Genomic DNA, 71,400 nt, shown 5'->3' on the forward strand with positions numbered 1-71,400 from the left:
CCCTATAGGAGTCTCACTGACTAACACTGAACCCTGTGGGAGTCGCACTGATTAACACTGAACCCTGTGGGAGTCTCACTGATTAACACTGAACCCTATGGGAGTCTCACTGATTAACACTGAACCCTATGGGAGTCTCACTGATTAACAGTGAACCCTGTGGGAGTCTCACTGATTAACAATGAACCCTATGGGAGTCTCACTGATTAACACTGAACCCTGTGGGAGTCTCACTGATTAACACTGAACCCTATGGGAGTCTCACTGATTAACACTGAACCCTGTGGGAGTCTCACTGATTAACAATGAACCCTGTGGGATTCTCACTGATTAACACTGAAGCCTATGGGAGTCTCACTGATTAACACTGAACCCTATGGGAGTCTCACTGATTAACACTGAACCCTATGGGAGTCTCACTGATTAACACTGAACCCTATGGGAGTCTCACTGATTAACACTGAACCCTATGGGAGTCTCACTGATTAACACTGAACCCTGTGGGAGTCTCACTGATTAACACTGAACCCTATGGGAGTCTCACTGATTAACACTGAACCCTATGGGAGTCTCAGTGATTAACAATGAACCCTGTGGGAGTCTCACTGATTACCAATGAACCCTATGGGAGTCTCACTGATTAACACTGAACCCTGTGGGAGTCTCACTGATTAACAATGAACCCTATGGGAGTATCACTGATTAACACTGAACGCTGTGGGAGTCTCACTGATTAGCACTGAACCCTGTGGGAGTCTCACTGATTAACACTGAACCCTATGGGAGTCTCACTGATTAACACTGAACCCTGTGGGAGTCTCACTGATTAACACTGAACCCTATGGGAGTCTCACTGATTAACACTGAACCCTGTGGGAGTCTCACTGATTAACACTGAACCCTGTGGGAGTCTCACTGATTAACACTGAACCCTGTGGGAGTCTCACTGATTAACACAGAACCCTATGGGAGTCTCACTGATTAACACTGAACCCTGTGGGAGTCTAACTGATTAACACTGAACCTTGAGGGAGTCTCACTGATTAACACTGAACCCTATGGGAGTCTCACTGATTAACACTGAACCCTGTGGGAGTCTAATTGATTAACACTGAACCCTATGGGAGTCTCACTTATTAACACTGAACCCTGTGGGAGTCTCACTGATTAACACTGAAACCTGTGGGAGTCTCACTGATTAACACTGAACCCTATGGGAGTCTCACTGATTAACACTAAACCCTGTGGGAGTCTCACTGATTAACACTGAACCCTATAGGAGTCTCACTTATTAACACTGAACCCTGTGGGAGTCTCACTGATTAACACTGCACCCTGTGGGAGTCTCACTGATTAACACTGAACCCTATGGGAGTGTCACTGATTAACACTGAACCCTGTGGGAGTCTCACTGATTAACACTGAACCCTGTGGGAGTCTCACTGATTAACACTGAACCCTATGGGAGTCTCACTGATTAACACTGAACCCTGTGGGAGTCTCAATTATTAACACTGAACCCTATGGGAGTCTCAATGATTAACACTGAACCCTGTGGGAGTCTCACTGATTAACACTGAACCCTGTGGGAGTCTCACTGATTAACAATGAACCCTATGGGAGTCTCACTGATTAACACTGAACCCTGTGGGAGTCTCACTGATTAACAATGAACCCTATGGGAGTCTCACTGATTAATACTGAACCCTGTGGGAGTCTCACTGATTAACAATGAACCCTGTGGGAGTCTCACTGATTAACACTGAACCCTAAGGGAGTCTCACTGATTAACACTGAACCCTGTGGGAGTCTCACTGATTAACACTGAACCCTATGGGAGTCTCACTGATTAACACTGAACCCTGTGGGAGACTCACTGATTAACACTGAACCCTATGGGAGTCTCACTGATTAACACTGAACCCTGTGGGAGTCTCATTGATTAACACTGTACCCTATGGGAGTCGCACTGATTAACACTGAACCCTATGGGCGTCTCACTGATTAACACTGAACCCTGTTGGAGTCTCACTGATTAACACTGTACCCTATGGGAGTTTCAGTGATTAACACTGAACCCTATGGGAGTCTCACTGATTAACACTGAACCCTGTGGGAGTCTCACTGATTAACACTGAACCCTGTGGGAGTCTCATTGATTAACAATGAACCCTGTGGGAGTCTCACTGATTAACAGTGAACCCTGTGGGAGTCTCACTGATCAACACTGAATCCTGTGGGAGTCTCACTGATTAACACTGAACCCTATGGGAGTCTCACTGATTAACACTGAACCGTGTGGGAGTCTCACTGATTAACATTGAACCCTGTGGGAGTCTCACTGATTAACACTGAACCCTACGGGAGTCTCACTGATTAACACTGTACCCTGTGGGAGTCTCACTGATTAACAATGAACCCTGTGGGAGTCTCACTGATTAACACTGAACCCTATGGGAGTGTCACTGATTAACACTGAACCCTATGGGAGTCTCATTGATTAACACTGAACCCTATGGGAGTGTCACTGATTAAAACTGAACCCTATGGGAGTGTCACTGATTAACACTGAACCCTGTGGGAGTCTCACTGATTAACACTGAACCCTGTGGGAATCTCACTGATTAACACTGAACCCTATGGGAGTCTCACTGATTAACACTTAACCCTGTGGGAGTCTCACTGATTAACACTGAACCCTGTGGGATTCTCACTGATTAACACAGAAGCCTATGGGAGTATCACTGATTAACACTGAACCCTGTGGGAGACTCACTGATTAACACTGAACCCTGTGGGAGTCTCACTGATTAACACTGAACCCTGTGGGAGTCTCATTGATTAACACTGTACCCTATGGGAGTCTCACTGATTAACACTGAACCCTATGGTAGTCTCACTGATTAACACTGAACCCTGTGGGAGTCTCACTGATTAACACTGAACCCTATGGGAGTCTCACTGATTAACACTGAACCCTGTGGGAGTCTCACTGATTAACACTGAACCCTGTGGGAGTCTCACTGATTAACACTGAACCCTATGGGAGTCTCACTGATTAACACTGAACCCTGTGGGAGTCTCACTGATTAACACTGAACCCTGTGGGAGTTTCACTGATTAACACTGTACCCTATCGGAGTCTCAGTGATGAACCCTGAACCCTGTGGGCATCTCAGTGATTAACTCTGAACCCTATGGGAGTCTCACTGACTAACACTGAACCCTATAGGAGTCTCACTGACTAACACTGAACCCTGTGGGAGTCGCACTGATTAACACTGAACCCTGTGGGAGTCTCACTGATTAACACTGAACCCTATGGGAGTCTCACTGATTAACACTGAACCCTATGGGAGTCTCACTGATTAACAGTGAACCCTGTGGGAGTCTCACTGATTAACAATGAACCCTATGGGAGTCTCACTGATTAACACTTAACCCTGTGGGAGTCTCACTGATTAACACTGAACCCTATGGGAGTCTCACTGATTAACACTGAACCCTGTGGGAGTCTCACTGATTAACAATGAACCCTGTGGGATTCTCACTGATTAACACTGAAGCCTATGGGAGTCTCACTGATTAACACTGAACCCTATGGGAGTCTCACTGATTAACACTGAACCCTATGGGAGTCTCACTGATTAACACTGAACCCTATGGGAGTCTCACTGATTAACACTGAACCCTGTGGGAGTCTCACTGATTAACACTGAACCCTATGGGAGTCTCACTGATTAACACTGAACCCTATGGGAGTCTCAGTGATTAACAATGAACCCTGTGGGAGTCTCACTGATTACCAATGAACCCTATGGGAGTCTCACTGATTAACACTGAACCCTGTGGGAGTCTCATTGATTAACACTGAACCCTGTTGGAGTCTCACTGATTAACACTGAACGCTGTGGGAGTCTCACTGATTAGCACTGAACCCTGTGGGAGTCTCACTGATTAACACTGAACCCTGTGGGAGTCTCACTGATTAACACTGAACCCTGTGGGAGTCTCACTGATTAACACTGAACCCTATGGGAGTCTCACTGATTAACACTGAACCCTGTGGGAGTCTCACTGATTAACACTGAACCCTGTGGGAGTCTCACTGATTAACACTGAACCCTGTGGGAGTCTCACTGATTAACACAGAACCCTATGGGAGTCTCACTGATTAACACTGAACCCTGTGGGAGTCTAACTGATTAACACTGAACCCTATGGGAGTCTCACTGATTAACACTGAACCCTATGGGAGTCTCACTGATTAACACTGAACCCTGTGGGAGTCTCACTGATTAACACTGAACCCTGTGGGTGTCTCACTGATTAACACTGAACCCTATGGGAGTCTCACTGATTAACACTGAACCCTGTGGGAGTCTCACTGATTAACACTGAACCCTGTGGGAGTCTCACTGATTAGCAATGAACCCTGTGGGAGTCTCACTGATTAACAATGAACCCTATGGGAGTCTCACTGATTAACACTGAACCCTGTGGGAGGCTCACTGATTAACACTGAACCCTGTGGGAGTCTCACTGATTAACACTGAACCCTGTGGGAGTCTCACTGATTAGCAATGAACCCTGTGGGAGTCTCACTGATTAACAATGAACCCTATGGGAGTCTCACTGATTAACACTGAACCCTGTGGGAGGCTCACTGATTAACAATGAACCCTGTGAAAGTCTCACTGATTAACACTGACCCCATGGGAGTCTCAGTGATTAACACTGAACCCTATGGGAGTCTCACTGATAAACACTGAACCCTGTTGGAGTCTCACTGATTAACACTGAACCCTGTGGGAGTCTCACTGATTAACACTGAACCCTATGGGAGTCTCACTGATTAACACTGAACCCTGTGGGAGTCTCACTGATTAACACTGAACCCTGTGGGAGTCTCACTGATTAACAATGAACCCTATGGGAGTCTCACTGATTAACACTGAACCCTGTGGGAGTCTCACTGATTAACAATGAACCCTGTGGGAGTCTCACTGATTAACACTGAACCCTATGGGAGTCTCACTGATTAACACTGAACCCTGTGGGAGTCTCACTGATTAACACAGAACCCTATGGGAGTCTCACTGATTAACAGTGAACCCTGTGGGAGTCTCACTGATTAACAATGAACCCTATGGGAGTCTCACTGATTAACACTGAACCCTGTGGGAGTCTCACTGATTAACACTGAACCCTATGGGAGTCTCACTGATTAACACTGAACCCTGTGGGAGTCTCACTGATTAACAATGAACCCTGTGGGATTCTCACTGATTAACACTGAAGCCTATGGGAGTCTCACTGATTAACACTGAACCCTATGGGAGTCTCACTGATTAACACTGAACCCTATGGGAGTCTCACTGATTAACACTGAACCCTATGGGAGTCTCACTGATTAACACTGAACCCTATGGGAGTCTCACTGATTAACACTGAACCCTGTGGGAGTCTCACTGATTAACACTGAACCCTATGGGAGTCTCACTGATTAACACTGAACCCTATGGGAGTCTCAGTGATTAACAATGAACCCTGTGGGAGTCTCACTGATTACCAATGAACCCTATGGGAGTCTCACTGATTAACACTGAACCCTGTGGGAGTCTCACTGATTAACAATGAACCCTATGGGAGTATCACTGATTAACACTGAACGCTGTGGGAGTCTCACTGATTAGCACTGAACCCTGTGGGAGTCTCACTGATTAACACTGAACCCTATGGGAGTCTCACTGATTAACACTGAACCCTGTGGGAGTCTCACTGATTAACACTGAACCCTATGGGAGTCTCACTGATTAACACTGAACCCTGTGGGAGTCTCACTGATTAACACTGAACCCTGTGGGAGTCTCACTGATTAACACTGAACCCTGTGGGAGTCTCACTGATTAACACAGAACCCTATGGGAGTCTCACTGATTAACACTGAACCCTGTGGGAGTCTAACTGATTAACACTGAACCTTGAGGGAGTCTCACTGATTAACACTGAACCCTATGGGAGTCTCACTGATTAACACTGAACCCTGTGGGAGTCTAATTGATTAACACTGAACCCTATGGGAGTCTCACTTATTAACACTGAACCCTGTGGGAGTCTCACTGATTAACACTGAAACCTGTGGGAGTCTCACTGATTAACACTGAACCCTATGGGAGTCTCACTGATTAACACTAAACCCTGTGGGAGTCTCACTGATTAACACTGAACCCTATAGGAGTCTCACTTATTAACACTGAACCCTGTGGGAGTCTCACTGATTAACACTGCACCCTGTGGGAGTCTCACTGATTAACACTGAACCCTATGGGAGTGTCACTGATTAACACTGAACCCTGTGGGAGTCTCACTGATTAACACTGAACCCTGTGGGAGTCTCACTGATTAACACTGAACCCTATGGGAGTCTCACTGATTAACACTGAACCCTGTGGGAGTCTCAATTATTAACACTGAACCCTATGGGAGTCTCAATGATTAACACTGAACCCTGTGGGAGTCTCACTGATTAACACTGAACCCTGTGGGAGTCTCACTGATTAACAATGAACCCTATGGGAGTCTCACTGATTAACACTGAACCCTGTGGGAGTCTCACTGATTAACAATGAACCCTATGGGAGTCTCACTGATTAATACTGAACCCTGTGGGAGTCTCACTGATTAACAATGAACCCTGTGGGAGTCTCACTGATTAACACTGAACCCTAAGGGAGTCTCACTGATTAACACTGAACCCTGTGGGAGTCTCACTGATTAACACTGAACCCTATGGGAGTCTCACTGATTAACACTGAACCCTGTGGGAGTCTCACTGATTAACAATGAACCCTATGGGAGTCTCACTGATTAACACTGAACCCTGTGGGAGTCTCACTGATTAACAATGAACCCTGTGGGAGTCTCACTGATTAACACTGAACCCTATGGGAGTCTCAGTGATTAACACTGAACCCTGTGGGAGTCTCACTGATTAACACTGAACCCTGTTGGAGTCTCAATGATTAACACTGAACCCTGTGGGAGTCTCACTGATTAACACTGAACCCTATGGGAGTCTCACTGATTAACACTGAACCCTGTGGGAGTCTCACTGATTAACACTGAACCTTATGGGAGTCTCACTGATTAACACTGAACCCTGTGGGAATCTCACTGATTAACACTGAACCCTATGGGAGTCTCACTGATTAACACTGAACCCTATGGGAGTCTCACTGATTAACACTGAACCCTGTGGGAGTCTCACTGATTAACACTGAACCCTGTGGGTGTCTCACTGATTAACACTGAACCCTGTGGGAGTCTCACTGATTAACACTGAACCCTATGGGAGTCTCACTGATTAACACTGAACCCTATGGGAGTCTCACTGATGAACACTGAACCCTGTGGGAGTCTCACTGATTAACACTGAACCCTGTGGGTGTCTCACTGATTAACACTGAACCCTATGGGAGTCTCACTGATTAACACTGAACCCTGTGGGAGTCTCACTGATTAACACTGAACCCTGTGGGAGTCTCACTGATTAGCAATGAACCCTGTGGGAGTCTCACTGATTAACAATGAACCCTATGGGAGTCTCACTGATTAACACTGAACCCTGTGGGAGGCTCACTGATTAACAATGAACCCTGTGAAAGTCTCACTGATTAACACTGACCCCATGGGAGTCTCAGTGATTAACACTGAACCCTATGGGAGTCTCACTGATAAACACTGAACCCTGTTGGAGTCTCACTGATTAACACTGAACCCTGTGGGAGTCTCACTGATTAACACTGAACCCTATGGGAGTCTCACTGATTAACACTGAACCCTGTGGGAGTCTCACTGATTAACACTGAACCCTATGGGAGTCTCACTGATTAACACTGAACCCTGTGGGAGTCTCACTGATTAACACTGAACCCTATGGGAGTCTCACTGATCAACACTGAACCCTATGGGAGTTTCACTGATTAACACTGAACCCTGTGGGAGTCTCACTGATTAACACTGAACCCTGTGGGTGTCTCACTGATTAACACTGAACCCTGTGGGAGTCTCACTGATTAACAATGAACCCTATGGGAGTCTCACTGATTAACACTGAACCCTATGGGAGTCTCACTGATTAACACTGAACCCTGTGGGAGTCTCACTGATTAACACTGAACCCTGTGGGAGTCTCACTGATTAACACTGAACCCTTTGGGAGTCTCACTGATTAACACTGATCCCTGTGGGAGTCTCACTGATTAACAATGAACCCTGTGGGAGTCTCACTGATTAACACTGAACCCTATGGGAGTCTCAGTGATTAACACTGAACCCTATGGGAGTCTCACTGATTAACACTGAACCCTATGGGAGTCTCACTGATTAACACTTAACCCTGTGGGAGTCTCACTGATTAACAATGAACCCTATGGGAGTCTCACTGATTAACACTGAACCCTGTGGGAGTCTCACTGATTAACAATGAACCCTATGGGAGTCTCACTGATTAACACTGAACCCTGTGGGAGTCTCACTGATTAACACTGAACCCTATGGGAGTCTCACTGATTAACACTGAACCCTGTGGGAGTCTCACTGATTAACACTGAACCTTATGGGAGTCTCACTGATTAACACTGAACCCTGTGGGAATCTCACTGATTAACACTGAACCCTATGGGAGTCTCACTGATTAACACTGAACCCTATGGGAGTCTCACTGATTAACACTGAACCCTGTGGGAGTCTCACTGATTAACACTGAACCCTGTGGGTGTCTCACTGATTAACACTGAACCCTGTGGGAGTCTCACTGATTAACACTGAACCCTATGGGAGTCTCACTGATTAACACTGAACCCTATGGGAGTCTCACTGATGAACACTGAACCCTGTGGGAGTCTCACTGATTAACACTGAACCCTGTGGGTGTCTCACTGATTAACACTGAACCCTATGGGAGTCTCACTGATTAACACTGAACCCTGTGGGAGTCTCACTGATTAACACTGAACCCTGTGGGAGTCTCACTGATTAGCAATGAACCCTGTGGGAGTCTCACTGATTAACAATGAACCCTATGGGAGTCTCACTGATTAACACTGAACCCTGTGGGAGGCTCACTGATTAACAATGAACCCTGTGAAAGTCTCACTGATTAACACTGACCCCATGGGAGTCTCAGTGATTAACACTGAACCCTATGGGAGTCTCACTGATAAACACTGAACCCTGTTGGAGTCTCACTGATTAACACTGAACCCTGTGGGAGTCTCACTGATTAACACTGAACCCTATGGGAGTCTCACTGATTAACACTGAACCCTGTGGGAGTCTCACTGATTAACACTGAACCCTATGGGAGTCTCACTGATTAACACTGAACCCTGTGGGAGTCTCACTGATTAACACTGAACCCTATGGGAGTCTCACTGATCAACACTGAACCCTATGGGAGTTTCACTGATTAACACTGAACCCTGTGGGAGTCTCACTGATTAACACTGAACCCTGTGGGTGTCTCACTGATTAACACTGAACCCTGTGGGAGTCTCACTGATTAACACTGAACCCTATGGGAGTCTCACTGATTAACACTGAACCCTATGGGAGTCTCACTGATTAACACTGAACCCTGTGGGAGTCTCACTGATTAACACTGAACCCTGTGGGAGTCTCACTGATTAACACTGAACCCTTTGGGAGTCTCACTGATTAACACTGATCCCTGTGGGAGTCTCACTGATTAACAATGAACCCTGTGGGAGTCTCACTGATTAACACTGAACCCTATGGGAGTCTCAGTGATTAACACTGAACCCTATGGGAGTCTCACTGATTAACACTGAACCCTATGGGAGTCTCACTGATTAACACTTAACCCTGTGGGAGTCTCACTGATTAACAATGAACCCTATGGGAGTCTCACTGATTAACACTGAACCCTGTGGGAGTCTCACTGATTAACAATGAACCCTATGCGAGTCTCACTGATTAACACTGAACCCTGTGGGAGTCTCACTGATTAACAATGAACCCTGTGGGAGTCTCACTGATTAACACTGAACCCTATGGGAGTCTCACTGATTAACACTGAACCCTGTGAGAGTCTCACTGATTAACACTGAACCCTATGGGAGTCTCACTGATTAACACTGAACCCTGTGGGAGTCTCACTGATTAACAATGAACCCTATGGGAGTCTCACTGATTAACACTGAACCCTGTGGGAGTCTCACTGATTAACAATGAACCCTGTGGGAGTCTCACTGATTAACACTGAACCCTATGGGAGTCTCAGTGATTAACACTGAACCCTGTGGGAGTCTCACTGATTAACACTGAACCCTGTTGGAGTCTCAATGATTAACACTGAACCCTGTGGGAGTCTCACTGATTAACACTGAACCCTATGGGAGTCTCACTGATTAACACTGAACCCTGTGGGAGTCTCACTGATTAACACTGAACCTTATGGGAGTCTCACTGATTAACACTGAACCCTGTGGGAATCTCACTGATTAACACTGAACCCTATGGGAGTCTCACTGATTAACACTGAACCCTATGGGAGTCTCACTGATTAACACTGAACCCTGTGGGAGTCTCACTGATTAACACTGAACCCTGTGGGTGTCTCACTGATTAACACTGAACCCTGTGGGAGTCTCACTGATTAACACTGAACCCTATGGGAGTCTCACTGATTAACACTGAACCCTATGGGAGTCTCACTGATGAACACTGAACCCTGTGGGAGTCTCACTGATTAACACTGAACCCTGTGGGTGTCTCACTGATTAACACTGAACCCTATGGGAGTCTCACTGATTAACACTGAACCCTGTGGGAGTCTCACTGATTAACACTGAACCCTGTGGGAGTCTCACTGATTAGCAATGAACCCTGTGGGAGTCTCACTGATTAACAATGAACCCTATAGGAGTCTCACTGATTAACACTGAACCCTGTGGGAGGCTCACTGATTAACAATGAACCCTGTGAAAGTCTCACTGATTAACACTGACCCCATGGGAGTCTCAGTGATTAACACTGAACCCTATGGGAGTCTCACTGATAAACACTGAACCCTGTTGGAGTCTCACTGATTAACACTGAACCCTGTGGGAGTCTCACTGATTAACACTGAACCCTATGGGAGTCTCACTGATTAACACTGAACCCTGTGGGAGTCTCACTGATTAACACTGAACCCTATGGGAGTCTCACTGATTAACACTGAACCCTGTGGGAGTCTCACTGATTAACACTGAACCCTATGGGAGTCTCACTGATCAACACTGAACCCTATGGGAGTTTCACTGATTAACACTGAACCCTGTGGGAGTCTCACTGATTAACACTGAACCCTGTGGGTGTCTCACTGATTAACACTGAACCCTGTGGGAGTCTCACTGATTAACACTGAACCCTATGGGAGTCTCACTGATTAACACTGAACCCTATGGGAGTCTCACTGATTAACACTGAACCCTGTGGGAGTCTCACTGATTAACACTGAACCCTGTGGGAGTCTCACTGATTAACACTGAACCCTTTGGGAGTCTCACTGATTAACACTGATCCCTGTGGGAGTCTCACTGATTAACAATGAACCCTGTGGGAGTCTCACTGATTAACACTGAACCCTATGGGAGTCTCAGTGATTAACACTGAACCCTATGGGAGTCTCACTGATTAACACTGAACCCTATGGGAGTCTCACTGATTAACACTTAACCCTGTGGGAGTCTCACTGATTAACAATGAACCCTATGGGAGTCTCACTGATTAACACTGAACCCTGTGGGAGTCTCACTGATTAACAATGAACCCTATGGGAGTCTCACTGATTAACACTGAACCCTGTGGGAGTCTCACTGATTAACAATGAACCCTGTGGGAGTCTCACTGATTAACACTGAACCCTATGGGAGTCTCACTGATTAACACTGAACCCTGTGAGAGTCTCACTGATTAACACTGAACCCTATGGGAGTCTCACTGATTAACACTGAACCCTGTGGGAGTCTCACTGATTAACAATGAACCCTATGGGAGTCTCACTGATTAACACTGAACCCTGTGGGAGTCTCACTGATTAACAATGAACCCTGTGGGAGTCTCACTGATTAACACTGAACCCTATGGGAGTCTCAGTGATTAACACTGAACCCTGTGGGAGTCTCATTGATTAACACTGAACCCTGTTGGAGTCTCACTGATTAACACTGAACCCTGTGGGAGTCTCACTGATTAACACTGAACCCTATGGGAGTCTCACTGATTAACACTGAACCCTGTGGGAGTCTCACTGATTAACACTGAACCTTATGGGAGTCTCACTGATTAACACTGAACCCTGTGGGAGTCTCACTGATTAACACTGAACCCTATGGGAGTCTCACTGATTAACACTGAACCCTATGGGAGTCTCACTGATTAACACTGAACCCTGTGGGAGTCTCACTGATTAACACTGAACCCTGTGGGTGTCTCACTGATAAACACTGAACCCTGTGGGAGTCTCACTGATTAACACTGAACCCTATGGGAGTCTCACTGATTAACACTGAACCCTATGGGAGTCTCACTGATTAACACTGAACCCTGTGGGAGTCTCACTGATTAACACTGAACCCTGTGGGTGTCTCACTGATTAACACTGAACCCTATGGGAGTCTCACTGATTAACACTGAACCCTGTGGGAGTCTCACTGATTAACACTGAACCCTGTGGGAGTCTCACTGATTAGCAATGAACCCTGTGGGAGTCTCACTGATTAACAATGAACCCTATGGGAGTCTCACTGATTAACACTGAACCCTGTGGGAGGCTCACTGATTAACACTGAACCCTGTGGGAGTCTCACTGATTAACACTGAACCCTGTGGGAGTCTCACTGATTAGCAATGAACCCTGTGGGAGTCTCACTGATTAACAATGAACCCTATGGGAGTCTCACTGATTAACACTGAACCCTGTGGGAGGCTCACTGATTAACAATGAACCCTGTGAAAGTCTCACTGATTAACACTGACCCCATGGGAGTCTCAGTGATTAACACTGAACCCTATGGGAGTCTCACTGATAAACACTGAACCCTGTTGGAGTCTCACTGATTAACACTGAACCCTGTGGGAGTCTCACTGATTAACACTGAACCCTATGGGAGTCTCACTGATTAACACTGAACCCTGTGGGAGTCTCACTGATTAACACTGAACCCTGTGGGAGTCTCACTGATTAACAATGAACCCTATGGGAGTCTCACTGATTAACACTGAACCCTGTGGGAGTCTCACTGATTAACAATGAACCCTGTGGGAGTCTCACTGATTAACACTGAACCCTATGGGAGTCTCACTGATTAACACTGAACCCTGTGGGAGTCTCACTGATTAACACTGAACCCTATGGGAGTCTCACTGATTAACACTGAACCCTGTGGGAGTCTCACTGATTAACAATGAACCCTATGGGAGTCTCACTGATTAACACTGAACCCTGTGGGAGTCTCACTGATTAACAATGAACCCTGTGGGAGTTTCACTGATTAACACTGAACCCTATGGGAGTCTCAGTGATTAACACTGAACCCTGTGGGAGTCTCACTGATTAACACTGAACCCTGTTGGAGTCTCACTGATTAACACTGAACCCTGTGGGAGTCTCACTGATTAACACTGAACCCTATGGGAGTCTCACTGATTAACACTGAACCCTGTGGGAGTCTCACTGATTAACACTGAACCCTGTGGGAGTCTCACTGATTAACACTGAACCCTGTGGGAGTCTCACTGATTAACACTGAACCCTATGGGAGTCTCACTGATTAACACTGAACCCTATGGGAGTCTCACTGATTAACACTGAACCCTGTGGGAGTCTCACTGATTAACACTGAACCCTGTGGGTGTCTCACTGATTAACACTGAACCCTGTGGGAGTCTCACTGATTAACACTGAACCCTATGGGAGTCTCACTGATTAACACTGAACCCTATGGGAGTCTCACTGATTAACACTGAACCCTGTGGGAGTCTCACTGATTAACACTGAACCCTGTGGGTGTCTCACTGATTAACACTGAACCCTATGGGAGTCTCACTGATTAACACTGAACCCTGTGGGAGTCTCACTGATTAACACTGAACCCTGTGGGAGTCTCACTGATTAGCAATGAACCCTGTGGGAGTCTCACTGATTAACAATGAACCCTATGGGAGTCTCACTGATTAACACTGAACCCTGTGGGAGGCTCACTGATTAACACTGAACCCTGTGGGAGTCTCACTGATTAACACTGAACCCTGTGGGAGTCTCACTGATTAGCAATGAACCCTGTGGGAGTCTCACTGATTAACAATGAACCCTATGGGAGTCTCACTGATTAACACTGAACCCTGTGAAAGTCTCACTGATTAACACTGACCCCATGGGAGTCTCAGTGATTAACACTGAACCCTATGGGAGTCTCACTGATAAACACTGAACCCTGTTGGAGTCTCACTGATTAACACTGAACCCTGTGGGAGTCTCACTGATTAACACTGAACCCTATGGGAGTCTCACTGATTAACACTGAACCCTGTGGGAGTCTCACTGATTAACACTGAACCCTATGGGAGTCTCACTGATTAACACTGAACCCTGTGGGAGTCTCACTGATTAACACTGAACCCTATGGGAGTCTCACTGATTAACACTGAACCCTATGGGAGTCTCACTGATTAACACTGAACCCTGTGGGAGTCTCACTGATTAACACTGAACCCTGTGGGTGTCTCACTGATTAACACTGAACCCTATGGGAGTCTCACTGATTAACACTGAACCCTATGGGAGTCTCACTGATTAACACTGAACCCTATGGGAGTCTCACTGATTAACACTGAACCCTGTGGGAGTCTCACTGATTAACACTGAACCCTGTGGGAGTCTCACTGATTAACACTGAACCCTTTGGGAGTCTCACTGATTAACACTGATCCCTGTGGGAGTCTCACTGATTAACAATGAACCCTGTGGGAGTCTCACTGATTAACACTGAACCCTATGGGAGTCTCAGTGATTAACACTGAACCCTATGGGAGTCTCACTGATTAACACTGAACCCTATGGGAGTCTCACTGATTAACACTGAACCCTGTGGGAGTCTCACTGATTAACACTGAACCCTGTGGGAGTCTCTTTGTCTGGCTCTGTGAGCCATCTCACCGCTCAGTGCTGAGGTAGGCTGTGACGTCATGGGGCGGGGCACGTGACACCAGGCAGGGAGGCGTCTGATTGGTCACCTGGCGGCTCACGCTGGGACCCAGGCGCGTGGTGAAGCCGTCGAAATACCTGGGGGGGGGGGGGGGGGAGAGTCACGCCCATCGTGAACCCAAACCACTAACTCACTAACTCACTCACCAACTCACTCACCTACTCACTCACCCACCCACTCACTCACTCACCTACTCTCTCAGCCACTCACTCACTCATCTACTCACCCACCCACCCACTCACCCACCCACTCACTCAACCACTCACTCACCAACTCACTCACTCACTCACCCACTCACTCACCCATCCACTCACTCACTCATTCACCCACTCACTCACTCACCCACCCACCCACCCACTCACCCACTCACTCACCCACTCACCCACCCACTCACCCACTGACTCACCCACTAACTCACCCACTTACCCACCCACTCACCCACTCACTCACCCACTAACCCACCCACCCACTCACTCACCCACCCAATCACCATCGTTTCAGGCCGGTCCCGAGAGAGAGTTTCACGGCGGAACAATAGACCAAGCTCCCCTCCCTTTCTTCCCGGTTCAGTTTATTATCCCCATATTATTTTTTCCTTTACTCACGGGGCGCCCGAGCAAGATTACGCCTCGAGCAACCCGTGAGTTCACGCCGGGTAACAACGACGTCGGCAGCAGCAGGAGTGCCGACGGGAACAACGAAACCACGCGCGCAGGTGTGTTGTAGCCGGCTACCATCATGGCTACACACACGAAACTGGAGAACCTCACACGGCAGCACGCGATCGTCGCGTTCCCTTCATCGGAGGTGTCCGTGGAGGCCGTCGCAACCGCAGTGGCGGGGCATGTGGGATGCTCCGCCGTCCTCGCAGCCCAGAGAGAAAACCGTGGCGTCACCGTCTACGTGGCGGAGGAGGGGATGGTGGCGCGCCTGGTGGAAGCGGGGCTGACCATTGGGGACGGTTTGTTCCTGACGTGTTCCCCGCTCGCGACGCCCGCAGTCCGGGTGGTGATTTCGGGCGCACCACCTTTCCTTCCAACCGCGGACATACAGAGGGATTTGCGGAGGTTCGGCACGATGGTGTCGAGGATTACAATGCTACCTTTACGCACGACGAACCCGAGGATGGCGCACGTGATGACACTGCAGCGCCATGCTTTTATGATTCTAAAGGGCGGTGACACTGAGCTGAATGTGACTCTTAAGTATAATATAAAAGGGCACATTTACACGGTGTATGCATCCTCAGCTTTGCCGCTATGCTTCGGGTGTGGTGGAGTCGGACACACCCGGAGACATTGCCAAAACAAGAAAAGCGGGAGCGACGCTCCTGCCGTACCACCCACACCGGCGCGTGAGGAGCAGAGGCACCAAGAGAAGCTGGAGCAGCAGCAACAGCCGCAGCGGCAGAAGCAGCAGCAGCAACCGCAGCAGCAGCAGCTGCAGTAGCAAGAGGGGCAGCAGCAGCAACTGCAGCAGCAGCAAGAGGGGCAGCAGCAGCAGCAGTCCACCCGAGGTGAACCGCAGGAGCCGGCGCCCAGCTGCGGCGCGCCGGCCCCTGGGGACGACGCCGCGGGCTTTACCCTGGTCCGGAGAAAGAAGCGAAAGGCCAAGGAGGGCTCTGCAGTGGGGGATCGCGCCGGCGCTCCCTCGAAGCGGACGGCGGGAGCCGGGAGAGCTGCGTCGAAGGAGACCGTCGACGCCGAGGCGGTGCCGCAGGAGGAGGAGATGGACCTCGACGGCGGCTGCCTCGACTCGTCGGACGAGGACGAGAGCGCAGAACATGCGAAGGATCCGGCGGAGGGAGGGGACCGGCCACCTGCCGCGGAGGCGCCTGACGCCGCCGCGGCTCCTCAGGTTGGACCGCCGCCCCCCCCCCCCCCCCCCCCCCGTGACGTGGCATCGGCGACGACGATGGCAGTGACAGCGGCCGCGGCGCCGGTGGAGGAGAGCCGCCCTGGACCTAGCGGAGTCTCGGCCCCAGGTGGCTCAGCGGAGGCGGTGGTGGCCGAAGCCAGTGCCGCATGCGGAGATGGCGACGACGACGACGAGCTGGAGGAGGAGGAGTTCGGGGAGTTCGACGGCATCGACGGAAGGGAATGCGCCAGGAGCTATGTGTCGGTCCCGGAGGAGAGGGAGATCCCCCTCGGGGAGATCCTCCGCTACCTCCGGGTCAATTACAGGAGGAAGAAGAAACCCTTGGAGACCTTCCCAGATTACATGGCCCTCCTGCAGGGTGCGCAGAAGATTGTTCGGAAGCCGGCAGAGTTCAGTTGCACTGAGCAAGAGCGCTACCATCTGAAGGCGCTGGTTACAATGCTGAGGACGCATTCCCGCGTCCGGCCTCAGAAAAAACCGGGCATCAATCTCCCCTAATACGTCATGGCCTCACACATTAGAGTGGTGAGCCTCAACTGCAATGGTGCTCGCAGTGATAAGAGGTGGCACCGTATCTGCCTGTTTCTCAAGGAGCAGAGAGCGGACGTGGCTCTCCTCCAGGAGACACATTTTGATGATGCGCTGCAAACCGCTCGACAGCCCCTGATGGGCAGCCAAACTTTCTTCAGCAACGGAGACGGCGGGCTTGCAGGGGTCGCGGCTGTGTTCGGCTCGAGCTTCTCCCCCAATTGCGTAGCCTTTAGGGAAGTTGTGAAGGGCCGCCTGATGACGGCGGAACTCAAGGTCAATGGCGTGTGACTGAAGTGCATCAATCTGTATGCACCAAGTAAGAGCCGAGAGAGGGGGGAGTTCTTCGCCGGCGCCCTGCGGTCCACTCTGGAGGCTGGCGTCGATGAGGACGTCGTCACCTTGGTCGCCGGCGATTATAACTGCACCCTTGCCCCGGCCCTGGATCGGAACGGCGATGAACCGCACCCGGAGACTGCGCGGCCGCTGGCCGACGTGGTGCAGTGCCTGGGTCTGGTGGACACGTGGCGGCTGCACCACCCGGGGCAGCGGCAGTACTCGTGGTGTCGCGTGACTCCCCAGGGGAGGGTAAGCCTTGCCAGGCTCGATCGGATTTACATTAGTGCCGGCGCGGCCAGCCTGCTGGGCGACAGCACCATCACCCCGTCCGGTTTTTCAGACCATCACCTCGTGAGTGTGCGGCTGCGGTTCCCCGGGATAGAGCGCCGCAGCGCCTACTGGAAGCTGGACGTGCGGCTGTTGGACAATGAAGGGTTCAAGGCGACATTCAGGGCCTGTTGGGCTCGTTGGGAGGCCGGTAAAAGTGCCTTCGTCTCGGCACGGCAGTGGTGGGAGGACACAAAGGCCCAGGTCAGGGCCCTCTGCCTGCAGCTGCGGGGCCACTACGCGACCGTCGGGGCGGAGACAGAGCGACGGCTGGGGCGTGAGTTGCTGCTGCTCGAGGGAGAGTTGGGCTTGGTCCAAAGCGCGAGCGGCAGCGGCGGCGACCCTGATGACAAGGGGAGGGTACTGCTGGGGAAGCAGCGGCTTTTCCGAGCAGTCACGGACCAGCAACCCCACGACTTTTTTATGCGGGAATAGATTGCATCATTTAATGCACATGGACGCGCCCTCTAAATATTTTTTTGGGCTGGCAAAAAAACCCCCGGTCGGGAGGAGCATTTCGGGACTAAGGACCGCGACAGGGGAGGAGGCCACGGAGGAGGGTGAGATTGCCAGGGTGGCGAGGGATTACTATGCTGGGCTTTTTAGCGAGGGCGTGGTAGATAACGAGGCTGTGCGGGATCTACTGGAAGGAGTCCCCGCTCTGGAGGTCTCGGATAGCGAGCGTCTCGACAGCCCCATCGCTCTGACCGAGCTCACCAACGCAGCGAATGGCCTCGCGACTGGCAGGGCCCCGGGGTTAGATGGTTTGCCGGTAGAGTTTTATAAAGTCTTCTGGAATGAGATTGCTCCCCACCTGCTCGAGGTGCTGGAAGAGAGCCTGCGAGAGGGAGAATTCCCGCTGAGCTGTAGGAGGGCCGTGATCACGCTGCTGCCCAGGAAGGGGGACTTGAGGCGCATTGAGAACTGGCGGCCCGTCTCCCTCTTGTGCGTAGACTACAAGATCTTCGCCAAGGTCGCGGCGAATCGGCTCAAAGCGGTTGTGGGGAAACTGGTTGGCCCTGAACAGACTTATTGCATCCCTGGCCGGTGCATTTACGACAACATCAGCACGATCAGGGATGCAATATCTCTGATTTTCATGGCAAGGAATCAGGCCTCCTCTTCATGGACTTAGAAAAGGCCTTTGATAGAATTGACCGCACGTACCTGGGGAAGCTGCTCCCCTCTCTGGGTTTCGGACAGTTTTTTTTGCATATGTGAAGCTCCTGTATGAGGGCACGTATAGTCTGGTAAAGACAAATCAGTGGCTCGGTCCCCCCTTCCCTGTGACGAGAGGGATCAGGCAGGGGTGCCCGCTCTCAGGGCTCCTCTACGCCCTGAGCGTTGAGCCGCTGGTGCGCAGGCTGAAGGAAGTTTTACCTGGGCTCGCGGTTCCAGGCCCGGGGAACGTCGCTATAAAGGTGTCGGCCTATGCAGATGACGTGTGCGTGGTGGTCAGCGACGCACGAGACCTCTCAACGCTCTGCAGGGCTGTGGCGACATTCGAACGAGCGTCCGGCGCCAAGGTCAACTGGGAGAAAAGCGAGGCCCTCTGCCTGGGAGCGCTTGGCGTCGTGCGCTCTGTGCTCCTCCCCGGGGCAGTCACGTGGCAGGACGAGGGTGTGCGGTACCTGGGGGTTCACCTGGGCAGACCGCGGGCGGTTGAACGAAACTGGACTGAGCTGAAAGAAGCATTTGAGGCCAAGCTGTCGGCATGGACAAAGCTGGCCCCACTACTGTCCTTCAGGGGGCAGGTACTGGTGGGAAACAACCTGGTGGTGTCTGTTTTATGGCACCGGGCTAAAGTCCTTCAGCCCCCTGACTGGTTGCTCCGGGGGACGGGCCATTCGCTCGTCCACTTCGTCTGGTGCGGTAAGCACTGGATGAAGCCGGGCGTGCTCCACCTGCCGATGCGAGAGGGCGGTCAGGGCCTGGTGGATGTCACCGCCAAAGTTATGTTTTTCAGGCTGCAGGCCGTGCGGCGCCTGTTGTACCAACGAGAGGGACCCCAGTGGACAGCGCTGGCCCTCAGCCTGTTGAGGGGTGCGGGCGGGCGCCTGGGGTACGACAGGGAGCTGGTCCTATTGGACTTGGACCTTGTTGACTATACGGGGCTGCCCGAGTACCATCGGAGCTTACTGGACGCGTGCCGGAGTCTTGCGTGGGACAGGGCGAAGCCGCGGGATGGCCTCGCACAGTTCCTGCGGGAGCCTCTGTTCTTTAATCGACTTTTTGCAGGGATTAGGGAGGAGAGGACGCTCGCCCTCCGCTTCACCGGGGCGGGGGTGCGGAGGGTGGGCGACCTCGTGAAGTGCCGCGACTGCCGCCTGGCGTGGAAAACCGCGGCGGAGGTGAGCGGCACTGCGGGACTCCGCACCATGCTCGCGGGGGAGAAGTTGCTGCGGGAGGCGCTCAAAGTAATGCGGGGGCTGTGCTTAGTGGTGTATGTGCCGGAGGACCGTGGCACCGAGGGACCCCCCACCCCGACCCCCCCCACCCACCCCCCCCCACCCACCTCTACCCCCCCCACCACCCCCCCCCCACCCTTCCCGGGGCTCCTCCTCTCCTGCGCGCAGCCCCCCGGGCGCTACGATGCCGGAAAGCTGCTGCGGCTCGATCAATGCAAAGACGTGGCCCTCGAGGGCGCTCCGAAGAAGGCGCTCTACGAATGCTGCGTGAAAGCGCTCCACTGCACAGAGCTGGCGGACACGCCGGACATCAAATGGAGGGCTCATTTCCCCCCCATGACTGAGGCCCACCCCCAGTGGGAGTGTTTTTACAAGTCCCCCGTAACGAAGCGCTGCGGAGACCTCCAATGGAGGCTCGCGCACTGGACGCTGCCCTCTGCCGTGTGGCTCAGCAAGATCACCCCCGGGGCGTCGGACCTGTGCGAGTTCTGCGGCGCGGTCGAGGACCTGGCTCACCAATATCTGGAATGCCCACGGCTCGGCCCGCTGTTTCAGCTCCTGGGAACGTTTTTTGTGAAACTGGGGGTCCCCTTCTACAGGAGCCGTTTTGTCTGCGGGGTGCCTTACCTGACAAGCAGGTGGCACCACTTGGCGAACTTTGCCATCGCGCAGGCGAAAATGGCTATATACAAGACCCGCAAAAAGAAATTGCAGGGTGTCGCCGACAGCAGCTGCTCCGCGGTGGCGGTGCTGCGTGGACATCTTAAAGCGCGCATTCGGTTGGAATATGAATATCACGCCTCCGCCGAGGGCGCGCTGGCCGGCTTCCTTGAGCGGTGGGGGGCTGGCCAGGCCCTGTGTACCGTCACGGACGGCACGCTGACTTTTACTTTTTGAACGCTCCTGGTGCCCGCCCACACGTCATGCGAGCCGAGGCTCCTTCTGGCAGCGTGGGGCGAGCATGGACTTGTGTGGCGTTTTTTTTTTGAGGATTGTGTTTTTTCTATTGTCTGTGCGCACGCAGGGATGAGTGGAGGTTGCGGTGTAACTCTCACTTCATCCGCGCTATGAAGTCCGTGCTTGTATGCACCAGTTGTGCCGTCGGTCGTGCGGGCGTTGACGCGCTTTACCGGTGTCGTTGTCATTTTTTGCTGTTTTTAGCTGGGACTACCCCCCCCCCCCCCCCCATAAGCCTGGCGCGGATGACGCCCGGTCGCGCGCGTCGTTTGAGAAGGGGTTTTTTTTTCCGTGTACGGGATGCTGTAGGTGACCGCGTGTGTGCAGCCGCCCAGTGTCGTTTTTTTTCCCCCCATCACCGTTGCTGCCTGGACTATGATCCTATGCACTGTGGCTCCACTGCAATAGCAGGTGGAAGCCTGAATAAAGGCAGTCAAAAGTCAAAGTCTCTCTCCCCGTGTCTCTCTCTCTCCCCGTGTCTCTCTCTCTCACCGTGTATCTCTCTCCCCGTGTCTCTCTCTCCCCGTGTCTGTCTCTCCGTGTCTCTCTCTCCCCGTGTCTCTCTCTCTCCCCGTGTCTCTCTCTCCCCGTGTCTCTCTCTCTCTCCCCGTGTCTCTCTCTCCCCGTGTCTCTCTCTCTCCCCGTGTCTCTCTCTCTCCCCGTGTCTCTCTCTCTCCCCGTGTCTCTCTCTCTCCCCGTGTCTCGCTCTCCCGTGTCTCTCTCTCCCCGTGTCTCTCTCTCCCCGTGTCTCTCTCCCCCCGTGTCTCTCTCTCCCCGTGTCTCTCTCTCCCCGTGTCTCTCCCCGTGTCTCTCTCTCCCCCCGTGTCTCTCTCTCTCCCCGTGTCTCTCTCTCCCCGTGTCTCTCTCTCCCCGTGTCTCTCTCTCCCCGTGTCTCTCTCTCCCCGTGTCTCTCTCTCCCCGTGTCTCTCTTTTTTTTACGATCAGAAGAAACAAGAAGATGCTCGGTGTAGTCGGCACTTTGCTCCGTTCATGATTTCGGGTTTTTTTTTAATGCTTTGCTTTATGTAACACCCCCCCCCCCCTTTTAAATGAAAGACCCAACATTTTTTTCTTTTTTCTTTCCCCTTTCCCTCTCACTCTACCCCCCTCTCTGCCCCCCTCTCTCTCTACCCCCCTCTCTGCCTCTCCTCTCTCTCTACCCCCTCTCCGCCCCCCCTCTCTCTCTGCCCCCTCTCTTCCTACTCCATTTGGCTCTCTCTCGCTCTCTCTTTTTTCTTTGTAACTACGACAAGTGCTGCATCTGCACGCAGCCCTTGCCACAGTCAAACGGCCTCCGACGGGTAGCTTAGATCTGCATGCAGAGCTCTCCGTCATCTGCCACCGAGCACACGGCCTCCTCCAGCGCCCACTGCTCCTTGAAGGCCGGCACGGCGTGGGTCAGCCGCGCGTGGCGGAACTCCAGCCACACCCTGTCTCCGACCAGAGCGCGGAAGATGCCCAGGCTGCTGGCTGGACGTTGCCCCTCCAGAGCCACCTTCCTCGCCCTGTATATGGCGAACTTGGCGTAGCCGAACAGCACGTTGACCAGCCCCTGAAGATGTTGGGGTCCGTCGCCCTTCGGGTATCCAAAGATGAGGACCGTCGGGGAGAAGTGGAGGCTGAACCTTAGGAGGATGTTTCTCAGGACCTTGAACAGCGAGTCCAGGCTCTTGCACTCCACGTATTGGTGCGCCACCGTCTCCGCTTTACCGCAGAACCGGCACTCCGGGGACGTGTCGGTGAAGCGCGCCAGGGAGAAGGTGGTGGTGACGGTGCCGTGGGCGATGCTCCAGCTGAGGTCGCCGATGCGGTTGTACGTCGGTCTGCAGTAGAGTTGCCTCCAGCGAGGCCTCTCCGGAGAGACGCAGGGCAGGGCTTTCCTCCAGGCATGGTCCTTGTGGCTCCTCAGGGTGTCGTGTTGGTGGAACCGGACCATGTAGGAGTAGAGCACCTTCCTCTCTCCCCGTGTCTCTCTCTCTCCCTGTGTCTCTCTCTCTCCCCGTGTCTCTCTCTCTCCCCGTGTCTCTCTCTCTCCCCGTGTCTCTCTCTCCCAGTGTCTCTCTCTCCCCGTGTCTCTCCCCGTGTCTCTCTCTCTCCCCGTGTCTCTCTCTCTCCCCGTGTCTCTCTCTCCCCGTCTCTCTCTCTCCCCGTCTCTCTCTCTCTCTCCCCGTGTCTCTCTCTCCCCGTGTCTCTCTCTCCCCGTGTCTCTCTCTCCCCGTGTCTATCTCTCCCCGAGTCTCTCTCTCCCCGTGTCTCTCTCTCCCCGTGTGTCTCTCTCCCCGTGTCTCAATCAGACCCGCCTGATGACGGCGGAACTCAAGGTCAATGGCGTGTGACTGAAGTGCATCAATCTGTATGCACCAAGTAAGAGCCGAGAGAGGGGGGAGTTCTTCGCCGGCGCCCTGCGGTCCACTCTGGAGGCTGGCGTCGATGAGGACGTCGTCACCTTGGTCGCCGGCGATTATAACTGCACCCTTGCCCCGGCCCTGGATCGGAACGGCGATGAACCGCACCCGGAGACTGCGCGGCCGCTGGCCGACGTGGTGCAGTGCCTGGGTCTGGTGGACACGTGGCGGCTGCACCACCCGGGGCAGCGGCAGTACTCGTGGTGTCGCGTGACTCCCCAGGGGAGGGTAAGCCTTGCCAGGCTCGATCGGATTTACATTAGTGCCGGCGCGGCCAGCCTGCTGGGCGACAGCACCATCACCCCGTCCGGTTTTTCAGACCATCACCTCGTGAGTGTGCGGCTGCGGTTCCCCGGGATAGAGCGCCGCAGCGCCTACTGGAAGCTGGACGTGCGGCTGTTGGACAATGAAGGGTTCAAGGCGACATTCAGGGCCTGTTGGGCTCGTTGGGAGGCCGGTAAAAGTGCCTTCGTCTCGGCACGGCAGTGGTGGGAGGACACAAAGGCCCAGGTCAGGGCCCTCTGCCTGCAGCTGCGGGGCCACTACGCGACCGTCGGGGCGGAGACAGAGCGACGGCTGGGGCGTGAGTTGCTGCTGCTCGAGGGAGAGTTGGGCTTGGTCCAAAGCGCGAGCGGCAGCGGCGGCGACCCTGATGACAAGGGGAGGGTACTGCTGGGGAAGCAGCGGCTTTTCCGAGCAGTCACGGACCAGCAACCCCACGACTTTTTTATGCGGGAATAGATTGCATCATTTAATGCACATGGACGCGCCCTCTAAATATTTTTTTGGGCTGGCAAAAAAACCCCCGGTCGGGAGGAGCATTTCGGGACTAAGGACCGCGACAGGGGAGGAGGCCACGGAGGAGGGTGAGATTGCCAGGGTGGCGAGGGATTACTATGCTGGGCTTTTTAGCGAGGGCGTGGTAGATAACGAGGCTGTGCGGGATCTACTGGAAGGAGTCCCCGCTCTGGAGGTCTCGGATAGCGAGCGTCTCGACAGCCCCATCGCTCTGACCGAGCTCACCAACGCAGCGAATGGCCTCGCGACTGGCAGGGCCCCGGGGTTAGATGGTTTGCCGGTAGAGTTTTATAAAGTCTTCTGGAATGAGATTGCTCCCCACCTGCTCGAGGTGCTGGAAGAGAGCCTGCGAGAGGGAGAATTCCCGCTGAGCTGTAGGAGGGCCGTGATCACGCTGCTGCCCAGGAAGGGGGACTTGAGGCGCATTGAGAACTGGCGGCCCGTCTCCCTCTTGTGCGTAGACTACAAGATCTTCGCCAAGGTCGCGGCGAATCGGCTCAAAGCGGTTGTGGGGAAACTGGTTGGCCCTGAACAGACTTATTGCATCCCTGGCCGGTGCATTTACGACAACATCAGCACGATCAGGGATGCAATATCTCTGATTTTCATGGCAAGGAATCAGGCCTCCTCTTCATGGACTTAGAAAAGGCCTTTGATAGAATTGACCGCACGTACCTGGGGAAGCTGCTCCCCTCTCTGGGTTTCGGACAGTTTTTTTTGCATATGTGAAGCTCCTGTATGAGGGCACGTATAGTCTGGTAAAGACAAATCAGTGGCTCGGTCCCCCCTTCCCTGTGACGAGAGGGATCAGGCAGGGGTGCCCGCTCTCAGGGCTCCTCTACGCCCTGAGCGTTGAGCCGCTGGTGCGCAGGCTGAAGGAAGTTTTACCTGGGCTCGCGGTTCCAGGCCCGGGGAACGTCGCTATAAAGGTGTCGGCCTATGCAGATGACGTGTGCGTGGTGGTCAGCGACGCACGAGACCTCTCAACGCTCTGCAGGGCTGTGGCGACATTCGAACGAGCGTCCGGCGCCAAGGTCAACTGGGAGAAAAGCGAGGCCCTCTGCCTGGGAGCGCTTGGCGTCGTGCGCTCTGTGCTCCTCCCCGGGGCAGTCACGTGGCAGGACGAGGGTGTGCGGTACCTGGGGGTTCACCTGGGCAGACCGCGGGCGGTTGAACGAAACTGGACTGAGCTGAAAGAAGCATTTGAGGCCAAGCTGTCGGCATGGACAAAGCTGGCCCCACTACTGTCCTTCAGGGGGCAGGTACTGGTGGGAAACAACCTGGTGGTGTCTGTTTTATGGCACCGGGCTAAAGTCCTTCAGCCCCCTGACTGGTTGCTCCGGGGGACGGGCCATTCGCTCGTCCACTTCGTCTGGTGCGGTAAGCACTGGATGAAGCCGGGCGTGCTCCACCTGCCGATGCGAGAGGGCGGTCAGGGCCTGGTGGATGTCACCGCCAAAGTTATGTTTTTCAGGCTGCAGGCCGTGCGGCGCCTGTTGTACCAACGAGAGGGACCCCAGTGGACAGCGCTGGCCCTCAGCCTGTTGAGGGGTGCGGGCGGGCGCCTGGGGTACGACAGGGAGCTGGTCCTATTGGACTTGGACCTTGTTGACTATACGGGGCTGCCCGAGTACCATCGGAGCTTACTGGACGCGTGCCGGAGTCTTGCGTGGGACAGGGCGAAGCCGCGGGATGGCCTCGCACAGTTCCTGCGGGAGCCTCTGTTCTTTAATCGACTTTTTGCAGGGATTAGGGAGGAGAGGACGCTCGCCCTCCGCTTCACCGGGGCGGGGGTGCGGAGGGTGGGCGACCTCGTGAAGTGCCGCGACTGCCGCCTGGCGTGGAAAACCGCGGCGGAGGTGAGCGGCACTGCGGGACTCCGCACCATGCTCGCGGGGGAGAAGTTGCTGCGGGAGGCGCTCAAAGTAATGCGGGGGCTGTGCTTAGTGGTGTATGTGCCGGAGGACCGTGGCACCGAGGGACCCCCCACCCCGACCCCCCCCACCCACCCCCCCCCACCCACCTCTACCCCCCCCACCACCCCCCCCCCACCCTTCCCGGGGCTCCTCCTCTCCTGCGCGCAGCCCCCCGGGCGCTACGATGCCGGAAAGCTGCTGCGGCTCGATCAATGCAAAGACGTGGCCCTCGAGGGCGCTCCGAAGAAGGCGCTCTACGAATGCTGCGTGAAAGCGCTCCACTGCACAGAGCTGGCGGACACGCCGGACATCAAATGGAGGGCTCATTTCCCCCCCATGACTGAGGCCCACCCCCAGTGGGAGTGTTTTTACAAGTCCCCCGTAACGAAGCGCTGCGGAGACCTCCAATGGAGGCTCGCGCACTGGACGCTGCCCTCTGCCGTGTGGCTCAGCAAGATCACCCCCGGGGCGTCGGACCTGTGCGAGTTCTGCGGCGCGGTCGAGGACCTGGCTCACCAATATCTGGAATGCCCACGGCTCGGCCCGCTGTTTCAGCTCCTGGGAACGTTTTTTGTGAAACTGGGGGTCCCCTTCTACAGGAGCCGTTTTGTCTGCGGGGTGCCTTACCTGACAAGCAGGTGGCACCACTTGGCGAACTTTGCCATCGCGCAGGCGAAAATGGCTATATACAAGACCCGCAAAAAGAAATTGCAGGGTGTCGCCGACAGCAGCTGCTCCGCGGTGGCGGTGCTGCGTGGACATCTTAAAGCGCGCATTCGGTTGGAATATGAATATCACGCCTCCGCCGAGGGCGCGCTGGCCGGCTTCCTTGAGCGGTGGGGGGCTGGCCAGGCCCTGTGTACCGTCACGGACGGCACGCTGACTTTTACTTTTTGAACGCTCCTGGTGCCCGCCCACACGTCATGCGAGCCGAGGCTCCTTCTGGCAGCGTGGGGCGAGCATGGACTTGTGTGGCGTTTTTTTTTTGAGGATTGTGTTTTTTCTATTGTCTGTGCGCACGCAGGGATGAGTGGAGGTTGCGGTGTAACTCTCACTTCATCCGCGCTATGAAGTCCGTGCTTGTATGCACCAGTTGTGCCGTCGGTCGTGCGGGCGTTGACGCGCTTTACCGGTGTCGTTGTCATTTTTTGCTGTTTTTAGCTGGGACTACCCCCCCCCCCCCCCCCATAAGCCTGGCGCGGATGACGCCCGGTCGCGCGCGTCGTTTGAGAAGGGGTTTTTTTTTCCGTGTACGGGATGCTGTAGGTGACCGCGTGTGTGCAGCCGCCCAGTGTCGTTTTTTTTCCCCCCATCACCGTTGCTGCCTGGACTATGATCCTATGCACTGTGGCTCCACTGCAATAGCAGGTGGAAGCCTGAATAAAGGCAGTCAAAAGTCAAAGTCTCTCTCCCCGTGTCTCTCTCTCTCCCCGTGTCTCTCTCTCTCACCGTGTATCTCTCTCCCCGTGTCTCTCTCTCCCCGTGTCTGTCTCTCCGTGTCTCTCTCTCCCCGTGTCTCTCTCTCTCCCCGTGTCTCTCTCTCCCCGTGTCTCTCTCTCTCTCCCCGTGTCTCTCTCTCCCCGTGTCTCTCTCTCTCCCCGTGTCTCTCTCTCTCCCCGTGTCTCTCTCTCTCCCCGTGTCTCTCTCTCTCCCCGTGTCTCGCTCTCCCGTGTCTCTCTCTCCCCGTGTCTCTCTCTCCCCGTGTCTCTCTCCCCCCGTGTCTCTCTCTCCCCGTGTCTCTCTCTCCCCGTGTCTCTCCCCGTGTCTCTCTCTCCCCCCGTGTCTCTCTCTCTCCCCGTGTCTCTCTCTCCCCGTGTCTCTCTCTCCCCGTGTCTCTCTCTCCCCGTGTCTCTCTCTCCCCGTGTCTCTCTCTCCCCGTGTCTCTCTTTTTTTTACGATCAGAAGAAACAAGAAGATGCTCGGTGTAGTCGGCACTTTGCTCCGTTCATGATTTCGGGTTTTTTTTTAATGCTTTGCTTTATGTAACACCCCCCCCCCCCTTTTAAATGAAAGACCCAACATTTTTTTCTTTTTTCTTTCCCCTTTCCCTCTCACTCTACCCCCCTCTCTGCCCCCCTCTCTCTCTACCCCCCTCTCTGCCTCTCCTCTCTCTCTACCCCCTCTCCGCCCCCCCTCTCTCTCTGCCCCCTCTCTTCCTACTCCATTTGGCTCTCTCTCGCTCTCTCTTTTTTCTTTGTAACTACGACAAGTGCTGCATCTGCACGCAGCCCTTGCCACAGTCAAACGGCCTCCGACGGGTAGCTTAGATCTGCATGCAGAGCTCTCCGTCATCTGCCACCGAGCACACGGCCTCCTCCAGCGCCCACTGCTCCTTGAAGGCCGGCACGGCGTGGGTCAGCCGCGCGTGGCGGAACTCCAGCCACACCCTGTCTCCGACCAGAGCGCGGAAGATGCCCAGGCTGCTGGCTGGACGTTGCCCCTCCAGAGCCACCTTCCTCGCCCTGTATATGGCGAACTTGGCGTAGCCGAACAGCACGTTGACCAGCCCCTGAAGATGTTGGGGTCCGTCGCCCTTCGGGTATCCAAAGATGAGGACCGTCGGGGAGAAGTGGAGGCTGAACCTTAGGAGGATGTTTCTCAGGACCTTGAACAGCGAGTCCAGGCTCTTGCACTCCACGTATTGGTGCGCCACCGTCTCCGCTTTACCGCAGAACCGGCACTCCGGGGACGTGTCGGTGAAGCGCGCCAGGGAGAAGGTGGTGGTGACGGTGCCGTGGGCGATGCTCCAGCTGAGGTCGCCGATGCGGTTGTACGTCGGTCTGCAGTAGAGTTGCCTCCAGCGAGGCCTCTCCGGAGAGACGCAGGGCAGGGCTTTCCTCCAGGCATGGTCCTTGTGGCTCCTCAGGGTGTCGTGTTGGTGGAACCGGACCATGTAGGAGTAGAGCACCTTCCTCTCTCCCCGTGTCTCTCTCTCTCCCTGTGTCTCTCTCTCTCCCCGTGTCTCTCTCTCTCCCCGTGTCTCTCTCTCTCCCCGTGTCTCTCTCTCCCAGTGTCTCTCTCTCCCCGTGTCTCTCCCCGTGTCTCTCTCTCTCCCCGTGTCTCTCTCTCTCCCCGTGTCTCTCTCTCCCCGTCTCTCTCTCTCCCCGTCTCTCTCTCTCTCTCCCCGTGTCTCTCTCTCCCCGTGTCTCTCTCTCCCCGTGTCTCTCTCTCCCCGTGTCTATCTCTCCCCGAGTCTCTCTCTCCCCGTGTCTCTCTCTCCCCGTGTGTCTCTCTCCCCGTGTCTCTCTATCCCCGTGTCTCTCTCTCCCCGTGTCTCTCTCTCCCCGTGTCTCTCTCTCCCCGTGTCTCTCTCTCCCCGTGTCTCTCTCTCCCCGTGTCTCTCCCCGTGTCTCTCTCTCCCCGTGTCTCTCCCCGTGTCTCTCTCCCCCCGTGTCTCTCTCTCCCCATGTCAATTACACACAGATACATACACAGATACATACAGATACAGATACACACAGACACACACACAGACACACACAGATACACAGACACACACATATACATACAGATACACACAGATACACACAGACACACACAGATACACACAGACACATATAGATACACATAGATACACACACAGCCACACACAGACACACACAGATACACACAGATACAGACAGATACACACAGATACAGACAGATACACACAGACACATACAGATAAACGTCTTCATTAACATAGTAGATTAAAACCAGCGTTCAGGGTTTGTGACTTGGTGCTCACATAATCGCAAACATTTAAGCAAGCAACCAATACTTTAAGAAACAAGAATAGACAATTTTGCATTCTCCATGTTTTTTCTTTATACGACTTAATCCCTCCGCCCCAGGAGTGATGGCACAGAGGTCACAGCGTTGAGTTGGTACCACTGTTCACCTGGGTTCGATTCCAGGCAGCTGCCTGTGGATATGTATATGGTCCTCAAGTGCAATTAATTTATTGACTGTCTGGTCACCAATGATTTATGCACTTGATTTAGCTCAATTCCAGCTGTGAGATAAAAAATGTCAGGTTGACTACCATGCAAATTACCTCACTCTCATTAGCAGAGCGAGTCGGAGGTTAAGGTGTGTAATATGTGTGTGGACATTAGAAATAGCTTCAAGGGATTTGTGAGGTCGCTTTATAATATCCGTTTTTGTGGGCTGTTTTCAAACACGAAGGACTGAACTTCTCTGGCAGAGTTCCATTCGTCTTCTGACGTGTCACCAATACTAAAATCAGGATAAACTGGGGGGGGGGGGGGGGGGGGGGGGAATTACACCAATAAATTTCCATCCTGAAACCCACCATCAAAGCATAAGTTACCTTCATCTGGCACTGGGGATGTCGGTGCTGTTGACAGAGGAGCAGTGGTTGCTGGAGAAATCAGCGAGCAGCAAAACCTGACCTTGTAGTTGTAGCAGAATGGCATGGTCTGATCCGTGTGTGAGCATTTCAACCCCACGTCCTTGTTACAAGTGATTGCCTGGCCCAACTCCTCCCAATGGTGTGTTCGGGTATTTGTCCGCACGGCAGTCGATGTTTTCCACCAAGAATCCCGGTGCGCAGACAACTTTCCCTGAGGCTATGACCTTCTGGTACGACTCCTCGTCGCCATCGTTGTCGGCGTCCGGAGAATGTTCGCTGTACCACTCAGACCAGCTTCCTGAGCAGGGCACTTGACTCACGCTCGTCGTCGCTGTTGGCTGCTGCACGGTGGCACCTTCAACCGGAGCGCCCACCGTGGTCGAACGTCCCTTGGGCGGTTGCATTGGAGCCACGTCGGGCACAGCTGTGCTCGAGCCGACGATGGGTGGCTCGGTTGGGAGCGGCGGTACGGCGGTGGTGGTGGTGGTGGCGTTGTTCACGTCGATGGGAGTTATCCCACACTCCACGGAGTCTTCCACCTCCCCGAGTTGCAAGCAAGTTTTGGTGGTCGCGCAGTACTGATCGGGGTCTAATTCTCTTGATATGAAGGCGCCCAGCTCGTACAGTTGTTCGTGGTAACAGCATCCATCTGGATATAAAATATTAGTGAGCGTTATGGGGTCGGGGGGGGGGGGTTGTAATAACTGGCTTTTGAGCAATTGATTGCTCATTCCACTGCTAACACACTGCTGGGTGGACAGAGGCGAGGGGGGGTTTGAGAAACCTTCACCATATTTTCAACTTCTGCGCTGGGAGATTGAATCAAACTGGCAGCCTCTGGATTGCAAGCCCAGTATGCCAAGCATTACGCCGCAGCAGTACACCAATGTTGGTTTAATCGCACTGGTTATGCAATTCATTCGAGGGTGGCTACGTATTATGAAAGAGATCGCAATAATATCAGCTAATGACACGTATGCAAAAAGGTGATTTTGAGACAACAAAAGGTGACCATAGCCTCGGTCTTCCCATCGTGCCTGGGCATGTCACAGGCCATCTTAAAGAAAAGGTTCCCCCCTGTCCCTGACATGAAGGAATGGCTGTCCTTGGGTACCTGGTATTTCGCAAAGCAGCTCAGCATTGTCGCATGTGCTGCAGTCACACAGAGAAGACACACAACAAGGGCAATTATACAGGCACATGCCGTTGTATTTATAAAATAATGTTCAAAGTGAATGTGATACTGGAGAGAACGAGCACTCAAGCAGAGCACATGGATGGCCGTCGGTGTCCAGTGGAAGAGGTTCAGTAATTCCGCACAAACCGATGGCTTTTCAATCACCAGTGCGCATACTCATGCCGTCTGCTGCTGCATGCAGCTTAAATTATCACGCAAGCAATGTTCCAACCGAATATTTCAGTTTATCTTTTGTGTTGCAATTGCCGCGATTGGGGATTTACCTTGTGACCTACGTTGTAACAGGACTGTAAATTATCATAATATAAACTATCTACATAAATAAAGATATTTAACCTGTATGTATCAAAAACCTCTAGTGTACTTTCCGACAAGGTAGGAAGCTGAAATGTGCTACCCAGTAAACTTTTATGACACAAATAGCAGGAGAAACAATCTGAATATTCGAGATTTTTATTATTTTAAGGCCCCCAAATTTCTATTTTAAGCACTCAATAAACATGTTTGTTCGTGTCATTCAGCAGAAACCATTCAAAATATAACATTGCGGGTTTTTTTCTTTTGATAAAACGTTAAACAGCAATAAAATTCTATCTTTTATTGTTTTTGAGACATTTCGGATTCAAGTGGTTTTGAATGAAAAAATAACACATGTTATGATGTTCAAATCTGAATAATTCCAAAACGGTAAAAGATAGGAGCTTCCCCTCATAGAATATAAAGTTCATTTTTTTGTGTTCTTTCTAATAAAAAAAAGAGCGTAATCTTTAAATTGAGCGATTTCTGATGGGTACGTCTTTAAATATAAGAAGTTGAATCAAGTTGTCAACACATTTGTGTTTTTTTTGCGGAAAATACCTAATTTTTTTAGTAGGTGTTAGTGTCTGATCGTAGATAAAAATTGTAAAAAAAAACATCAGGTTCATTTTTATATTTATTGAAAACTTGTGTCTGGCGAAGACAGGCTTAATGAACTAATTCTAATATAAACAATGATAATTATTTTTTCTTATTTTACCAGGTAAGGCTCACTGTACCTATTCAGCTCTTTTTCTTAGAAGCCACCTTGCCCACAAGTGAGAGCCCAACAAAGTGGCTTATCACGTGTCAATATATATCAGCCAAATCCTCTAAATGCGTGTTCCTTAATGTGGAGGGAAAAACCGGAGGACCCCGGGGAAAAATCAACGTGACCACGAGGAGAGAGACACGCAAACTCCAAATATAAAAGCGTCAGGGTCGGGATCGAACCCACGACCTCCTGCATAACAGGCGAGGCAGTCAACATCTCCTAGCCACCGTGCTAACCCATCGCACCACGGCAGCATCCGTGCATTCGGGACAGACGAAACATGTCAAATGGACGCGATGTTGATCCTTGAGCACGCGGTGTCAATGTGGGTGAAAGCAGAGGGATCTCACCAGATTTGGCAAGTCTTGACGATGTGGATCTGCTGCCTGGCCAGGATGACGTCATCCTCAACAAAGCAGCTGCAGTTGGTTTTTGGCACGCAGTATTGCGCGTCTGGCGGGCAGTGCGGGTAGCAGCCTGCAGCAAGAATAGCGGTGAATCGTCATCCCTACGGCTCGCACCAACACCAGGACTACCGTCACTACTAAGACCAAGGGGCCATCCATAAATGACGTCACGCGATTTTGGACGATTTTTGACCCCCCTACCCCCTTGTCACACGGCGTCACAAAAAGTCAGACCCCCCCCCCTCAAATATGACGTTACAAAGTTCTGCATTCTGATGTTGTAGGAGTGTTGTTATAACAATTCTATATTTATTTAAAGTTGCGCATTTTTATGTGACATCACATTTCTCAAACCCCCCCCCCGTCACACATCGTGACGTCATTTATGGACGGCCCCATAGCTCGCACCAACACCAGGACTACCGTCACTACTAAGACTAACACCAACCGCCATTCACCACTAGTGGCGGTTACATCACCACGGCACTTGTGCCATGCTAAGGGGCCATCCATAAATGACGTCACGCACCTGGGGGGGGGGGTCAGACATTTGTGACGATGTGTGACGGGGGGGGGTTAGAAATATGACGTCACGTCAAAATGCGCAACTTAATTAAATAGACTTTTTAAGCAATGTTTTCTCCTACAACATCAGAGTGCAGCATCACATTAAATACGCACTACAATGACAATAGTTTAAAGCGATTTGAAGCATGTTTTATTTTTGTGGGGGGTGGGGGGGCAGAGCTTTGTGACGTCATATTTGAGGGGGGGTCTGACTTTTTGTGACGCCGTGTGACTAAGGTGGGGGGGGGGGGGGGGTGTTAAAAAAAATCGTCCAAAATCGCGCGACGTCATTTATGGATGGCCCCAAAGTGCACTTTGAGGTCACGTGAAGTGGCGAAGGCCCACTGGCAGGAGGTCACGGAACAGACCCAGGTGCCACGGGTTGAATGACTGGGATGAGTGGCAGATGCACCAACTGTGCTTCCCACTGCGCCACTGTTCTGCGTTTTAGCTGCTTGTTGTTGTGAGCGTCGCTCCTCTGCCCTCCTTTATTTCTGGAGGACGACTGCCGCCAACTCCCCAAGGAGCGTCCTTCTCGCGCCTCCCACAGGGGCCGATCTTGACACTGCTGCTGCTGTTGTTGTTTTCCTCGCACTTTCTGTTTATAGGTGGCGTCGTGTCGCCACTTTCGAAGGGTTTAGCCAGAGATCAATCTATTTAATTTTTGGTCCGTGTTTTAGGCAACTGAGAAAATGGGAGACGTCTTCTGGCGTTGCTTGGCACAAAGGGCAGCAGTTTGGGTCGTTTGGGTCGATTCGATTTTGGTAATCGGCGAGCATGGAGCAGTGACCTGCCGCTGCTCGTACCAGTTGTCGGTAAGTCCAATCAGCTCCACATCCTTCGGCTCCACATGAGTCCATCTTTTCTCTAGCCTGTGCCATGCCCGTTTAGTCCCATATATCTGGCCAAACAGATGCTCCTTGGGCATGTGGTGGCTTAGCATGCAGGCTACATAACCCAGCTAACGCAGCCAACCACTAACACCACCACTACCGCTATTAACATTGGCAACCAATGCCATCAGTACTGGCACCACCACTGCCACCACAACTATCACAATAATGGAGCGTTTTGTAAGGTTGCACTCAGGGTCAGCAGATCAGAGGAGGTGGACAAACGTATGCATTCAGAGGATGTTGATACTGACGATGACGATGATGACGACGATGACAATGATGACGACAAGAACGATTATTATGATGCTAATGAGTTGATAGTGATGATGCAGTCAAAACAAACCTTCGATGGGAGGCAGGGAACCTTGGTTCAGTTTCTGGAGGTGGCTGCAGGTGCTGGGAAGGGAACTGCATGGATTGCAGTGCCACGTGCATTCCGATTCCTCGTTGTAGAAGTCGCAGAAGACGGCTGAAGGTGGGGGGGGGGGGGTGCGTCGCGCGGAGGGGAGAGGGATTAACAGAGGTAACATCATAAGAAACTCATCATTGGCATCGATCTCCGCGATGCCTGAAGGGTTGCACCACTAGCTCGGCACGACATCCAACGTTTCTCACCGCGCGCTAGGGGTTTCTTCAGGAATTTCATCTGCTAGAGAAGCTCGTAGCGCGCGAAGCAAAATGTCGGGAAAATCGTCCGGAGCAAAACGTGGAACGACCCGAAAAACACACCGTCAGGCTATGTGTGTGTGTGTGTGTTTGTTGAACTTCTTTCCCACCGTACGTAGCCAATCGTGCTAATCGGTGGTGTGGACTATACGGTAGACACCCTCTTAACGACGGCATTTGGTTCAACAAAACCGGTCATTAAGTGATTTGGTCGTTAAGCGAGTATAGTAAATACAGGCAAGTCCCCGGGTTACGGAAGGGGTAGGTTCCTGAGCAATATCCACAATCCGAATTTTCCGTATGTCAGAAACTGAACCATTTTCCCCGAAAATCACGATGAAATCCCACATCCGGAAATAGTTGTGCCTCCCCTACGGTTTGCACTCAGTGCTGTATCGTGCTGTTGTCCGTTTTCTATCACTACCCATGTCGTATCGCAGTACATACGCTCTGCACTTCTTATGATTCTTTCATTTGATCGAATATCTACCCTAACACTGCCCATAATTAAACTAATGGAACATAAACTGTATCCAATTGTTGATTTTAATATTCATTGTTAACAGAAAGCAGTCACTTCCGAATGTTTACCGTGCATTTGGCTAGACCTAGACTTCACATACAAAAAGACAAAGATCCCCCAGTATCGCCTTAACAGACTTCTAGGGCAAGTGCTGAGTCGCTGAGAGCAGAGTTGCTGTGTGCAGAGTGTCTGAGTGCGGAGTCTCTGTGTGCGAAGTCTCTGTGTGTGGAGTCGCTGTGTGCAGAGTCTCTGAGTGTGGAGTCGCTGTGTGCAGAGTCGCTGTGTGTGGAGTCGGTGAGTGCGGAGTCGCTGAATGTAGAGTCTCTGTGTGTGAAGTCGCTGAGTGCAGAGTCGCTGTGTGCAGAGTCGCTGAGTGTGAAGTCGCTGAGGGTGAAGTCGCTGAGTGCAGAGTCACTGTGTGCAGAGTCGCTGAGTGCGGAGTCGCTGTGTGTAGAGTCTGTGTGTGAAGTCGCTGAGTGTGGAGTCGCTGTGTGCAGAGTCGCTGAGTGTGAAGACGCTGTTTGCGGAGTCTCTGAGTGTGGAGTCGCTGTGTGCAGAGTCGCTGTGTGCAGAGTTTCTGAGTGCGGAGTCGCTGTGTGCAGAGTCGCTGAGTGTGAAGACACTGAGTGTGGAGTCGCTGTGTGCGGAGTCGCTGAGTGCGGAGTCGCTGAATGCGAAGTCTCTGAGTGCAGAGTCGCTGAGTGCGGAGTCGCTGAGTGCGGAGTCGCTGTGTGCGGAGTCGCTGTGTGTGGAGTCGCTGTGTGCAGAGTTGCTGTGTGTGGAGTCGCTGAGTGTGGAGTCGCTGTGTGCAGAGTCGCTGAGTGTGAAGACGCTGTTTGCGGAGTCTCTGAGTGTGGAGTCGCTGTGTGCAGAGTCGCTGTGTGCAGAGTCTCTGAGTGCGGAGTCGCTGTGTGCAGAGTCGCTGAGTGTGAAGACGCTGAGTGTGGAGTCGCTGTGTGCAGAGTCGCTGAGTGTGAAGACGCTGAGTGTGGAGTCGCTGTGTGCGGAGTCGCTGAGTGCGGAGTCTCTGAGTGTGGAGTCTTTGAGTGCAGAGTCTCTGAGTGTGGAGTCTCTGAGTGCGGAGTCTCTGAATGCGAAGTCTCTGAGTGCAGAGTCGCTGAGTGCGGAGTCGCTGAGTGTGGAGTCGCTGTGTGCAGAGTGTCTGAGTGCGGAGTCGCTGTGTGTGGAGTCTCTGAGTGCAGAGTCGCTGAGTGCGGAATCGCTGAGTGTGGAGTCGCTGTGTGCGGAGTCGCTGTGTGCAGAGTCTCTGAGTGTGGAGTCGCTGTGTGCAGAGACGCTGTGTGCAGAGTCTCTGAGTGCGGAGTCGCTGTGTGCAGAGTCGCTGAGTGTGAAGAAGCTGAGTGCAGAGTCTCTGAGTGCGGAGTCTCTGAGTACGGAGTCTCTGAATGCGAAGTCTCTGAGTGCAGAGTCGCTGAGTGCGGAGTCGCTGAGTGTGGAGTCGCTGTGTGCAGAGTCGCTGTGTGTGAAGACGCTGAGTGTGGAGTCGCTGTGTGCGGAGTCGCTGAGTGCGGAGTCTCTGAGTGCGGAGTCTCTGAATGCGAAGTCTCTGAGTGCAGAGTCGCTGAGTGCGGAGTCGCTGAGTGTGGAGTCGCTGTGTGCAGAGTCGCTGTGTGTGGAGTCGCTGAGTGTGGAGTCGCTGTGTGCAGAGTCGCTGAGTGTGAAGACGCTGTTTGCGGAGTCTCTGAGTGTGGAGTCGCTGTGTGCAGAGTCGCTGTGTGCAGAGTCGCTGAGTGTGAAGACGCTGAGTGTGGAGTCGCTGTGTGCGGAGTCGCTGAGTGCGGAGTCTCTGAGTGCGGAGTCGCTGAATGCGAAGTCTCTGAGTGCGGAGTCGCTGAGTGCGGAGTCGCTGAGTGCGGAGTCGCTGTGTGCGGAGTCGCTGTGTGCGGAGTCGCTGTGTGCAGAGTCGCTGTGTGTGGAGTCGCTGAGTGTGGAGTCGCTGTGTGCAGAGTCGCTGAGTGTGAAGACGCTGAGTGTGGAGTCGCTGTGTGCAGAGTCGCTGAGTGTGAAGACGCTGAGTGTGGAGTCGCTGTGTGCGGAGTCGCTGAGTGCGGAGTCGCTGAGTGCGGAGTCTCTGAGTGCGGAGTCTCTGAATGCGAAGTCTCTGAGTGCAGAGTCGCTGAGTGCGGAGTCGCTGAGTGTGGAGTCGCTGTGTGCAGAGTGTCTGAGTGCGGAGTCGCTGTGTGTGGAGTCTCTGAGTGCAGAGTCGCTGAGTGCGGAATCGCTGAGTGTGGAGTCGCTGTGTGCGGAATCGCTGTGTGCAGAGTCTCTGAGTGTGGAGTCGCTGTGTGCAGAGTCGCTGTGTGCAGAGTCTCTGAGTGCGGAGTCGCTGTGTGCAGAGTCGCTGAGTGTGAAGAAGCTGAGTGTGGAGTCTCTGAGTGTGGAGTCTTTGAGTGCAGAGTCTCTGAGTGCGGAGTCTCTGAGTGCGGAGTCTCTGAATGCGAAGTCTCTGAGTGCCGAGTCGCTGAGTGCGGAGTCGCTGAGTGTGGAGTCGCTGTGTGCAGAGTCGCTGTGTGTGAAGACGCTGAGTGTGGAGTCGCTGTGTGCGGAGTCGCTGAGTGCGGAGTCTCTGAGTGCGGAGTCTCTGAATGCGAAGTCTCTGAGTGCAGAGTCGCTGAGTGCGGAGTCGCTGAGTGTGGAGTCGCTGTGTGCTGAGTGTCTGAGTGTGGAGTCGCTGTGTGCAGAGTCGCTGTGTGCGGAGTCGCTGTGTGTGGAGTCGCTGTGTGCAGAGTCTCTGAGTGCGGAGTCTCTGAGTGCGGAGTCTCTGAGTGCGGAGTCTCTGAGTGCGGAGTCTCTGAATGCGAAGTCTCTGAGTGCAGAGTCGCTGAGTGCGGAGTCGCTGAGTGTGGAGTCGCTGTGTGCTGAGTGTCTGAGTGTGGAGTCGCTGTGTGCAGAGTCGCTGTGTGCGGAGTCGCTGTGTGTGGAGTCGCTGTGTGCAGAGTCTCTGAGTGCGGAGTCTCTGAGTGCGGAGTCTCTGAGTGCGGAGTCTCCGAATGCGAAGTCTCTGAGTGCAGAGTCGCTGAGTGCGGAGTCGCTGAGTGTGGAGTCGCTGTGTGCTGAGTGTCTGAGTGTGGAGTCGCTGTGTGCAGAGTCGCTGTGTGCGGAGTCGCTGTGTGTGGAGTCGCTGTGTGCAGAGTCTCTGAGTGCGGAGTCGCTGAATGCGAAGTCTCTGAGTGCAGAGTCGCTGAGTGCGGAGTCGCTGAGTGCGGAGTCGCTGTGTGCGGAGTCGCTGTGTGTGGAGTCGCTGTGTGCAGAGTCGCTGTGTGTGGAGTCGCTGTGTGCAGAGTCGCCGTGTGCGGAGTCTCTGAGTGCGGAGTCCCTGTGTGCAGAGTCGCTGTGTGTGGAGTCGCTGTGTGCAGAGTCGCTGTGTGTGGAGTCGCTGTGTGTGGAGTCGCTGTGTGCAGAGTCGTTGAGTGTGAAGACGCTGAGTGTGGAGTCGCTGTGTGCAGAGTCGCTGAGTGCAGAGTCTCTGTGTGTAGAGTCGCTGAGTGCAAAGTCGCTGAGTGCAGAGTTGCTGAGTGCGGAGACGCTGAGTGCGGAGTCGCTGTGTGCAGAGTCGCTGAGTGCGGAGACGCTGAGTGCGGAGACGCTGTGTGCAGAGTCGCTGTGTGTGGAGTCGCTGAGTGTGGAGTCGCTGTGTGCAGAGTCGCTGAGTGTGAAGACGCTGAGTGTGGAGTCGCTGTGTGCAGAGTCGCTGAGTGTGAAGACGCTGAGTGTGGAGTCGCTGTGTGCGGAGTCGCTGAGTGCGGAGTCGCTGAGTGCGGAGTCTCTGAGTGCGGAGTCTCTGAATGCGAAGTCTCTGAGTGCAGAGTCGCTGAGTGCGGAGTCGCTGAGTGTGGAGTCGCTGTGTGCAGAGTGTCTGAGTGCGGAGTCGCTGTGTGTGGAGTCTCTGAGTGCAGAGTCGCTGAGTGCGGAATCGCTGAGTGTGGAGTCGCTGTGTGCGGAATCGCTGTGTGCAGAGTCTCTGAGTGTGGAGTCGCTGTGTGCAGAGTCGTTGAGTGTGAAGACGCTGAGTGTGAAGACGCTGAGTGTGGAGTCGCTGTGTGCGGAGTCGCTGAGTGCGGAGTCTCTGAGTGCGGAGTCGCTGAATGCGAAGTCTCTGAGTGCGGAGTCGCTGAGTGCGGAGTCGCTGAGTGCGGAGTCGCTGTGTGCGGAGTCGCTGTGTGCGGAGTCGCTGTGTGCAGAGTCGCTGTGTGTGGAGTCGCTGAGTGTGGAGTCGCTGTGTGCAGAGTCGCTGAGTGTGAAGACGCTGAGTGTGGAGTCGCTGTGTGCAGAGTCGCTGAGTGTGAAGACGCTGAGTGTGGAGTCGCTGTGTGCGGAGTCGCTGAGTGCGGAGTCGCTGAGTGCGGAGTCTCTGAGTGCGGAGTCTCTGAATGCGAAGTCTCTGAGTGCAGAGTCGCTGAGTGCGGAGTCGCTGAGTGTGGAGTCGCTGTGTGCAGAGTGTCTGAGTGCGGAGTCGCTGTGTGTGGAGTCTCTGAGTGCAGAGTCGCTGAGTGCGGAATCGCTGAGTGTGGAGTCGCTGTGTGCGGAATCGCTGTGTGCAGAGTCTCTGAGTGTGGAGTCGCTGTGTGCAGAGTCGCTGTGTGCAGAGTCTCTGAGTGCGGAGTCGCTGTGTGCAGAGTCGCTGAGTGTGAAGAAGCTGAGTGTGGAGTCTCTGAGTGTGGAGTCTTTGAGTGCAGAGTCTCTGAGTGCGGAGTCTCTGAGTGCGGAGTCTCTGAATGCGAAGTCTCTGAGTGCCGAGTCGCTGAGTGCGGAGTCGCTGAGTGTGGAGTCGCTGTGTGCAGAGTCGCTGTGTGTGAAGACGCTGAGTGTGGAGTCGCTGTGTGCGGAGTCGCTGAGTGCGGAGTCTCTGAGTGCGGAGTCTCTGAATGCGAAGTCTCTGAGTGCAGAGTCGCTGAGTGCGGAGTCGCTGAGTGTGGAGTCGCTGTGTGCTGAGTGTCTGAGTGTGGAGTCGCTGTGTGCAGAGTCGCTGTGTGCGGAGTCGCTGTGTGTGGAGTCGCTGTGTGCAGAGTCTCTGAGTGCGGAGTCTCTGAGTGCGGAGTCTCTGAGTGCGGAGTCTCTGAGTGCGGAGTCTCTGAATGCGAAGTCTCTGAGTGCAGAGTCGCTGAGTGCGGAGTCGCTGAGTGTGGAGTCGCTGTGTGCTGAGTGTCTGAGTGTGGAGTCGCTGTGTGCAGAGTCGCTGTGTGCGGAGTCGCTGTGTGTGGAGTCGCTGTGTGCAGAGTCTCTGAGTGCGGAGTCTCTGAGTGCGGAGTCTCTGAGTGCGGAGTCTCCGAATGCGAAGTCTCTGAGTGCAGAGTCGCTGAGTGCGGAGTCGCTGAGTGTGGAGTCGCTGTGTGCTGAGTGTCTGAGTGTGGAGTCGCTGTGTGCAGAGTCGCTGTGTGCGGAGTCGCTGTGTGTGGAGTCGCTGTGTGCAGAGTCTCTGAGTGCGGAGTCGCTGAATGCGAAGTCTCTGAGTGCAGAGTCGCTGAGTGCGGAGTCGCTGAGTGCGGAGTCGCTGTGTGCGGAGTCGCTGTGTGTGGAGTCGCTGTGTGCAGAGTCGCTGTGTGTGGAGTCGCTGTGTGCAGAGTCGCCGTGTGCGGAGTCTCTGAGTGCGGAGTCCCTGTGTGCAGAGTCGCTGTGTGTGGAGTCGCTGTGTGCAGAGTCGCTGTGTGTGGAGTCGCTGTGTGTGGAGTCGCTGTGTGCAGAGTCGTTGAGTGTGAAGACGCTGAGTGTGGAGTCGCTGTGTGCAGAGTCGCTGAGTGCAGAGTCTCTGTGTGTAGAGTCGCTGAGTGCAAAGTCGCTGAGTGCAGAGTTGCTGAGTGCGGAGACGCTGAGTGCGGAGTCGCTGTGTGCAGAGTCGCTGAGTGCGGAGACGCTGAGTGCGGAGACGCTGAGTGCAGAGTCGCTGAGTGTGGAACCGCTGATAGCAGAGCTGCTGAGTGCAAGATAGGTGGGGTGCAGAATAGACAAGAGCGGGGAGAAGTCAAGTGTATGTGACCGTAAAGAAAAGAGATATAGGAGTGCCTACAACTGGCGCGAGACAGCAGAAATAAAGTGTAAGCAGGTGACTTATTACTCCGTGTCGGTGTGAGGATTTTTTAAAGACACTAGACTATATAGCAGTGTACACTACACTACTATACACTACACTACTATATACTACACTGCTATCCACTAAACTACTATATACTACACTATACACAACACTACTATCTACTACACTATACACAACACTACTATATGCTACACATTTGGCTCTATGGAGGCCCGTGGTTAAGTGATTAGTCGTGAACAGGGGTGCTCGTTAAGAGGGGTTCTAATCTCCTGTGAAAACACATGCGGTGATTTTTTTAAATGGTCGCTGTCATCGTGGCCATCATCATCATTATCATCCTCGCTTCGGCAACCCAAAGCCCCCGGTCGGTCAGTCCGCATTTGCTGGGAAGTCGCTCCCTCTCACACGAACCGTCGTGTCGGGACAATGGCGCCGTGGGAGATGCGCTGAGCGGCTGAGCAAACCGTTCATTGCCCGAGGCCGAGCGGCCGGGTTTGAGGAGCAAAGAGGACAAACGAGCAGGCCGGTGAGTGGAGCGACCGTGACCACCTACCGCCCCCCCCCCCTCCCCCTGTCACATGCATTCCACTCACGGCAGCGGTCGGGAGTCCTCCACTTGATGCACACGCCGGCCTCGTTGCAGACCTGGGCGTACGCAGCCACCGCAGTGCAGAAGCACTCGCAGTCGCTGCCATCGCATGCGCACGAGTCGTGAATGCACGCCTCCAGGAACGGCGCATGGTCCACCTGGGTCAGGACAAGGGGAGCGAGGTGATATTGGAAATCCGCGATCAGTCGCCGACAGAAAGACAAGGGAGAGGCGCAGCCACGTCGGGTGTCGAGGACGTCCACAAAACAACAACAACCGCCGTTCACCACTAAGTGGCGGTGACGTCACCACGTCAGGTGAAGAAACGGGACTCTCCGGAAGACAGCGCTGTCTTCCGGACAGTCCTGTTTCTTCACCTGAGGAAGGCTACTTGTGTTGTGGCCAAAACGTCGTGAGAATTTATTCTGTTATTATTTTTTAATTATTATTTTATCTCCATTCTACGTGACTTTACCGAAAGAACCCAGAAGATGAATCCCTGCAGTCACGAAAGCTTTAAATCGAAATATAATTGTGGCTGTGTCGGGTGGTGGCGGATTTAACGACACATTTATATTCACACGATCTAGCCCAAAAAAAACCATATAGTTGTATGGTGCACACTACCATGGCCACGGGGAAACCACAGACAAGCAGGAAGGCAGCCAGAACCAGTGTCAACAATTGCCTAAGCTCTGTGGTCATATATTTGGGTGTCTATTTATATCATTGACCCCTCCACTTGCTCCTCATGCCTTCTCATCGTGGACCATCGACGACCCACGGGTAGTGGGTCGTGGCATGAGCTGAAGACGTCACTGGCGAGGACGTAACACTGGCGCAGCGCCCACGCTTGGCGGTGCGGATTCTGCTGGCAAGGCTCCGCCGCCTCTGTCATGGCGGCGCAGCTCTCCTTTATCCTCCAACTGTTGCCGAACGCCAGCACGGACGCGGCCGTGGAGCCGTCGGCCGCTGTCAAGTCGTCGCTGTCGCGCCCATTGTAGTTGCCGCAGAGGCCGCACAGGGTGCTCTGGGGTGGGGTGTGGGGGGGGTCGGGAGCGGGGTGGCACCGAGCCGTGAGCGAAACGAAGCCGAGAGTTTACGACTCCCGGGCAGCCCAAAGGGGGTGACCCCCTCGGATTCGCGAGAGAAACTGTATCAACTTGAACTCGTTTGATCCTAATCTAATGATTATAATTATCCGGTGGCTTCCGGTGGGGAGGGAGGGTGCAGATTTTCATAAATGTCGGAAAATCACCAAACATCATAATTTAAAATAACCTCATTTTGGGCATTCTTGTATGACATAACTTTTTTTAGGTGTTGCCGTATGTTTTCAGCGTTTACTATCGTAGTGTAGTAGTATAGTAGTTTAGCATAATAGTGTAGTAGTAGTATAGCAGCATACTAAAGTAGTATAGTAGTGTAGTAGTAATGTAGTAGTATAATAGTGTAGCAGTATACTATAGTAGTGTGATGGGACTTTGTAGGATGAACGTTGAGAGATTTATAAGGGGCACGGGATGACCAATAAGGTCTGAATTGGTCTGTAATAAGGTAGGGCACTAATAAGGTGTTGACAGGTATGAATCTAAGATCGGCAGTTCATGCGCATGTGGAGGAGTAAAGTACGCAGCTCCGATCTCTTCCGGGACATCTCGCCGGTGTAGGACTTTCTAGAACTCCCCTCTAAGAGGCCGTTCCGTCGGCATGGTTATAAGCAACCATTTGCAGTGCTCCACAATTCTCTTTGTCCCTAACACCTCTCTTTGTCCGGGCAGTTGGCTCGGCAGTTGAGCGAGTGGCTCGCAATCGAAAGATTGCAAATCTCTGGTTGGGAGGTGACAACTCGGCCTCCATAATCCGTCTGGGATCTATATGCTGATTAAGACTCTTTGGGGAAGTCTGAATAATCATTTGAGTAGGATAAAAGTGTGGGTTTTTTTATTTAAAAAATACAGTGAGGGAAAATAGTATATGATCCCCTGCTGATGTTGTACGTTTGCCCACTGACAAAGAAATGATCAGTCTATAATTTAAAAGTTAGGTTTATTTGAACAGTGAGAGACAGAATAACAACACCAAAATCCAGAAAAACGCATGTCAAAAATGTTATAAATTGATTTGCATTTTAATGAGGGAAATAAGTATTTGACCCCTCTGCAAAACATGACTTAGTACTTGGTGGCAAAACCCTTGTTGGCAATCACAGAGGTCAGACGTTTCTTGTAGTTGGCCACCAGGTTTGCACACATCTCCGGAGGGATTATGTCCCACTCCTCCTTGCAGATCTTCTCCAAGTCATTAAGGTTTCGAGGCTGACGTTTGGCAACTCGAACCTTCAGCTCCCTCCACAGATTTTCTATGGGATTAAGGTCTGGAGACTGGCTTATAATCTCTCGCTCACCTCCATCTAACAATAATAAGCGGAATAATTAGTATTATTCTACACGCACAGGTTTCGCTCTCCCCGTTGAAAAGACAGAACAACTCGGACACGCGATTAATAGTAGACGAGTGGGAAAGGAAGTAGGAAAATGATCCCGGTGCCAACAGCTGCCCAAGCCCTACGGACCTCGATGTGTTAATGTTTTTCAGCTAATTATTAAGTGCTTATACACATATACACAAAGACAACCCATGTGCCCGAGAGGGCAACAACAACAACACCACTACCCCATGCAGATCGAAACAGATGGCTATTAATCCACATGCTCCACTGCCAACTCTTGGCGAGCCAGGGTGTGGATCCTCCTCAACGCCGCATCCTAGGGGAAGGGATATTCGCAACATCTGTGTGGTGATCCGCCAAACCCTCGCTGCTGCCTCCACGGAGCTTGATCACACCGCGGGGGAGGCAGCCACGTCCAGCAGCAGCATAGCAACCACCGTCCATTTCTATCTCCTGTACATTGCACCACCTTGGCTTTGGCCCTGACCGTGTACTTGGAGTCGACCTGTGACGAAGATGCTTGTGCGCTGGTCCCACGTGACCATGACGCCACCACCACCTCCAGCACCATCACCACCAACCACCACCAAAATCACCACCAACACCACCACCGCGACGCTGACCTTGTACTTGGAGTCGACCTTGACGAAGATGCTCGTGCGCCGGTCCCACATGACCATGATGCCGATGCCGGTCTGCACGATGCGGTAGAGCCCCACCGAGTGGATGGTCAGGTCATCCACCATCGCCGGGATCTCTCCGGCCACGGGCACCACCATCACCTCCCCGGCCACCATGTGAACCTCCACGTTGTAATCCTGTAGTGGACGAGGAAGGGAGAGAGGGAGGGAGAAGACGGAGGGAGGTGAGGGGGGGGGGGTTACAGAGGGAGGTGAGGGGAGGGAAAGTTTGAAGAGGGAGGGAGACGACAGAAAGAGCCCAGTGGCCAAGCACATTCGGCATGGACCCTGATGCCAGGGAATAAACTAAACTGGCGATGGGGGTGAGGGAACCTGTCGTCTAAACTTCCTGGACCTCCCCTGGCCCGTGGATACCGCGAACTTTTGCACTCCCTCGTTTGCACACTCAATTGCTATGCTAAGAACAAAGAGCCAGCGAAGACTTACTCTTTGGTTCTATTCGGTAAAGTCACGTAGGTAAAAAATAAAACAACAAAAATCACGACGTTTCGCCACAACACAAGCGGCCTTCATCACAAGCGGCCTTCATCAGGTGATGAAGGCCGCTTGTTTTGTGGCCGAAACGTCGTGATTTTTGTTGTTTTGTTTTTTACCTACGTGACTTTACCGAATAGAACCAAAGAGTATGGATCCTTGCAGTCACGAAAGCTTCAAATCTAGAACAGCATAGACTTATCGAAGAAACCAATCGACTCGCGCGTACACCGAGACGCGCAAGCTCATCAACTCGCAGCGCTTGGAAAGCTCGCGCTTAACCCAGCCCGCGTCGCAGCGCGGTCAGCCAGCCATTGGAGTGGCTCTTGACTTCACCTTGATGTAGAAGCGGATCGCCTTGGAGCAGCTCGAGTCCACAGCGCTGCAGCCCTTGCCGGTGATGATCTGAAAGTTGCCCTCGGCTGTGGAGCAGTAGTCCTGGTCGGCACAAAGCGAGCGCAATTAGGTGATCCATCCATCCAATCGTCGTGCATCCCTCCGTTCGTCCATAGGTAAATCCGTCCATTATGTGCGATCATTCTCCCCCACCCAGTTGTGGCGCTGCCTGCTGTAAAGTGTATAGTGTACTATACACTATACAGTAAACATTACTATACACCACTATACGCTACACTACACACTATACTATACACTACACTATACACCACTATACACTACACTACACACTATACTAGACACTACACTATACACTACACTATACACTACACTATACACTACACTATACACTACACTATACATTACTATACACCACTATACACTACACTATACACTACATACTACACTATACAGTAAACATTACTCTACACTACTATACACTACACTACACACTACACTATACACTACTATACACTACTATACACTACACTACTATACACTACTATACACCACTACACTATACACTACCTTATACTACCACTACACACTGCCTTATACTATTATACACTACACAAGTATACTACACTACATACTACACTATATACTACACTATACACTACTGTACTACACTGCTATACACTACACTACTATACTACACTTTACACTATACACTACACTACATACTACACTTTACACTATGTACTACACTACACTATATACTATACTACATACTACACTTTACACTATGTACTACACTACACTATATACTACACTACATACTACACTTTACACTACATACTACACTACACTATATACTACACTACACTATATACTACACTACTATACACTACACTATACACTCCACTACTAAACACTACACTACTATACACTACACTTAACACTGCTATACACTGCACCACTGTACTACATATTCTTGGTTCTTTCGGTAAAGTCACGTAGAAGGGAAATAATAAAATAATAAAAGTATAAAATAATAAAATTCTCACGACGTTTCGACTGCAACACAAGCAATCATCATCAGGTGTCAAAACCACAGCAAGAAAATTTGAAAGAAAAAACGCCACTTTTTTCAAATTTTCTTGCTGTGGGTTTCACACCTGTTGATTATTGCTTGTGTTGCAGTCGAAACGTCGTGAGAATTGTACTATTTTATAGTTTTATTGTTGTATTGTTTCCCTTCTATGTGACTTTACCGAAAGAACCAAGAATATGAATCCCTGCAGTCACGAAAGCTTTAAATAAATTTTTTACTATACTACACTTTAGACTATGTACTACACTACACTATATACTACACTACATACTACACTTTGGACTGTGTACTACACTACACTATATACTACACTACATACTACACTTTACACTGTGTACTACACTACACTATATACTACACTACTATACACTACACTATATACTACACTTTACACTATGTACTACACTACACTATATACTACACTAAATACTACACTACACTATATACTACACTACTATACACTACACTACTATACACTACACTACTAAACACTACACTATACACTCACTACTATACACTACTAAACACTAGACTACTATTCACTACACTTAACACTGCTATACAATACACTACTATACTACACTTTACACTATGTACTACACTATATACTACACTACTATAGACTACACGATACACTACACTACTATACACTACACTACTAAACACTACATTACTATACACTACACTAAACACTACTATACACTACACCACCATACTACACTTTACGCTATGTACTACACTACACTATATACTACACTGCTATACACTACACTATATACTACACTACTATACACTACACTACTATACACTACACCACTATACACGACACTACTATACACTACACTATACACTACTAAACACTACACTACTATACACTACACTACACTAAACACTACTATACACTACACTATACACTACTATACACTACACCACTATACTACACTTTACACTATGTAATACACTACACTATACACTACACTACTATACACTACACTACTAAACACTACTATACACTACACCACTATACGCTACACTATACACTACTATACGCTACACCACTATACTACATTTCTTTTGAACTGCTTGTTGTGTTTAGTTTGTTGTCCTTACCCCGCACCTCCGATTAGCACGGTTGGCTAAGTACGGTGCGAAAGAAGTTCAACACACATGTAGAAATGTCGATGTTTGTAAGTCCCGACCAAAAACCAGTTTCCTCTCATGCACTTTGATCCTCTGGCTCTTCTTCTGCCCTTCACACCCCCCCCCCCCCCCCGGTTCATGCTTATTCTTCTTTGTGCGTGGCACCTCGAGATTTTATCGTGAAAGGCGCCTGATAGTCACAAATTATTGTTACGGATTCATTATGAATTAATGAATTCACTCGCCCGACGTCAGTCCGTGGCGTGCGTGAGCAAGGCGCGTCCGTTCTGGTGCCCACCTGCACGATGCTGGAGTCGCAGTTTCCGTCGAAGACGAACCTCTTGCCGTCGAAGGTGATGTAGTGGCCGTCCCCGTACATGCGGCACGTGCCAGGGCGCTCGGCCGAGTTGCAGCTCCACGCGCCGCTGCCGCTCGTGCTGCACCCGCGCACGCGCGCGACGTCTCAAAGGGAGGGGGCGGCGAGCCCTTCAAACCCCTTAGCCCAATATTTTCTCTCGGAATAACAACATTTTTTATATCCCAACGGGTATTTGGTCAAGTCTAAGGAGACTCAAAAGTAGGTGGCTTCCGCGCCACCCGGATATGACGTCACAGGCCGGTCCCGGCTGCTTTCACAATGTCACGGATGCGCTCCTGGAAAACCCCGTCCTCGCAAATCGGATACCTTTAATTCTCCCATAAATGGCAGAAACAGTAGACGCGTCGCTTGCCCGTGTGTATTTTTCCTCCTTATCAGCCACATTCAACGGGGTTTAAACGGTACAAAATTCACCAACGCACTTAATAATTATACAAAAGCTCGCTGCGCCAAAATGACACTGGAAACTGGACCATGTCCAAACGTGCTCGGAGTCTTGTCGGAAGACGCGCCGTAATTCAAGTTTCTGCGTCCTAAACCTATGCAGGTGAAGAAATGCTGTTGTCTTTCCCCCCCCCTCCCCCACACAAAGCGGTAGCCATCTTAACGCGCAGCCACCAGGCTCGGGACAGCCGCGCCGCGCTAAGCCCCCACTTGCTCACCACACGTTGCAGTCCACCTTGATTGTATCCCCCTTGCTATAGACAATGCCGTGGTGCCGGCACGGGCAATCCTCCGCGGGATACAGTTGCCGTTGTCGTCTGGGATGAATCCATCCCCGCATGGGCAGTCCGATTCGCACGGCGGCTAAGACGGAGGCCGAGAAGTGGGGCAAACAACAGAGGAAGAGTAAGAAGGCGGGGATTCGCCTTTCGCTCCGAGCCATCCATCGCGCAATGCCTGTGCTACTAGTCTGGCCAAGAGGGCATCGAAGAAGGTCGCTTTTTCCTCTCCATGTCAAAGTCCGTCTTTAACGCCGAGCAATTATCACTGTCGCACGAAGGACACTTTTCGGCTAAGGTTTTCCCCTGCTGATGTCGTGGCTGTAGTGGAGTGCCCAGTGACTGCCTCACTGCTGCAGCAGAGAGAATTCGGAGTGAATCAAGTTGTCACGGGGGGCGATCGATGCTCCAGCACTCACCGATTCACTCCAGTCAGCTCCTGATTGCTCACCGGCAGTCAGTCGCCTGCTGGTCGCTCTTCTATCGCTACTACTACCGTGGTTACTCGTTCCCGTGAGCTTCACTCGCCCGTGTTGAGGACTCTATCTCTACTGGACACTAACCGTTTCGTCCCGTCCATACTGTGTTCAACCACCACCATCACACAGGTCAAAAAGCTTGTGCCCTGAAGCATACGATTATCACTGTTGCTAAGCACAGACCAAATAGCTTAAAAGCCAGTAAAGGACATTTGCTAAAGTCTGAATTCATATCCCACGGTTTAATACTTTATGTCCCCATGCTCAATGCATGACATGGGCAAAAGACAAAGCTACCCGAGTGGCATGGAACAGGTAGTAAGCCACTTTGGTCTGCGCTATTTCTAAAGAAGAGTAGCAAAGCGACGCTAACTTTATCCTCTTAAGCCCTCTTGTCGTGGCCAGCAGCCCTCAGACATTGGCTATTTAACTGCTGAATCATATTGCTGATGCTGCTACTGCTGCTGCTGCGATCATACAAGAGAGCATAGAACAGAACCCTCTGAGTGGTGGGTGAAAGCCAACCCCGTGGGCTGTGTCTAAGGGGGGGTCGAGTGTACTCACGCAGGGCAAGTTGATGGTCTGGCAGGTCCTCTCGCAGGCCTTCGTGTGGCTCCTGCCTCTCAGGGCGCTGCCATCGACCAGGAGTTGGAGGGCATTTTCGACCTCTGCCCAATGACATTTCACCATGGAGGACGTCAAATACAAAATATCCCGTGCCGCCATTCGCGAAAAGAGTAGCAGGCCAATGCGCACGCTGGGCACGTCAAAAACACAAATTTGCCAATTTCGAACACAAAAAAATTGACCGCAAATTACTCGATTAGCATCACAACGACAACAGCCGCTATTTGCCACTAAGTGGCGGTGACATCACCATGGCGCTTGTGCCAGGCTATGTGCACGTTAAGGCCATCATGTGAGGTGTGTTGAACGCTACCCGCCGGCAGGAGGCCATGGGACAGACCCTCCTGGCACCATGAGAAACGGTGCGATTGCCAAAGGTGTTCGTGATTTAATTCTGTTCGTTGAGATGGGCCGAGGTTGCCCGGGAGGGAGGTAATTCTACTGTTGAGCGGTGCGAGGGAAGAAGCGGACAGAGAAGTGGACGTGACCTGCAGTGTGGTGAGTGGGTGGGTGGCTGAGTTGGGTGGTGAGTGTGGGGAGAGCGGCAGTGTGGCGGTTAGCGTGCTGCGCTATGGACCCGGCGACCCGAGTTTGATTCCCGCTCACGACCAATAACGCTGGTGAATATCTGAATCGGTCCTGGGCCTCTCCTAGGTCGACTCAGCTGTGCTGGCCTTGCTGACAGTACTTACCCAACAACAGCACATTAAGGCTATGTGGGGGGATTTTTTGTCTTTGAATTAGTAAGCGAGCGAACGAGTTGGTTGAGTGAGTGAGTGAGAAAGTTAACAAGTGAGCGAGTGAGTTGTGAGCCGTGGTGGTGGTGGTTGATGCGGTCTTTGAGGGCAGGCAAACTTACGGAGGGGGCTTTCACGTCGCATTCTTCCGCCTGCGGTCACGCGGGGATACAGGGAGCGCCAGACATCGGTGAGAACCTCGCGTGGTGGCAGTGTGGTCAATGGTATCGTTTGTGGTGTTGGTGGTGGGGGGGGGGATTGGCGCTGCAGGACTCACCGAGCATGGTGATGGGGTTTTCGCACCTGAGAACTCCGTACTCGCAAGCACTGCCAAGGAGACACATCAACATGGCGTGGTTAAAGCTCTCATGTGTACTAATTCACCCCCCCCCCTCCCCTCCCTGGGAAAGTGACATGACCCGGCTAGAAAAAAAAGCCAGAAATCGATTATTTCAATTGTTGGTAAGGACAATCCTTAGAGCAAGCCAAGGCACGTGCAAATGGCGCGGCGATGTCGCGTCATTTGCACGTGTTATTTATTGAATGTCACGCCGCCACAAAGGCATCATTTGCCCAGGCCCCTGGCCCTGCTTGGCAGATGTTTCAGCTATAGCTCGGCACTTGCTAACGGCCAGTGGGGGGAAAAAAATCCCACCTATACCGCGAAGGGTCACTCTGCTCTGGCTCGGCTCAGATGCGGCAGTGGAAAAGGCCCATGAAGGCGACCATTCATACCAGGCTAGATCGCCGACCCAGTAGAATTTCCCAGGCGGGACAATGTCGTGACCTGTGTAGCATGGGCACTCGATGCCCGGAACACACTCTCCCTCGTGGTCCATGAAAGTCCCCTCTGCACACACGCAGCCTGTGGGTTACAGAGAGAGGGAGAAGGTCAGAGGAGGAGGGCCAGAGAGCGGTGCCAATGTAGAGGCTCAGTTTCAGTTTCTTTATTTTGGTATAGCCCTGTGAGCCATTCGGCTCTTGAATCGGGTGCAACCACAACAAACAAAAAAACAAAAACACGAACAAGAAAAACATCTTAAAGTGACTATGTGTGACTGTGCAAACAGAAAATCCATGAAAAAAACAGCAAAAATATTCCTGAGAAAAGCACCGTACACCAACGCTGTGTGCAAAAAATCCCAGTGGGATGCAAGTCAAACAACAACAACAACAACCACAAGACAACTTAGATTAAGGCCATCAGTCTAACTCCGTACTACAACAAAAACAAACATGTCCAAACCCAAAAACTTTTCGAAATCACGAAAAATAAAGCCATAATTGCAACGTAACAGTGATCATAGGGACTATGACCGGATTTTTACAATAAACTACATAAATAACATGTAACACCAAATCCTAGAGCCATAGCTGGCTGCATGAGTTACTCCACAACAACAGAAGCATCAGTCGGAGTATCAAATTTTTCAATGCACCTTTAAGATCAGCACGCTAAATCAAAATACAGAAAATACTTTGCTGCGTCATTGGGAGCGAAAACATTTTATTTCATTTTACGCCAATGAATAGCAGTGGCAGCTAGGGGTGTACAACTCCTCTAGAGCAGTTTTGAGAGAAGATCTCATTGGTATCGATTCAAGTTGCAGTTTATTGGCAATAGCATTCCAGACCCTGGGGGCATCAATAGCAAAGGCCCTTCCTCCAGTTTTTGTACGGCAATAGGGAATTTGAAGCTGGTATATGAGCGAAGACCTGAGGCCAAATTTGTTCTTTGAAACAGAGAGGAGATCCAGAAGCTAGTCTGCGGATTTTTTTGTAAGTACATCGTGAATAATTAAGATCTGGTGCACAAGCCGTCGAACATTAAGAGATGTTACGTTTGACCCAATGTAGATATCACAGTGGTGAGACCTATATGAGCAGTTCAATGTAAATCTTAAGGCCGAGTGACAAATTGAGTCAAGCGTCTTCAGTACAGTACTTGGGGCTGATTTATACACGATGTCACAGTAGTCAAGTAGAGGCAGTATGGTAGCGTTTATCAATTTCAAACGGAACATTGGGGGGAAGCAGTGCTTGTGTCGATACAGAAAATCTAATTTTAAACAATGGAGCGAGTTTGTGAAATCCGACCCACGGCAACCACCCCCCCCCCTCTGGCCCACCCAACTACCCAGCAGTGTCAATGAGTTAAGTCTGTCGGGCAGGTTACAAAGCAGTGGATAAACGAGCATAATATGAATGTGATGATAATATAGGACCCTGCCTAATATAGGACCTTGGTTCTGGTTCCTTGTTGCTGGAGGTTGGAGGTGGGGGTGTCTTGTCCTTCGATCCAGTTGGTTCTTGAGGAGGAGGGCCACTCTCTTCAGGAGCTGGCTTTGTTGGCTTTTCCTCAACCGGGGGTTTCGGTGTCACTATGAAAGAAAAGCAAGGGATGGATGTTGACAGAATTAAGATTGCTCATGCATTCTCAATAACTCCTTGTAAAATGTTGTAAACAACCTTCAAACGATACTTTTAATCTGCATCTCAAATGAGTTACTTGGAAGTGTTCCAAAATAACGTACAGCTTTGCCAATCCACTGTTCAATTAAAGCCTCCCCAAGTTGTCTGGGTTTGTGGGATTGTTTGACCGCGCTTCATCATTTTCTTTAGTGTGAGTGTGGGAATCATGGACGGGGAAGCATGGAAGTACAGCACAATAAAGGGTTCTGGCATTCTGCCCTCTGTATTCCACATTGTAAATATTCAGCCTTATGACATCGATTATGCAGGTAGTCACCCATCTAAAATCATCCATGCGTCACCATGTTTAGTTTCTAGCATCTAACGAATTCAGTCACATTCTGTGTGATTTGAACCTAAGCACTATACATCCTGTATATATACTCTGACAAAATGAACACACCTGGCCCTTCTGCGGGCGATGGTCCTGGCTCCTTGTTGCTAGAGGTTGGAGGGTGGGGTGACTTCTCCTTCGATGGAGTTGGTTCTGGAGGAGGTCCACTTTCTTCTGATGCTGCCTTTGTTGGCTTTTCCTCAACCGGGGGTTTCGGTGTTACTTTGAAAGAAGAGAAAGGGATAGATCTTGAAAGAATGTACATTTAAAAGACGTGGGAGCATGGACGTACAGCACAAAAAATTAGTTTAGCATTCAGACCTCTGCAGCCTAAAACTTTCAGTTTATAAATCATGTTAACTGCCGTGGTCACTCATTCATACCATCCAGTTACAATCATACTTCGCCTCTGAGATCTAAAAATGTAGTCGCATTTTGCGTGAATTGATTATGAGTATTATACATCCTGTGTATATATATTCTTAGAGCATGGACACACCTGACCCTTCTGGGTTTGAGGGTCCTGGATCCTTGATGCCAGAGGTTGGAGGTGCGGGTATCTTGTCCATCGATGCAGTTGGTTCTGGGGGAATAGTGCAAACCTCACTGATTGGCTGTGCCAGGTGGTGGTGCATTTAAAGACACATTTACCTGATCTAAAAAAAACCTCAATTTTGAATGATGGCATTTAATATATTATCCATGTGATTTTGCAACTAATTCCAGAATGGTATCTGGGCTTGCTTTAGATGGAGTTGGTGCAGGGGGTTCACCTGCTCTGGAGCAGCAGAATCTGACCTTGTAGTTGTAACATGGCAAATAGTCCTGATCGTTATTAGAGCATTTCAAGCCTGTGGTCTGGTCACAAGTGATCGTCTGGCCTAATTCCTCCTATGGGGTATTCGGGAATCTTTCTGCTTTGCAGTCAAATTTTTCCACTGATGAGTCAGGCAGACAGACCTCTCTCCCCGAGTCTATAATCTTTTGGTAGGATTCCTCATCTCCGCCATTTTCTTCATCAGGATATTGATCATCGTACCAGTCAGACCAGCCTAAAGCACAATCTTCTGTAAACATAGAACATTAATCAGTGATGAAATTCAAACAGATTATGGAAAATATTTAAACCATATGTATGCATTAAAACAGGCCTCAAGACTATCTTACCACACTCCAATCCTTACCTTGTTTGGTGGGTGTTTCATTTGGTTTTGTAGCCTCAATTGGTTGCTGTGTTGCAGGCACAATCAATTCTGCAAAAAATATAAGTGAATTATGGTGTGTATCGCGTAAAATAATACACATAATCATCATCACTGAATATTACATCTCCCAAAATAATGTTTGTTAGGACAGGTAAGCAGTTATGAGTTTCTATTGATTGCATTGAAGTGGACCCATCCAAATGTTGGGTTTACAAATTGAAATGGATGCTGCATCATTTGACCAAATGGCTGCCTTTTTACAACATTCGATTTTGTTAAAAACGTTCTAAACATTGACTCATAGAGACGCATGGAATGGGGGAATAATAACTTCAGAAAATTAGTATCTGGAGCACTGTTAACATCAGCAATTGGGAAATTAGCCAGGTGTAGTGTGTGTATTAAATACGTGTATACCTGTAGCATGATGTTTATCTATGTAGCTTGCATACACGGGCAATGTATTTTACTTGAATTTGTTTACTTTTCAAACGTCTATTATTTTAACGTGGATTATAACCTATCATGTGAAGTCACAAAACGTGTTTAATCTAATTTAAAGTGTTTTTGATCTCACGTGTTTCGAATATATTCATAAGTCAAATATTAGAAAAACTGCCCAAGCATTATGCTTATTTCCCAAAGTATCGGTTTTCAATGTTGAGTAAAAGCTGTCTTTGATCTCAATAAAGGTACAATACTTCTGATTGGTGGAATGTTTACAAGGTGAAGGACGGTCATGTTACTGACGTGATTTATTTTAACTAGAAGATAATTGATGTTGTTCATGTTCCCATTGTCATAGTTACCTTCACCGATAGTGATGATCTCTTTAGGCACTGGTGGGGACTTTGGTTTCCTTTTCGTTGTTTCCGGAGCAGCTGCTGTTGGTGGTTTCTCAGGGGCCCCTTTGGTTGGGGCCTGAGTAATGGGTGGTGGAGGGGGGCCACCTGATTTGGAGCAGCAGAATCTGACCTTGTAGTTGTAACATATAAACATGCCTTGATCGTCATGAGAGCATTTCAGGCCTGTGCTCTTGTCACATGTGATCGTCTGGCCCAATTCCTGCCATGGGGTATTAGGGAATCTCTCTGCTTTGCAGTCATTTTTTTCCACTGATGAGCCAGGCAGACAAACCACTTTCCCTGAGGTTATGACCTTCTCGTATGATTCATCATCTCCACCATTTTCTTCATCAGGATATTGATCATCGTACCACTCAGACCAGCCTGTAGCACAGTCTTCTTCTGCAAAGATACATTCTCAATCAGTCTTCAAACGGTTACAATGTATATATGAACTCCATTTCTCTAAGATAATGTTCTGACAGCTATAAAATGCATCATACCTATGAATGCGCCGTTGGTAGGAGTGTACAGCGAAATATGTATTTACGTACAGCAAGGATACAGTGAGCCTCTTAATCATGAAAGGACTGTACATAGAGCTGCCGAATTTTCGTTGAGTATCAACCCGAAAGACTGATGAGCTGCAATACCCCTTCTGTTAGCACCACCTTCTTTTACGAAGATACGGTCACTCAATAACTCTGACACAGAGTGACCTACTGCTTCGTAAGTTCCTCCTATTCTGCTACCAACCCAGCCTAGAGTCTGTGAGTCATACCCTCTTCCAGTAAATGAGCCAAGGTTGGGACCAGAACACTGTAAAGTGGTACAAAAGCCCAAATTAAAATGCTTCAGGACACTAGCATAGTCTTTTTGCAACCGGGAATGTCCCGGCACAACCAGAACAACTGGTTGCTTTGACTGAACATATGATGTATTCATAATAAAGGTTTTTGGGTTAGATCGCGTTATTTATAAATGTGTGGTAACCCTCCACCACCCGACACGGCCAATCAGCAAAAAGTGTCACGTTGAGAAAAGACAAATAGTTCACTACTTTAGCCCACCGGTGTGTTGAAGAGTGAATCCACAACATTTACAGTTTGAGTACGACGTTTCGCTGGTAATTACATCCAGCATCATCAGGGAATTCGCCAGAATGGCAAAGCCCTCACTTGATCCCGGTCTTAAATAGAGCAGCAGGGTGACGTCATCTTTTAACTCATTCAGGTGCAGTGATTTGAGGCAGAGGGGGGGGTATTGTAATTATATAATCGATTGGTAATCAGTCAATGGTTATGATTAGTAATGAGTTGTAGATTAGTATTAGTTACGTGTGTTTGTGTGATTATATGCTATGTTAGTAATGCGTTAATTAGTATGTGTTTCCCCTATAAGGAATTGTAATATGTATTATTTAATAATACGCTTCCAAGCCGCACTAATCCTGTAGCTGATCCTAAGTAGTGTACCTTTATTATGAATCATAGTGGACGCGAAAGCCTACGTGTTAAACTGATATGATTGTATGTAATATATTATCCACATGTGATCTTGCAACTAATTCCACCATGGTACTTGGGCCTGGAGTTGGGGGTGATGGTTCTGGCTCCTTGCTGCTGGAGGTTGGAGGTGCGGGTGTCTTGTCCTTCGATCCAGTTGGCTCTGGAGGAGGAGCGCCACTCTTTTCAGAAGCTGGCTTTGTTGGCTTTTCCTCTACCGGGGGTTTCGGTGTCACTTTGAAAGAAAAGCAAGGGATCGATGTTGACAGAATGTAGATTCATATTCTTAGTTTTTTCGGTAAAGTCACGTTGAAGAGAAACAACAGAATAACAAAATATATATAAAACAATAAAAAATTCTCACGACGTTTCGACCATAACTCAAACGGTCATCATCAGGTGTGTCGGTTTGCATAAATGTATTTTTAAAACGGCATATTTATTTATTTATATTTAAAAAAATAACGTTTGCGTCACGCGCAACGATTGGCAGTTTGCCCAGGACTAGTCCATCTATTTTTTGAAAAGAGGAGGGGGGAGACGAATTTTTTTATGTATGCTGTCTGAAAGCCACTGTAAGCGTGAACAATCAATCAAGAACTGAAATGATTTATCAAATCTTTCCAATGATTGCTAAGATAGAATCCATCTTCTCGGTTGAAATTGTCTCTGTGCATGTATATGTGGATAGCCTCATGAACGAATCTCTCATGGAAGCCAGATGGCTTACAAAGAACTTCCGTCTTGGAAAAGTCAATGGCATGTGAGCCTACTGAATTAGAACAATGATCTGCTACGGCCGAGGTGTTGGTCCTACCGTGTTTAAGGTCTGCTTTATGTTCACGAATGCGGTCCGAGATATGGCGTTTGGTTTCTCCAATGTAACTACTACCACAGAGGCAACTTAGTTTGTAGACACCAGGGTATTGTATGTCTGGAATCACATCTTTTACAGACGGAACCAGATCACAGATTTTATGTAATGTGTTGAAACGGACCTGGATCTTGTGTTTATTCAAGATTTTGGAGATCTTTTTTGTGATCCCAGCAATGTAGGATAAAGTGATGGTTTTGAAAGGCTCCTCAAGAGGGTTCTTCTTCATGGTTTGAGTGATAGCTTTGCGGATTGTATAGTCGGAGTAACCATTAGCCCTAAGAGCTTGGTGTACGTGCTTGAGTTCACTGCTTATGTGTTCCTGGTCGGATATGCATTGGGCTCTATGATACAGTCTTGATGAGAGAATTCTTCTGTGATGGATGGTGGTGGGAATCCGGTTTCAGATAAGCATCCGTATGGGTAGCTTTCCTGTAGACAGAGTGGCTCATTGAACCATCATGTCTTCTTTTAATTAAGACATCCAAAAAGGGTAGTTTGCCATCTTTATTATCATCTTTATCATTGCCATCTTCATTATCATTCTACGTGACTTTACCGAAAGAACCAAAGAAGATGAATCATTGCAGTCACGAAAGCTTTAAATCGAAATTTAACCGCCTCTACGGGGAGGGATTCCACACATCCTTAAGATCATTCAACAGACTTCGGGATAAGAAGGCTCAACTAATCGAGTCTCTCACCTTTCTGAAGAGATGCCGCGACTCTAAGGTAATACCAACCGCATTTACACTAACCTCTGCTGTTGCAACTTCTCTCAATGCAAAACGAATTCTAGCTAGAACTAGCTTCGCTCTTATCTCGGAAAAAATCAGACTTACACGCACTGAACTCGATCAGTTAGACAAGACACTCTACAAATCACACTTAAAATTGACAGCAACAATGTCTACATCGGATTGGGAACATGTAGACAATATGACTACCTCTTCGGCTGCCACTATGTCGAACAAATGTAGGGACAATTTGATTTCCAAATTCAATCACCTCTCCAGCAAAAAATCGGATCCACACACCGAAAAGATAGACGTCAACAAAGTCGTAATTAATCGCAGTAACAGTTCCATTTCTGATGGTCTGAAATCCGTTTTAGCTAAAGGTCTAAACTTTGCTGTCACACCGAGACACTTACCGGTTAATGATATCATTGCCCATGTCGACGTTGCACTCAAGGGCTTGAGTCACATCGCTGCAGACGTAGCAAGATCTGAAATCGCTGCAACCCTCAAAAACGCTAAGTTGCCACCCAGCAACATCAGCAAAGACGAACGTTTTGAATTATCTCAATTAAAAAATAGGGATGATATTGTCGTCCTCTCAGCCGACAAAGGCAATGCCACTGTCATCATGGACAAAACAGAATATAACAACAAAATTCAAGAACTACTCAACGATGGCAGCTACACAAAAATAAAAAGAGATCCCACCAACAGCCTGGTCACCAAAACGAACAAAATAATCTCTGATTCAACAGCATTAATTGATGAGATCAAACAGTTCTCGTTGAAGCCCTCTGCTGCCAGACCACCAAGATTATATGGCCTTCCAAAGATACACAAAGAAGATACACCCCTTCGTCCCATCGTCTCTACTATCAGCTCCCCCACCTACAAACTGGCACGTTTTCTGGCTGATATACTGCGACCTTTCACTGGAAAAACCACCTCTGCGGTACTAAATTCTACTCACCTGGTATCGACAATCAAAGGCATTTCCCTGTCCCCAAACGACCTGCTTGTCAGTTTTGATGTGGTGTCCTTGTTCACCAAAGTCCCGGTACCTGACACCATCGCTATCATTGAAGACCTGGTTCATCAAGGACTGCATACTGATGTACCCCCCCTGGTGAGACATTGCTTAACCAACACTTACTTCACCTGGAATGGAACTTTCTACAAACAAACTGAGGGCACCCCAATGGGCTCCCCCCTATCTCCGGTTGTAGACAACGTATTCATGGAAAAATTTGAAACTGACGCCATCCAGACTGCCACTCTACGCCCGACCTTATGGAAGAGGTACGTTGATGACACCTTTGTCGTCTGGCCACATGGCCAGCCTGCTCTAGACCAATTCCGCGACCACATCAATTCCATACACCCAGCCATCAGATTTACCATGGAGGTCGAAAAAGATGGCAAACTACCCTTTTTGGATGTCTTAATTAAAAGAAGACATGATGGTTCAATGAGCCACTCTGTCTACAGGAAAGCTACCCATACAGATGCTTACTTGAAACCGGATTCCCACCACCATCCATCCCAGAAGAACTCCCTCATCAAGACTCTATACCATAGAGCCCAATGCATTTCCGACCAGGAACACATTACCAGTGAACTCAAGCACGTACACCAGGCTCTCAGGGCTAATGGCTACTCCGACTACACAATCCGCAAAGCCATCACTCCAGTCATGAAGAAGGATCCTCTTGTGGAGCCACTCAAAACCATCACTTTACCCTACATTGCAGGGGTCACTAAAAAGATCTCCAAAATCCTGAATAAACACAAGATCCAGGTCCAATTCAACACAGTACGTAAAATCCGTGATTTAGTTCCATCTGTAAAAGATGCTGTTCCAGACATACAGTACCCGGGCGTTTACAAACTAAAGTGCCTCTGTGGTAGTAGCTACATTGGAGAAACCAAAAGACATATCTCGGACCGCATCCGCGAACATAAAGCAGACTTGAAACACGGTAGGACGAACTCCTCTGCCGTGGCAGATCACTGTTATAATTCAGTGGGCTCACATGACATTGACTTCTCCAAGACGGAGGTTCTTTGCAAACCAACCGGCTACCATGAGAGATTCGTTCATGAGGCCATTCACATATACAAGCACAGAGACAATTTCAGCCGAGAAGATGGATTCAGGCTTAGTAACCACTGGAAAGATGTTTTAAATCATTTCTGTTCTTAATTAATTGTATTTTTACGATGACCTTCAGACCGCAGCTCTTTCGCCAGCATTGCCTCTTAATACCTCTCACACCACGGTTAATGGTATAGTTTTACAACATGGAGTATACTAGGGCCTCGCAGCTGTCTCTCTCCCCCTCCTCTGTTCCGACCATGGACGAACGCGTCCGTCTGAACGGGGCCCGTAGCTATCCGTGGTGCTGAAATTTGAGGGTGCTTTGTTCCTCTCACACAGCTTAAAGGCCGTGATCTGAATGTGGCTCTTTCACTCCAGCGCTGTCCTACCAGACAGTCTCGCCCCTTCACCTGATGAAGGCCGCTTGTGTTGTGGCCGAAACGTCGTGAGAATATTATTGTGTTATTTTATTTCATCAATTTATTATTTTATTCTCATTCTACGTGACTTTACCGAAAGAACCAAAGAAGAGGAAAATGTGACCACATCCATAACATGTGTCATAGTCTGCATGTTATAGGCTGCAGAGGGCAGGATAACACATTCCTTTATTTTGCTGTAAATACATGCTCCCAAGTCAATGCAAAATACCTTCTGTCAACACCAATCCCTTGCTTTTCTTTCAAAGTGACACCGAAACCCCCGGTTGAGGAAATGCCAACAAAGCCAGCTCCTGAAGAGAGTGGCGCTCCTCAAGAACCAACTGCACCGAAGGACAAGACACCCCCACCTCCAACCTCCAGCAACAAGGAGCCAGAACCATCACCCCCAGAAGGGCCAGGTGTGTTCATTTTATAAGATTATATATACAGGAAGTATACTGCTTATGATCAAATCAAACAACGGGACTTAATTTGTTAGATCTCAGAAACTAATTAAGACTTGCTTATGGATAGGTGTTGGATAGGTGACAATCTGTGTAACAGATGTCATAGGTTTCGATTTAAAGCTTTCGTGACTGCAATGATTCATCTTCTTTGGTTCTTTCGGTAAAGTCACGTAGAATGATAATAAAATAATAAATTGATAAAATAAAATAACACAATAATATTCTCACGACGTTTCGGCCACAACACAAGCGGCCTTCATCAGGTGAAGGGGGCGAGACTGTCTGGTAGGACAGCGCTGGAGTGAAAGAGCCACGTTCAGATACGGCCTTTAAGCTGTGTGAGAGGAACAAAGCGCCTTGACAAAGGAATTAGCATATAATTTAGCATTGAAATGGCTGAATGATTAGCTTGTGACTGGTCACAGAAATAGCTATGTTAAAAGTTAAAGCATACACACCCGCAGAGGCATTGAAATAGCTAAGTTAAGGCATACACATCTTGACAATGGAATTAGCATAGAATTTAGCATTGAGATAGCTGAGTGATTAGCTTGTACCTGCTGCAGAAATAGAGCTTGTACCTGCTTTAGAAATAGCTACGTTAAAGTCAGAGCATACACATTCACCGAGGCCCTTAGTACAAATCAAACAGGAGAATTTAGCATTGAAATAACTAGGTGAATCCAGCATTGAAACAACTGAGTGATTAGCTAGTGACTGGTCACAGAAATGACTACACATCTGAGCTATTCACAGTACTATATAGTGAACCAATAAAAACTAAAATATAAATTACCTTCATGTTATCAGTAAACTCTATATTCTCCAATCAGCTAAGCTACCAACAATAAGTCGTTATATATCACAATGCTATATGGCGAAAAAATGGGTGGATTCTTACCCTCAAATTTCAGCACCACGGATAGCTACGGGCCCCGTTCAGACGGACGAGTTAGTCCATGGTCGGAACAGAGGAGGGGGAGAGAGACAGCTGCGAGGCCCTAGTATGTTCCATATTGTAAAACTATACCATTAACCGTGGTGTGAGAGGTATTAAGAGGCAATGCTGGCGAAAGAGCTGCGGTCTGAAGGTCATCGTAAAAATACAATTAATTAAGAACAGAAATGATTTAAAACATCTTTCCAGTGGTTACTAAGCCTGAATCCATCTTCTCGGTTGAAATTGTCTCTGTGCTTGTATATGTGAATGGCCTCATGAACGAATCTCTCATGGTAGCCGGTTGGTTTGCAAAGAACCTCCGTCTTGGAGAAGTCAATGTCATGTGAGCCCACTGAATTATAACAGTGATCTGCCACGGCAGAGGAGTTCGTCCTACCGTGTTTCAAGTCTGCTTTGTGTTCGCGGATGCGGTCCGAGATATGTCTTTTGGTTTCTCCAATGTAGCTACTACCACAGAGGCACTTTAGTTTGTAAACGCCCGGGTACTGTATGTCTGGAACAGCATCGTTTACAGATGGAACTAAATCACGGATTTTATGTACTGTGTTGAATCGGACCTGGATCTTGTGTTTGTTCAGGATTTTGGAGATCTTTTTAGTGACCCCTGCAATGTAGGGTAAAGTGATGGTTTTGAGTGGCTCCACAAGAGGATCCTTCTTCATGACTGGAGTGATGGCTTTGCGGATTGTGTAGTCGGAGTAACCATTAGCCCTGAGAGCCTGGTGTACGTGCTTGAGCTCACTGGTAATGTGTTCCTGGTCGGAAATGCATTGGGCTCTATGGTATAGAGTCTTGATGAGGGAGTTCTTCTGGGATGGATGGTGGTGGGAATCCGGTTTCAAGTAAGCATCTGTATGGGTAGCTTTCCTGTAGACAGAGTGGCTCATTGAACCATCATGTCTCCTTTTAATTAAGACATCCAAAAAGGGTAGTTTGCCATCTTTTTCGACCTCCATGGTAAATCTGATGGCTGGGTGTATGGAATTGATGTGGTCGCGGAATTGGTCTAGAGCAGACCAAATAGGAGACTCAAAAGTAGGTGGCTTCCGCGCCACCCGGATATGACGTCACAGGCCGGTCCCGGCTGCTTTCACAATGTCACGGATGCGCTCCTGGAAAACCCCGTCCTCGCAAATCGGATACCTTTAATTCTCCCATAAATGGCAGAAACAGTAGACGCGTCGCTTGCCCGTGTGTATTTTTCCTCCTTATCAGCCACATTCAACAGGGTTTAACCGGTACAAAATTCACCAACGCACTTAATAATTATACAAAAGCTCGCTGCGCCAAAATGACACTGGAAACTGGACCATGTCCAAACGTGCTCGGAGTCTTGTCGAAAGACGCGCCGTAATTCAAGTTTCTGCGTCCTAAACCTATGCAGGTGAAGAAATGCTGTTGTCTTTCCCCCCCCCCCCCCCCACATAAAGCGGTAGCCATCTTAACGCGCAGCCACCAGGCTCGGGACAGCCGCGCCGCGCTAAGCCCCCACTTGCTCACCACACGTTGCAGTCCACCTTGATTGTATCCCCCTTGCCATAGACAATGCCACGGTGCCGGCACGGGCAATCCTCCGGCGGGATACAGTTGCCGTTGTCGTCTGGGATGAGTCCATCCCCGCATGGGCAGTCCGATTCGCACGGCGGCTAAGACGGAGGCCGAGAAGTGGGGCAAACAACAGAGGAAGAGTAAGAAGCCAGGGATTCGCCTTTCGCTCCGAGCCATCCATCGCGCAATGCCTGTGCTACTAGTCTGGCCAAGAGGGTATCGAAGAAGGTCGCTTTTTCCTCTCCATGTCAAAGTCCGTCTTTAACGCCGAGCAATTATCACTGTCGCACGAAGCACACTTTTCGGCTAAGGTTTTCCCCTGCTGCTGTCGTGGCTGTAGTGGAGTGCCCAGTGACTGCCTCACTGCTGCAGCAGAGAGAATTCGGAGTGAATCAGTTGTCACGGGGGGCGATCGATGCTCCAGCACTCACCGATTCACTCCAGTCAGCTCCTGATTGCTCATCGGCAGTCAGTCGCCTGCTGGTCGCTCTTCTATCGCTACTACTACCATGGTTACTCGTTCCCGTGAGCTTCACTCGCCCGTGTTGAGGACTCTATCTCTACTGGACACTAACCGTTTCGTCCCGTCCATACTGTGTTCAACCACCACCATCACACAGGTCAAAAAGCTTGTGCCCTGAAGCATACGATTATCACTGTTGCTAAGCACAGACCAAATAGCTTAAAAGCCAGTAAAGGACATTTGCTAAAGTCTGAATTCATATCCCACGGTTTAATACTTTATGTCCCCATGCTCAATGCATGACATGGGCAAAGGACAAAGCTACCCGAGTGGCATGGAACAGGTAGTAAGCCACTTTGGTCTGCGCTCTTTCTAAAGAAGAGTAGCAAAGCGACGCTAACTTTCTCCTCTTAAGCCCTCTTGTCGTGGCCAGCAGCCCTCAGACATTGGCTATTTAACTGCTGAATCATATCGCTGATGCTGCTACTGCTGCTGCTGCGATCATACAAGAGAGCATAGAACAGAACCCTCTGAGTGGTGGGTGAAAGCCAACCCCGTGGGCTGTGTCTAAGGGGGGGTCGAGTGTACTCACGCAGGGCAAGTTGATGGTCTGGCAGGTCCTCTCGCAGGCCTTCGCGTGGCTCCTGCCTCTCAGGGCGCTGCCATCGACCAGGAGTTGGAGGGCATTTTCGACCTCTGCCCAATGACATTTCACCATGGAGGACGTCAAATACAAAATATCCCGTGCCGCCATTCGCGAAAAGAGTAGCAGGCCAATGCGCACGCTGGGCACGTCAAAAACACAAATTTGCCAATTTCGAACACAAAAAAATTGACCGCAAATTACTCGATTAGAATCACAACGACAACAGCCGCTATTTGCCACTAAGTGGCGGTGACATCACCATGGCGCTTGTGCCAGGCTATGTGCACGTTAAGGCCATCATGTGAGGTGTGTTGAACGCTACCCGCCGGCAGGAGGCCATGGGACAGACCCTCCTGGCACCATGAGAAACGGTGCGATTGCCAAAGGTGTTCGTGATTTAATTCTGTTCGTTGAGATGGGCCGAGGTTGCCCGGGAGGGAGGTAATTCTACTGTTGAGCGGTGCGAGGGAAGAAGCGGACAGAGAATTGGACGTGACCTGCAGTGTGGTGAGTGGGTGGGTGGCTGAGTTGGGTGGTGAGTGTGGGGAGAGCGGCAGTGTGGCGGTTAGCGTGCTGCGCTATGGACCCGGCGACCCGAGTTTGATTCCCGCTCACAACCAATAACGCTGGTGAATATCTGAATCGGTCCTGGGCCTCTCCTAGGTCGACTCAGCTGTGCTGGCCTTGCTGACAGTACTTACCCAACAACAGCACATTAAGGCTATGTGGGGGGTCTTTTTTGTCTTTGAATTAGTAAGCGAGCGAACGAGTTGGTTGAGTGAGTGGGTGAGAAAGTTAGCAAGTGAGCGAGTGAGTTGTGAGCCGTGGTGGTGGTGGTGGTTGATGCGGTCTGTGAGGGCAGGCAAACTTACGGAGGGGGCTTTCACGTCGCATTCTTCCGCCTGCGGTCACGCGGGGATACAGAGAGCGCCAGAAATTGGTGAGAACCTCGCGTGGTGGCAGTGTGGTCAATGGTATCGTTTGTGGTGTTGGTGGTGGGGGGGGGGATTGGCGCTGCAGGACTCACCGAGCATGGTGATGGGGTTTTCGCACCTGAGAACTCCGTACTCGCAAGCACTGCCAAGGAGACACATCAACATGGCGTGGTTAAAGCTCTCATGTGTACTAATTCACCCCTCCGCACCCCCCCCCCCTCCCCTCCCTGGGAAAGTGACATGGCCCGGCTAGAAAAAAAAAGCCAGAAATCGATTATTTAAATTGTTGGTAAGGACAATCCTTAGAGCAAGCCAAGGCACGTGCAAATGGCGCGGCGATGTCGCGTCATTTGCACGTGTTATTTATTGAATGTCACGCCGCCACAAAGGCATCATTTGCCCAGGCCCCTGGCCCTGCTTGGCAGATGTTTCAGCTATAGCTCGGCACTTGCTAACGGCCAGTGGAGGGAAAAAAATCCCACCTATACCGCGAAAGGTCACTCTGCTCTGGCTCGGCACAGATGCGGCAGTGGAAAAGGCCCATGAAGGCAACCATTCATACCAGGCTAGATCGCCGACCCAGTAGAATTTCCCAGGCGGGACAATGTCGTGACCTGTGTAGCATGGGCACTCGATGCCCGGAACACACTCTCCCTCGTGGTTCATGAAAGTCCCCTCTGCACACACGCAGACTGTGGGTTACAGAGAGAGGGAGAAGGTCAGAGGAGGAGGGCCAGAGAGCGGTGCTAATGTAGAGGCTCAGTTTCAGTTTCTTTATTTTGGTATAGCCCTGTGAGCCATTCGGCTCTTGAATCGGGTGCAACCACAACAAACAAAAAAACAAAAACACGAACAAGAAAAACATCTTAAAGTGACTATGTGTGAATGTGCAAACAGAAAATCCATGAAAAAAACAGCAAAAATATTCCTGAGAAAAGCACCGTACACCAATCCTGTGTGCAAAAAAATCCCAGTGGGATGCAAGTCAAACAACAACAACAACCACAAGACAACTTAGATTAAGGCCATCAGTCTAACTCCGTACTACAACAAAAACAAACATGTCCAAACCCAAAAACTTTTCGAAATCACGAAAAATAAAGCCATAATTGCAACGTAACAGTGATCATAGGGACTGTGACCGGATTTTTACAATAAACTACATAAATAACATGTAACACCAAATCCTAGAGCCATAGCTGGCTGCATGAGTTACTCCACAACAACAGAAGCATCAGTCGGAGTATCAAATTTTTCAATGCACCTTTAAGATCAGCACGCTAAATCAAAATACAGATAATACTTTGCTGCGTCATTGGGAGCAAAAACATTTTATTTCATTTTACGCCAATGAATAGCAGTGGCAGCTAGGGGTGTACAACTCCTCTAGAGCAGTTTTGAGAGAAGATCTCATTGGTAGCGATTCAAGTTGCAGTTTATTGGCAATAGCATTCCAGACCCTGGGGGCATCAATAGCAAAGGCCCTTCCCTCCAGTTTTTGTACGGCAATAGGGAATTTGAAGCTGGTATATGAGCGAAGACCTGAGGTCAAATTTGTTCTTTGAAACAGAGAGGAGATCCAGAAGCTAGTCTGCGGATTTTTTTGTAAGTACATCGTGAATAATTAAGATCTGGTGCACAAGCCGTCGAACATTAAGAGATGTTACGTTTGACCCAATGTAGATATCACAGTGGTGAGACCTATATGGACAGTTCAATGTAAATCTTAAGGCCGAGTGACAAATTGAGTCAAGCTTCTTCAGTACAGTACTTGGGGCTGATTTATACACGATGTCACAGTAGTCAAGTAGAGGCAGTATGGTAGCGTTTATCAATTCCAAACGGAACATTGGGGGGAAGCAGTGCTTGTGTCGATACAGAAAATCTAATTTTAAACAATGGAGCGAGTTTGTGAAATCTGACCCACGGCAACCACCCCCCCCCCTCCCTCTGGCCCACCCAACTACCCAGCAGTGTCAATGAGTTAAGTCTGTCGGGCAGGTTACAAAGCAGTGGGTAAACGAGCATAATCGTAATAATATGAATGTGATGATAATATAAGACCCTGCCTAATATAGGACCTTGGTTCTGGCTCCTTGTTGCTGGAGGTTGGAGGCGGGGGTGTCTTGTCCTTTGATCCAGTTGGTTCTTGAGGAGGAGGGCCACTCTCTTCAGGAGCTGGCTTTGTTGGCTTTTCCTCAACGGGGGTTTCGGTGTCACTATGAAAGAAAAGCAAGGGATGGATGTTGACAGAATGAAGATTGCTCATGCATTCTCAATAACTCCTTGTAAAATGTTGTAAACAACCTTCAGACGATACTTTTAATCTGCATCTCAAATGAGTTACTGGGAAGTGTTCCAAAATAATGTACAGCTTTGCCAATCCACTGTTCAATTAAAGCCTCCCCACGTTGTCTGGGTTTGTGGGATTGTTTGACAGCGCTTCATCATTTTCTTTAGTGTGAATATGGGAATCATGGATGGGGAAGCATGGAAGTACAGCACAATAAAGGATTCTGGCATTCTGCCCTCTGTATTCCACATTGTAAATATTCAGCCTTATGACATCGATTATGCAGGTAGTCACCCATCTAAAATCATCCATGCGTCACCATGTTTAGTTTCTAGCATCTAACGAATTCAGTCACATTCTGTGTGATTTGAACCTAAGCACTATACATCCTGTATATATACTCTGACAAAATGAACACACCTGGCCCTTCTGCGGGCGATGGTCCTGGCTCCTTGTTGCTAGAGGTTGGAGGTTGGGGTGACTTCTCCTTCGATGGAGTTGGTTCTGGAGGAGGAGGTCCACTTTCTTCTGATGCTGCCGTTGTTGGCTTTTCCTCAACCGGGGGTTTCGCTGTTACTTTGAAAGAAGAGAAAGGGATAGATCTTGAAAGAATGTACATTTAAAAGACGTGGGAGCATGGACGTACAGCACAAAAAATGAGTTTAGCATTCAGACCTCTGCAGCCTAAAACTTTCAGTTTATAAATCATGTTAACTGCCGTGGTCACTCATTCATACCATCCAGTTACAATCATACTTCGTCTCTGAGATCTAAAAATGTAGTCGCATTTTGCGTGATTTGATTATGAGTATTATACATCCTGTGTATATATATATTCTTAGAGCATGGACACACCTGACCCTTCTGGGTTTGAGGGACCTGGCTCCTTGATGCCAGAGGTTGGAGGTGCGGGTATCTTGTCCATCGATGCAGTTGGTTCTGGGGGAACAGTGCAAACCTCACTGATTGGCTGTGCCAGGTGGTGGTGCATTGAAATACACATTTACCTGATCTAAAAAAAACCTCAATTTTGAATGATGGCATTTAATATATTATCCATGTGATTTTGCAACTAATTCCAGAATGGTATCTGGGCTTGCTTTAGATGGAGTTGGTGCAGGGGGTCCACCTGCTCTGTAACAGCAGAATCTGACATTGTAGTTGTAACATGGCAAATAGTCCTGATCGTTATTAGAGCATTTCAAGCCTGTGCTCTGGTCACAAGTGATCGTCTGGCCTAATTCCTCCCATGGGGTATTCGGGAATCTTTCTGCTT

At 50.4% G+C, this 71,400-nt stretch overlaps 2 protein-coding genes and 2 long non-coding RNA genes across 4 annotated transcripts in view; all 4 read right to left on the reverse strand.

Moving 5' to 3' along the window:
* Positions 1–31,072: 31,072 nt before the first annotated feature.
* On the reverse strand, positions 31,073–54,459 carry LOC142923133 (mucin-2-like). The gene is made up of 13 exons (XM_076064076.1): positions 53,052–54,459; positions 52,594–52,643; positions 52,439–52,468; positions 51,517–51,620; positions 50,414–50,558; positions 49,671–49,809; positions 47,119–47,220; positions 46,231–46,425; positions 43,160–44,185; positions 35,669–35,794; positions 33,806–33,932; positions 32,300–32,337; positions 31,073–31,834 (listed from the first exon to the last, which is right to left on the reverse strand). The coding sequence occupies exons 5-9, from the start codon at positions 50,533–50,535 to the stop codon at positions 43,877–43,879; spliced, it is 867 nt and encodes a 288-aa protein (XP_075920191.1). The 5' UTR covers positions 50,536–50,558; positions 51,517–51,620; positions 52,439–52,468; positions 52,594–52,643; positions 53,052–54,459; the 3' UTR covers positions 31,073–31,834; positions 32,300–32,337; positions 33,806–33,932; positions 35,669–35,794; positions 43,160–43,876.
* Positions 54,460–54,733: 274 nt separating this feature from the next.
* On the reverse strand, positions 54,734–60,700 carry LOC142923134 (uncharacterized). Its single transcript, XR_012940538.1, has 5 exons — positions 57,137–60,700; positions 56,307–56,375; positions 55,896–56,189; positions 55,622–55,705; positions 54,734–55,344 (listed from the first exon to the last, which is right to left on the reverse strand). It is a non-coding gene; the product is annotated as an uncharacterized LOC142923134 (long non-coding RNA).
* Positions 60,701–65,678: 4,978 nt separating this feature from the next.
* On the reverse strand, positions 65,679–70,688 carry LOC142923130 (mucin-6-like). The gene is made up of 7 exons (XM_076064073.1): positions 70,545–70,688; positions 69,913–70,050; positions 68,394–68,523; positions 67,924–67,973; positions 67,769–67,798; positions 66,843–66,946; positions 65,679–65,885 (listed from the first exon to the last, which is right to left on the reverse strand). The coding sequence occupies exons 3-7, from the start codon at positions 68,495–68,497 to the stop codon at positions 65,736–65,738; spliced, it is 438 nt and encodes a 145-aa protein (XP_075920188.1). The 5' UTR covers positions 68,498–68,523; positions 69,913–70,050; positions 70,545–70,688; the 3' UTR covers positions 65,679–65,735.
* A 607-nt stretch (positions 70,689–71,295) lies between these two features.
* LOC142923128 (uncharacterized) overlaps positions 71,296–71,400 on the reverse strand; it is a 2,010-nt gene continuing 1,905 nt past the window's right edge. Inside the window, exon 3 of the long non-coding RNA XR_012940535.1 lies at positions 71,296–71,400. This exon is cut by the window's right edge and continues 147 nt beyond it. This is a non-coding gene — a long non-coding RNA (uncharacterized LOC142923128).

Source organism: Petromyzon marinus, unplaced genomic scaffold (genome assembly GCF_048934315.1).
Source record: "Petromyzon marinus isolate PM22_M1 ecotype Great Lakes invasive population unplaced genomic scaffold, UKy_Petmar_22M1.pri1.0 PM_Scaffold_3, whole genome shotgun sequence".
Lineage (NCBI taxonomy): Eukaryota > Metazoa > Chordata > Hyperoartia > Petromyzontiformes > Petromyzontidae > Petromyzon > Petromyzon marinus.

Bases quoted from the DNA above. Each gene is read 5' to 3' on its own strand.
- LOC142923133 (XM_076064076.1), bottom strand. From the start codon at position 50,535: ATGCGGGGATGGATTCATCCCAGACGACAACGGCAACTGTATCCCGCG. The intron at 49,810-50,413 runs GTGAGCAAGTGG...GCGCGGGTGCAG, and splicing joins AAGGTGGACTGCAACGTGTG to CACGAGCGGCAGCGGCGCGT. The intron at 46,426-47,118 runs GTGAAGTCAAGA...CGTCCACTACAG, and splicing joins CGATCCGCTTCTACATCAAG to GATTACAACGTGGAGGTTCA.
- LOC142923130 (XM_076064073.1), bottom strand. From the start codon at position 68,497: ATGAACCACGAGGGAGAGTGTGTTCCGGGCATCGAGTGCCCATGCTAC. The intron at 67,799-67,923 runs GTGAGTCCTGCA...GCGTGACCGCAG, and splicing joins AAACCCCATCACCATGCTCG to GCGGAAGAATGCGACGTGAA. The intron at 66,947-67,768 runs GTAAGTTTGCCT...GTCATTGGGCAG, and splicing joins GCGACGTGAAAGCCCCCTCC to AGGTCGAAAATGCCCTCCAA.